Source organism: Rattus norvegicus, chromosome 20 (assembly GCF_021556685.1).
Source record: "Rattus norvegicus strain SHRSP/BbbUtx chromosome 20, alternate assembly SHRSP_T2T, whole genome shotgun sequence".
NCBI classification, from domain to species: domain Eukaryota; kingdom Metazoa; phylum Chordata; class Mammalia; order Rodentia; family Muridae; genus Rattus; species Rattus norvegicus.
Genome location: NC_141553.1, coordinates 52,154,434 through 52,211,474, shown reverse-complemented (window position 1 = coordinate 52,211,474; position 57,041 = coordinate 52,154,434). Strand labels below are relative to the sequence as shown.

Sequence of the window (57,041 nt, the reverse complement as noted above, 5' to 3'; positions counted from 1 at the left end):
AGCCCACATCTGAGCAGATGGGATGGGTTTACTGTACAGGGAGGAAGCAGGTTTAGTCTCTGCAGGAGGTGTCATAGGAACAGTGTTGTTACAGTCATCCAGGAGGAAGCTGTGTGGTTGACATTTCCTATATACAATGGTCAATCCTTTGAAAACACTTGAACTTGGACTGGGAGAAAGGCTGCAAATTCCCATAGACCTGAAGTATTGGGGTCTACAACATGGGAATGCCAGCAGTGCGCTTTCCCTCAGTAATTGCTCTGTTCCTCACACGGAGAGCAGCACAGCTGTTCTGTGTGCACTGTGAGCCCAGAGTTGTTCTGATACAGGAAATGCTGGAAGTCGAGAATTAAGGCACGTATCATTTCGTTAGAAATAAGCTTGGGGCTGGAGAGACGGTTCAGTGGTTAAGAGCACTAGCTGCTCTTGGAGAGGATCTAGGTTTGATTCCCGTATCCATGGGGCTCAAAACTGTAAGTCAGTTCCAGGGGGTTCAACATGCTCTTCTGTCCTCTGTGGGCACCAGACATACACATACATACGTGCAGACACGTTTAAAAACCTCAGAGACACACTGAAATAAACTGGGTTTCTAAGAGCAAAAATGTCCTCACAGTCCCAGGGAAGGTGTTGGGGGACCCTGACTCTTTCAAGACACCCGTGAATTGTTGGACCTTTTAGAATGAGAGGGGATACTGGGGTGCGATATTCTGTCCCAGAAGGGAAACTGCAAAGACTGTGAAGTTGTGACCGGTCAGCAGTTGACACTGACTTGCAGCCTCTTATGCTGGCCAAAGGCCATCAAGACAACGGACCCTAGGTCATTTAAACAAAACAGAATAGCACCATCTCTCAGGGCTGATCCCTTAACTTCTGCGGTTAACTGGCCCAAACCTGCTTTTGGGAATCAAGCCCTAAGTTCAAGAAACTTGAAACAGAAAATACACACATTTTTTTTCCTAAGTAAAAATTTATTTAACCAAATGACAATGTATGGGGTGAATTTGAACAAAAGACATACGCCTTCGATATAAAGTGAACATTACCCATGTAAACGTCATCTGAAAAGCTTCCTCTAACGTGTCCGCATAAAGCACTTGTGAAATTTGACATCTTAAAACTAGCCTGCAAGTTTAACAGGAAACCTATAAATGGCACTTACAATAAGTTTCTTTAAATGATAATACGTACACTGTCTCATCATTCCCAGCATGTTCCCAGAGGCTGTGATAAACAAAATATGGCTGCGGCCAGCGAGGGTGTTGTCTTGTGGGTAGCAGAACAGAAGCACAAATGTGTTCCAGCTTCCACAGAGCTGTCACCGCTGGAGACTGAGCTGAGTGGGTGGGAATTCCAGTCACTCTAGTTGGCAATAGCAAAGGGAGTTGGGAAGCAAGGAAGGGAAGGAGAAAGGAAACAGGCATAGCAGGGTCAAAGCAAATGGATTTCAATAAAAAGTGAGCCCTAAGGGTAGCTGGTGCCCTGGGGGTCTGTAGGAGAAGTGCACTAAGCCCTAAAGGCAGGACTGAGTAGCCAAGAGCCACCTTTTTCTAGCTGGGACATTTCCTGGAGGAAATGCCCCAACTTGAGTGTGCTGGGGACAAGGAAATACGCAGGTCACCTCAGCTTTTCCTATAGATTTTCCAGCCTCCGTGTGCTCCTGTGTTTAGGGCTTCAGTGGGATCAGGCAGTGGAAACTAGTGGCTTTGACTAAAACAAGCCAACATACAAACTCAAAAAACAACCCAAAAGAACAACAATAACCCCCACAAAAATCTTCAGACGCACAGGCTCTGAGCCAGATCCTGCCTCTGACCCACATCAAGCATCGGTGCCTGCCTGTTAAAGTATAGCGGGGCGACTGGGCAGAGAGTTCAGAAAGCACGAATAGGTAACACAGAACCCATTATGACTAACGTACGCTAAATATAACTATGGATCTGTATAATTATCTGTGCTATCTGCTTTATAAATATAAATGTTCTGAGGGTTTTATTCTAAGTGACAGTCTCGTTTTGGTATAAATATTATCCTCTAGAGGCCTGTAACTGACTTGATGTTTCATTAAACAAAGGTCGGGGACATAGCATAATTTCTGCAGAGCTTTTTCTGAACATTATCTCGGGGCTAACCGAATGCTAAAATCAGAGGAAGCATCTTACAGGAGCCTGGCACAAACATCCTTCAATCTATTAATTTATGCTTTGAACAAAAATACACTTGCTTGTCTGTGTAAATGAATCTAAAGCTGTCCGTAGACCTAACCCTCGGAGCTCTTTCCCTGTCCTCTTTTCTGCTCCTTTGCAGTCAAGCCTGTGTGGCAGGGTTATTCAATGGCTTGGGCTCCTGTTCTCCAGTTGCCGTCTTCCTTGGAGGTATGTCTTTTAAAAACAGTTTCAAGTTTCGTACTCAGACTAAGTGGCTCTCTGAAGATCCCCCGCCACAAGATTCTGATCTCCGATATCGGTGACACTGATACACACGACGTTTCCAAGAGGAGAGCAAATGACTCTAAATTACCCGCTTTTAACTGCGTGCCTTTAAAACAGCTCCATTCCCCCGGCACTACAAATACCTCAGGTACATAGTCAGGCAGATCAGCAGAGGTAACCTTTTCTACTATCTGGGGTAGAAGAGTCCCCTGAAGCGCCACACATGAAGACTGGTGACAGCAGAATCCGATATTCCTGCCTTCTCAGGGGGTGTCGTTTGCAGAGCGACTGTAAATTAGCCTTATGTGTGGGCGAGCTAAGTAGTTTCGTGGAAATCGAGACCCACCCTATCACATCTTATGTGGGTTAATGGACAAAGTGTCCCCCTGGTTGACAGCGACAACCTTAAAGGCAAGGCTATGTTACCCGCCCCCCTTTCCTTCATTGTTTCAAGATTAAGAGCTGTCGAGTGAATTTTCCTTAGCTGTGGAACATGGGGAGGGGGAGTGTGGTGGGTGTTTCGTGTTGGTTTGAGCGGATGAAGTAAACGTGAATGACAAGACTATCACAGCCAATCAGTGGCCTCAGCTGGGTGGCTACATGCCACTGTCAGCTGAAACTAATGATTTGAACAAAGCCTCGTACATCCCTAAAAACATGGCTAGCAGGAAAGAAAGATCCTTACCAAGGCCTTCCTGGCAGTTCTCTTGTTGGATGCCTCAGGCCTCAGGTGAAACCTCTGCCCCATGGGTTTGCTCTTGACCACAGTTCTGGAATCAGCTGGCCCTTAAATAAATATTCTGTTGTTCTGAGACAAAAGTCTTGCTAAGTGACCCCAGGGGGACCTCAAACTCTTAGCGCTCCTACCTCAGCCTCCCAAGTGCTGGCATTAGGTGTGGACCGCAGTGTCTGGCTCGGGCCATCTGCTTCTGTCATCCCAGAAACAGGACGAAGGGCTAAGCTGAGTTTCAGTGCCCCCAGCCTGTCTTTGTTTCTTCTAAAGTGGGGCCTTTCCTGTATCTGAGCTTGTGGCTGAGATGGCCCCAAATGGCAAGAGAAAAAGTTTAGCTGAGAGTTGACACTGAGCTCAGAAATGCTTACGCTCACTCCAGGTCCAGGTTTCAGAGTCACCGATAAATGGCAGGGGATGAGGTCATTCACAGCTCATTCAGATCAAGGCAGTCACTGTCGAGCCATCTGCACCCAACCAGGAGGGTGGCCCCGGTGGGGGAAACACTTCAGCTCTTGGGGTGGGAAACAAGACCAGACAAGTGTTCACCTACTAAAATGTATCATGAAAAAGTCGACTGAACAAAAGGTAAACTTTTTAATGTCGTGTCAGCCTCAACTTTGGCTTACATCGCTAAGATGATCAAAACAACTACTCGTTCCAAATTCCCACGACAGGGGGGGAAGCACACGTGAGAAAAGAGCCACAACTTAGAAAAATAAGCGAAAAGGCGATGTGTTGACAGCTTCAAGGTCAATTAAAACAATATTAATATATCTACTGCAAAAATACATGTCTGAAAATAGAGTGAGGTCTACTCAGAAGGCTCGGCTAGCACAAGGAGCTGGCTAGCGGGACAGGCAGCACACAACTCCTGTCTGCGGCCGCCCCTCACTTCCCATCTGGCAGGACTGAAGCAAACCACCAAAGGTCATAGCAGAGTGTGGGTCTTCTGCTCCTCAGGTCAGCCTCTGTCGTGGTCGCCAGGTGCTGCTCAAGGCAACTGATGAGCTGGAGACACCGGCACAAAGACCTCATCGTCATCTTCTAGCCCTTCCTCGATTGGCTTCATCTTGGGAGAGGCTCGCTGCTGCGGGGAGGACATGGCTATAAAGAAACACAGATTGCAAACTGCTGAAGTCACGCCCTGCCCGACACCTGGGAGACCCTTTTGGGAACGCATCGCCCTCCAGGTCTCAATCAAGTGATTTAATGAGCAACTAAATTGGGAGTTGAGGGGACACACCGGAGAAGAACCTGCTACCTGTGCTTCGGTAGCGTGAGCCTCATAAACAGGCAGAATTTCCGGGGAATGTTCCAAGGTCTGATTCAGTTCACCTGCTCCACGGTAGTACCTTACGTCTGACTTCATCTGATTAATATTGGCCTCGGAGAGTTGTTTTAACAAATAGTTCCTTAAAGAACAATTGTTCTCCTAAACCACCAACTTTAACAGAAAACAGCCTAGGATGTCATTTCCTGCCACCACACGTTTCGTACTTTCTGGACGGAAGGATCACAGACATCAGGAGGAAGTGTCCAGCGGGAGAAACAGTGCTGGGGAAAGCGCACCCCCAGGGTCTTTGCGGATGACATTTGACCAAAGAGACAATTCATTCACTCTCTCATCCTCCCTACCAGGAATTCACGCTTGGTGGGAACATTGTACCACCTAAAGAGACGTAAGAATTTCAATTCTATTTCTCGTGTATGTGTGCGTGTGCATTTGTGCCAATGCATCATTTGGAAGTCGGGACAACCTACGTGAGTTGGTCCTTTCCCTCCAGCACATGGGTTGTGGGGCACCTGCTGAGACATCTTGGTGGCCCGAAAAGCAAGTTTTTATGACGTAGACTTTGAAGATGTGTGACAAACTGTTCACATAACAACACGAGCCCGAATTCCCTTCCTTCCATCGCTGCCTTCATGGCCAAGATGCGTCCTTTAGGAGTCTCCGCCTGCCTCACCCTCCCACACCTGCGTACCCCTTTGTGCCTAGCCGCAGGGCTGGCGGTAGTCAGTCAGCCAGCTACTGCGGAACTGTGTTGGGGAAGGACAGTGGCTGACATTCAACTCTTCAAAGGCTTGGGGACAACAACGGGGTACAGAAGGACCTTAGACGAAGCAGGACTAGCCAAAGTGAAACTATACATGGTCGGTCGCTGCTGCTGAGTGACAGACAGCAAGCCTGCCCAGCACCGCGGATGACTAACTACCGAGGAGCAGCAGGCAGGGACCAGGTATGTCTCAGGCTGCTCCTGAGGGGAAGGCAGTACTGGCGGGGGTGGGGGAGGGGGAAGATGCTTTGTACTTAGCCATGACACATGAGCAGCGCCTTAAGAGATAAAGGCCACGTGACCTGTGGTCAACTCCAGGGACCGCTGCCCACTGTGCTGCCCCCTAGCAGTGTGACTGGGTAGGGCCCTTCGCTTCTTTGTGAAATAAGCTAGTATTAGTTAGGATCCTGCTGACTGACAAGTTCTTAGGAGGCGCATGCGATCTCTAAGTTCTTAGATCAGTACGGGGAAATAGAACGCTCGCCTTGTTAATGTTTGTGAGAACACAAATCAATGGAGCCCCTGGAGGTCAGCGGTCTAAATGGAGATAATTATCAGGATCCATCACTGCCTCGGCAGAGGTGCGTGGGGTTTGTGCTCACACAGCAGTCTGTGTTCCGGCGTATCAGCTGCCGTGAGACTGTGTCTTTGCCATGGCTTCCATCGCAGCCTCTAGTTATGATGGAATCTCATGAAATATTAACTCGCGTTGAGAAATCCGCACTCTCATAAAACCCTAGGGCAGCACACTTAGGGGCATCAAACCCGATCGATAACACACGGCGAAGCCATGGCCGCAGAAGCGCGGGCAAACACGCCCAGCTCGCCTTGACAGAAGTGGGGCTAACTGATCGGACTCCTCAGGCCCAGTTATCACGCCAGGGATGACGGTCTATGAGACATCATGAAACAGCCCGAATGGGATGAGTCTCTCCACCGTTCAACCCGATCTCTGGCATCATAGAGATCAGGGGCTCATAGAGAAAACAATGTAGCCTCCGATGTTCCGGTATAGCTGGAAATGGTCAGGGAAACCCTCCAAGAACTTCCGGCTCTTCTGGGAGCTTCTTACTCCGGTTCCGTAACGTGTTCTCTGGGTAACATTAAAGGGTCAGGCCTGGCTGTCTACAGCTGTTAGACAGCACCAGAGGAGGCCTAAGCCCCACGAACTCACTGCTTTTCAAATGCATCCTAGCTTTTCTTTCCCTGTCTCTCCACACTTTTCTCTCTGGAATGGCCCCTCCCTACCTCCTTACCTGCCCAGTTTCTATCCGTTCTTTGTAGATTTCCTCCGGGCCCTTCCTAATTCCTTCTATCATCTGCACATTAATTCCGCATCACACTATGGGTTCCCCTACAGGAAAACATTTAAGTCTCTGGTCTTGACCACTACATATGAAGTCTGTGCTGTGCTGGTGGCAGGAAACAGGATGGACCTTTGTGGCTGGGTGCTTGGGTCCTCTCCTGCCCTCACTGCTGGGCACTAGGACCCCTCCCTCACCGCTGGGCACTAGGACCCTCCCTCACCGCTGGGCACTAGAACCCTCCCTCACTGCTGGGCACTAGGACCCTTCCTCACTGCTGGACACTAGGACCCTCCCTCACCGCTGGGCACTAGGACCCCACCCTCACTGCTGGGCACTAAGACCCTCCCTCACCACTGGGCACTGGGACCCTCCCTCACCACTGGGCACTAGGACCCTTCCTCACTGCTGGTCACTAGGACCCTCCCTCACCGCTGGGCACTAGGACCCTCCCTCACTGCTGGGCACTAAGACCCTCCCTCACCGCTGGGCACTAGGACCCTCCCTCACTGATGGACACTACGACCCTCCCTCACTGATGGACACTAGGACCCCGCCCTCACTGCTGGTAACTAGGACCCCATCCTCGCTGCTGGTAACCAGGACCCCACCCTCATTGCTGTGCACTAAGACCCCACCCTCTCTGCTGGGCACTAGGACCCTCCCTCACTGCTGGGCACTACGACCCTCCCTCACCATTGGGCACTAGGACCCCGCCCTCTCTGCTCGGCACTAGGACCCTCCCTCACTGGTATTGGAAGACTAATGTGACATTGCTTAGCACATGACCAACAACTCTCTCTCTAAAGAAAATGTCAGTAAGTAGGGCTTCACAGGACCATCAATGCCAACGCCTTCTCATTCTCTCTGCCAGAAGAGAGTGACTGGAAGTTGTCAGCTGTGGCTTAGATCCTGGAGCACAAGGCGCTGGGCATGGCAGTGTGCACCTAGTGCCAGCACCTGGGCGGCTGAGGCAGGACAGTTGTGAGTGCAAGGTCAGCCTGGAATACATGGTAAGGATCAGATCAGTCACACACCTATTCCCTACCCTGACACACACAGACACACACAGACACACACACACACACACACATACAGACACACAGACACACACACAGACACACACAGAGACACACACATACAGACACATACATATAGACACACAGACACACATACACATATATACATACACACAGACATACATACACAGGCATACACAGACATACATACAGACACACACACATACAGACACATACATATAGACACACAGACACACACACGCACACACACACATACAGACACATACATATAGACACACAGACATATATACAGACACACAGACATACATACAGACACACACACACACACACACACACACACACACACACACGGAGAACTAAACGTGCAGATCCAGTCTGATTTATGTAATCCTCAGGACTCAAACCAGTCTTCAGAGCAGTGTGATATCCCCACAGACAGCACCACACTAGCGTCTCTCCACCATCTTCACAGACAAATGAAGATGACCTGAGATTATCTGAATGGGTAAGGGCTCCGCTCCTCCCCCAGGGAGGGAACCTTTGGACAGACATTCTAGAAGGACAAACCGGGTGCCCTGACAGCCTGACAAGGCTCAACATGCGCACAGAACTCTGAGACTACATAGTTTGTTTATCCTCCGACTTTGGTGGCTGAGTTTGAGAGTGTCACACAGCTCAGTCCTCCGGCAATGCCCCTTCTTTGTGTCTCTGCCATGGCTGACAAACACTGAAGAGAGACAAGCTGATTACTGCCCCAGGTCCTCTCAGCTGCCCGCTCCTGGCTAGGAATCAAAGCCACAGAACTCGCTCTCTCTTGCCAACCACCTCAGCCCGGCTTCCGGTGGCCAGGCTGACGCTGAGGCTCACCAGGCTGTCACAGTCATCATTGACAGGGTCACCTGGCCTGGCCTATGAATCAAGAAGGCTAGCTTTGAAGAGGGAGGAGGTCACCTGGTGCCTAGAGGGGCTCTCAGACCCACAGGGAGACCCCCAGGTTAGGGGAAGACTCACTGGCCAATGCCACACTGTTGTAAGTTACTTTCTTGCCCCTTAAATCTAAAACCACTTGAGAGTATCAGGAAAAAGAAACCCATGAGGGGTTATCACACGCCAAGGAAGCTATATTACATTTTAGAAGTTGAGCCTCAATACATTCTTCCTACCAGCTTGACAGGCTCTGCATTAATTGTCTGCACCGAGGCTTCCCAGGCGTCTGCCCAGAAGGCCCACCCGCCTTACATATGTGGGAAAGCTATGGAGGCTGAGGGGGTCCAGTGGGACATATCATTTCTCAAGTGCCTTTTCTTGTTACCTGCATCCTTCAAAGACATTGGTTCATACCAATCTCTATGACGCTTTCCTATTCCAAATTGCGGGGACGGGGAACGATTCTTCTACAGCCATAAAAGTTCTAGGAAATAGATTCTTGCACTTTCTTGTTTAAACTACATTCATAGTTGTGAGAGAGGGTCTTAGCTATAAAATATGGCCAGGAAGAGATCATTTAATTAATGTTTTTACTATTAGTGTCTAATAGTAACGATTACCGTCTAATCTGTTGCACTGTGGCTACTAGGTAGCAGCTTAGTATAAAAGCATGTGAAATAGACTCCAGCTGGACTGCATGCGCCCCAGACGGCATCAAACCATATAGTTACATGAAAGGTTACCTTCAGGTGGTAACAGATCCCTGTCAGCAGAATTCCACACCCTTTCCCATAAACACCCAATTCACGGAGAAGGTACGGGCAGAGGGGCACCGTGGTTGTGACTGGACCTGGGTTTGCAGACTCGGGGAGAAGAGAGAACTGTCGGTCTGGGTTGTACTCCCAAGCACAGAAGGAAAACCATGGCACAGGTGGAGGACCTGAGGCTCAGACACATCCTGACCCCAACAGCGGACACCTCCACTTGTGCCAGACACCGGAGAGCAAGGGCAGCAAATCTCAGCAAACCTGTTCTGACTGCGGCTGCTGCCTCCCAGTGGGGACCAGAGCACACCACACCGTGAGGTCCCAATGCGTCCTTACAGGGTCTGTACCAATGGAGACATGCTGTGGACACAGGCGCCGTCCTCCGCACACCCTCTTCTGTCTTCCTAAAATCCTCAGGTAGAGCCGCAGGACTTTTAATGTGTGGATCAGCTGGGGCAGTCAAAGCCAGGGAGAAGTCAGCGAGGGAAATTCCATGTGTCAGAACTCTGTGCCTATTAAAGTTCATTTCTATTTCAGTACGCTTATAATTACACCAGGGCCCAAGGGCCTTTCCCGGGATGAGAGTAAACAGGATTAGCTGTTCTCAGATCCAGAGTGAAGGTCACGCCTGCCACCCGGGATGAGGAAGAGGCCACAAGTCTGAGCTGCAAAGGGGTTCTACTCTTCCGTTGGTAGTCTGTCTAGAGACTCCTCTCGGGTTGAGAGGCAGTTTTCTAAAGGCATGACGCTCTTGTCATCTGTCAGATGTGACGCTCTTGGTGGTTCCTCTTCCCCTGTTAACTCTCACGACATCCTCTTAGTTGTTTTCCGAGTGTTATTATGTTTTACCATCTGGCCAACTGCTCTAGTGAGGAAAGCCAATTAAAAAACTTTACAAGGGTTAGGACTTTAATTAGATTATGCGATTTTTGATGACTAGTGATGAGGAAGGACTTAAAGGTTTCCCCCCCACCCAGGGAAGAATTATCATTTATTTTCTGCCTCTATTTATTTATAGACACCGGATCCCTTTCTTTCCCCCTCCCCACGTTTCTCCTACCTCTTCTGCTCCCCCTTCCTTTGCTCCCTCCCTCCTTGGCTTGGGGATCAAACCCAGCTCTAATGCTAGCCAAGTCCTCTATGAGGTACAGCCTCAGCCCTACATAGTTGTTGCTGATTGAGGGGTTTGAATTGAGCCTTTCTGCACAGTACTATTGAAAGGTGGCTGTGGTCTTTACACCCATTTTTCCCCTAAAGGATTCAGCCATGACACCAGGGAACTCAGGGCAAGGACTAGGGAGAGAAGCCAGGACAGAAGAGGCTAGTGGCTCTCAGGAAAAGCTTCCTCTGGTCCAAAGGATCCTTCTCAGGGCACTCCCTGACCAGATGGCTGGGTGGTCAGATCCCCAGCCACGTGGCACCAGGGTGAGCAGCAGGAATCCCATAGCCCCTTTGGCCTGTGAGGCTGAGGAAGGACTGGTTCCAGGTTCCAGGGCAACAGCCCTGCCACACCTCTGAGAGCGACTGTACCAGAGGAGGCTGGAGGCTGGCTCTGGGATAAGGTCTCGAGAAAAAGGATGTGGATTTGGCTGAGGAGAGTGGGGATAACAGAATGGGAGAGGTGGGGATAAGGAGAAATGGCAACAGAAATTGCCACAAAACAGCACGGCTCCCACCCAGGGACCACAAGAAACAGTAAGAACTGAAGGGACAGGCTGACTGGGAAGCTGGCAGACACACTAGACCGTGTACAATGTGTTCTCTTATAACCTTCCTGGCAGGAGGAAGTGGTTCACAAGAGACACCTGTGTCCTTTCTTTTGGCTAACAGACCACGGAGACAACGAACCCTGAGACATTGGAATTTTCCCAGAGGCGGCATGCTAGGGCAAAGGAAAAGGCGGTGGCCCCACCAACCAGAGGAAAGGGAGTTCATGCATTTGACAATTTGTCAGGCCATCCTACAGGAGAAACTGGGGCCAAGGAGACGAAGATGCTTATTCCACACTCTGACCTGAACTGTGAGTGCCTCCTGCTCTCTCCTTAAACCTAAACCTCCTAGGCCAGGGCGCAAAGGAGACCTAAGAGGTGTCACTGGACTGCTCCCTACTCTTCCCAATGTGACAGCACTGAGGAACCCTCCCGCCTAGGCTTTTCAGTGTGAACTGAGGGCAGGGACCCAAGCGAGTGCAGCTTGTCAGGACTCGAGGACCCAGACTCTGACCCTGACACCCTCCGAGCCCCTGACCCCACTCATTTCTCCCCTCCCTGCTAACGGTCTCAAGGGAAATCAAGGCAGCACAACGGCTTGAGAGTGAAAACACCGAGTGTGCTGTAGCACACAGGGGCAGTGAGGCAGGATGGGGAGCCTCTGGTGTTCCTGTACAGTAGAGAAGCTACAGCTAACCGTGTACCAAAAACTGTGAAGTGGCCAGAAGAGAGGACTGAGAAGCTCTTAACCCAGACACAGGATAAATACTGGAATTGGTGGCTCTCACCCTTCCTCACGCTGTGACCCTCTAATACAGTCCCTCTTGCTGTGCCGACCCCCAACTGTGAAATTACTTTGTCGCTACTCAGTAACTATTAAGTTTGCTACTGTCGTGAATCGTAATGTAAATATCTGATATGCAAGGTATCTGGTATGTGACCCCTGAGGGGGTCACAATGCACGGTTTGAGAACAGTTGACTTAAGGTGAAAGCCAATCCCATTGTACGCGTGCACACTGCCCATAAAACTAGACAGATGTGGGGCTGGAGAGATGGCTCAGTGGTTAAGAGCACTGACTGCTCTTCCAAAGGTCCTGAGTTCAAATCCCAGCAACTACATGGTGCCTCACAACCATCTGTAATGAGATCTGATGCCCTCTTCTGGTGTGTCTGAACAGCTACAGTATACTTATATATAATAAATAAACAAATCTAAAAAAAAAAAACTAGATAGAGGTGACATGTCAATCAAAAATAAATCTTAGGTGACACACAGCTGTAACGCCAGAACTAAGTAGGTGGAGGCAGGAGATCAAGAGGTGAACTTTATCTACACAGAGGGTTTGAGGCCAGGAATGGCTATGTGACCCTGCCTCAGCAAACAAAGTACCCCCAAGCTCCTCCAAACTACCCAAATGTTTTACAGTTTACGGGATAATTTTATATTATGTACAAAAGGAACATAATACTATACTTGATAGTACAAGTACAGATCTCAAAAAGTAATCACCTACTGCCTGGTTCTGCACAAACTACAATGCCAGTGTTTCCAAGCAGGGTAGATTTAGCTGTAGTTATGAAAGAGACCACACAGCAACCATGAGAATTTCGGAATAAAGCCAGGCTGCACAACCGTCTGAAAGGAGGGACCGGAAAGGTTTGCCGTGCCGGTCACTTTCTTCACTGTTCCGGTAAAAATACACAACGGCAAGTTAAGGCGAGAAGAGCTGACTTTGCCTCCTGGTTAGGGAGAGATAGTCTACGGTGCTGCAGAAGGCGCAGTGGCCGGAGTCAGAGGCCGCTTCCAAAGTCAGGAAGCCGAGGGAAGACGGAAAATGGGGCTAAACCACAGAGACTCAAGGACGCGCTTTCTCCCGTGAGGCTCTGGCTCTCACGGGTTCTACAACCTTCCAAGCCAGAGTTGGGAAGCGCATGCTCAGACCCTAGAACCTCCGGAAGAGGGTTCCGTATGGAACCACAAGGGATAGGGGTGCCATCCCGTTACTGGACACTCGGAGAGAAAGGGGAGGGAAGTCTGAATGTATTACTTGATTCTCCAAACAATAGAACCGTGGACTCGGAACAAGAAAATCCATTGGCATTACGGAGCTGAGCAGCAAGGGCAAGGGGTTAGAAGTGAGCCAGGTTAGGTCGGAAGAGGCTGCGAATGACTAAACCAACAGATAACAGCCGATTATTGAGCACGGTGAACAGTGGTTTCCGAGGAGAAGACGACTTTTTTTTTTTTTTTTTTTTTGTTCTTTTTTTCGGAGCTGGGGACCGAACCCAGGGCCTTGCGCTTCCTAGGCAAGCGCTCTACCACTGAGCTAAATCCCCAACCCCACGACTTTTTATTCTAAGATTCTCTCATCTGCTATATAATATCTATGTCTGAATGATAACCCAATTTCCTTTTCTTAGCTCAGGCTAGCCTCCACCTTGCTATCCTTCTGTCTCTACCTCGAGTTCTGGGGTTACAGGCACGCACATCTGGTTGCTTTAAATGTTTTTCTTTTCTTTTAATTATCTTTTTTATTTTATGTAACCAGAAGAGGGCATCGTATCTCCTTACAGATGGTTGTGAGCCACCATGTAGTTGCTGGAAATTGAACTCAGGACCTCTGGATGAGCAGACAGTGCTCTTAACCACTGAGCCATCTCTCCAGCCCTAAATGTTTTTATTTAATTAAATGGAGTCAGAGAGGAGGCTTTTAAAGTGTATGCGTTTGTGTGCATGTACTGTTTGCTAGGTGTATAGTGTATAGACATGTTTGTGTGTGTGCACAATACATACGTGTGAAGGTGAGCGATTAAACTCTGGGTGTCCTCCCTGAATGGAGACATCAATAAAGATACGAATGTGGAAGAGGGGAATCTCACGGATGCAACAACTAGACAAAGAACAACAGGTGGATGAAGAAGAATGCCGGGAGAGGAAGAACGAATCTTTCACAGGAATGAGCCCTCTAATTGGTTATCCAAAGCCCAGTGGTCAGTGCTGAAATCATATATGTACAAGCAACACCAAAGGAACTCAGAAGGTGTATCTATAACTCATTAGTAAATATCAATGGATATGTATAGTAATATACTTATATATCAATGATAATTAAATATAAAGAGAACATGAATTTTCTGGGCTGGGCACAGAAGTTGGAGGGAAGAAAGTGGAGGAGAAAGATGCAATTATAATTGAAAACAACAATAGATATTTATGGGGCTGGAGAGATGGCTCAGCGGTTAAGAGCACTGACTGCTCTTCCAGAGGTCCTGAGTCCAATTCCCAGCAACCACATAGTGGCTCAGAACCATCCGTAACGGGATCCGATGCCTTTTTCTGGTGTGCTTGAAAAAAGCTACAGTGTGCTCATATAAATAAAATAAATAAATCTTTAAAAACGAAGTCTTAAGGGGTTGGGGATTTAGCTCAGTGGTAGAGCGCTTACCTAGGAAGCGCAAGGCCCTGGGTTCAGTCCCCAGCTCCGAAAAAAAAGAACCAAAAAAAAAAAAAACAAAAAAACAAAAAAACGAAGTCTTAATAGATACTTAATAAAGGGGCTGGAGATATGGCTTACTTGTTAAAAGCTGCTTATGGCTGCTCTTCCAGCAGACCTGTGTTTAATTCCTAGAACCCAGGCACCGAAAAACTGCCTGTAAGCCCAGTATCAAGGGCTCAGATGCCCTCTTCTGACTCCTGAGGGCGCTGCACACACATAGTATACAGACATAACTGCAGGTAGAATATCCATACACATAAAATAAAATAAAATTTAAAATCCCTCCCAAAAAAAAAACCATTGGCTGTCTTTTTCCATCACTTTATATTATTTTTAGTTTTTTGAAACTGCTTTTCCAACGTGCGCGCGTGCACGCGTGCGCGCATGCGCAATTCATGGAGCCAAGGAAAAGGCCCCGAGCACCTCTTCTACCACTCTTCACTCTATTTCGTTGAGGCAGTGTTTCTGGAGCTTTTGGTTTCTAGACCGACATTCTACGGAGGTCTGATGTCTACCCACCTTGTCTTTTGAGACGGACTCTCTCACTGAACCAGTTGGCTAAGCTGACTGGTCAGCAGTCTCTCAGGACCTGGCTGTTAGCGCCCCCGCAGCTCCGGGGTTACTGACGTGCATTGCCAATGCGGGCTTTTTAACATGGGTGTCGAGGTCCAGACTCAGGTCCGCATTCCTGCACAGCGTACACCACCGACTGAAGCATCTCTCCATCGCGCCTCTGGACCTTCTCATTAAGAGGATTAACCGTGTCTCGCTACATGAAATCCTCCTATTGCTGCCCTACAGATTGAGAAGGTACTATGTGGGAATGGTGGCCACCCACTGGATGGAGGAGACAGGGGCCATGATGACACACCGCATGCCCTGCTGGCTGGGGTTCAAGCACGAGAGGTGAACATCACATGTCTCCATCCTAAAGGGACAACGAACACTTTTTCAAAACGTGCTGTAAGGACTCAACTAAATAAAAAAGTCAGGATACGCCGCCAGCTGATGCAGCAGATTAGAGGCCCTCGGGGAAGTTTAGGCTCAAACTGATAACACGGCAGCAGGATGAGGAGCAGCACAAGACCCTATACCGTATTTGGTCTCCTGATCACGGCCAGGTGACTTAACTTCCCCGAGCTGCTCCTTCCCCACCAGCAACACCGGGTGCTGTTCACCCACCCTTCAGCTCCTCCTGCTGCAGGTGCCTCCTGTCTGTCGCACCTGCCGTTTCGTTTCTCTGTATAATTTGCAAAGCCCCTGTTTATAAGTCTGCTGTTGTTACAAGTGGGCATGGCGATGAGCTTGAGTTGAACAGATGATTTCATGAAGCCAGCCTTGAAGCTGACAAGGCTTCTCTGGAATCTATTCTAGGCAATAGATTGATGAGCTCTCCTCGAGAAGCTCGATATGAAGGCCTCTGACTACCGTCTGCAGCCTGGAATACCAGGTGAGGAGAACCAAGCACGGCTGCACCGCTCGCTCCTGGGCTAGACTTCCTGGTGTACTTCCCAGATGCAAAGCAAAGGCCTTTCCTCAGTGAGAAATCTCTCTTTTTTTCCCCCCCGGGGCTGGGGACCGAACCTAGGACCTTGTGCTTCCTAGGTAAGCGCTCTACCACTGAGCCAAATCCCCAACCCCTGAAATCTCTTATTTCACAGTATCTTTAACAGCATCATAAAAATTCAATTTCAGGGGGGAAAAAACAGTTTAAAATAACAAACTCATTCGAAGAAGAGTCCCAACTGATATTATCCAAAATATCTGGATTTGAATAACAGAAACTAAACAACTGTTATTTAACTTGTTAAAACGAATTCTGCAACTTTCCAGAAAATTCAGCAAGCTCCCTGTTGCTATGACAACGCCTGCACATGAGCACACTTACTAGTAACGTAATTGCCAATATGTTTCATCTGCGTGAGAGACAAAGAGGAAGACAGAGACTCTCAGCTACTACAGGAGGGAGGTGAAGTTGGAGGGCAAGATGGCGAGTTTCCCTTACAATGAGGCACACTGACCAAGCCAGCGGAGAGGAACCAGTTCACACTCACGCACAGGATGGCATTATGTCCACTTACACACTTTGGCTAGTCTGACCCCTCTCTTCCACCTCACAATTACACATGCAAACTTGAAGCACATCAAACAAAGCAATAAGGAGAGTTGAAAGAGTTAACCGGATTCTGAGCTGCTGACTAACAACAAGACTGAATTTTCCTCCAGCACCCTTGAGTAAGTGACAGTTGGGAGCAGGACACAGAATCTATATGAGAGGGTACAGATCTTGCTGTGACTCTGGCTTTGGGATGTGTAGAAAAACATCTCAATCTAGGCAGTGGGAGTGGTGGTAATTTCACTGAAAGGGTTCAATTCAACTCTCTCTTCACCTCCCTGTGAACTGCATTTCTGCCTCGCCACACTTCTGCCTTGTAATGCTGTCAAGTATGCTTGTAGTCTTATACCACATCCTGGCCAAGATCTTTAAAAATAACGTCCCCGAGCTGGTCCATGCAAGTCTCAAGGCTTGAGCTACTGTTGGGTGGATGCACAAGACCATTGCTACCACCCCTGCATGACCTGATTAGCAGAATCACAGAATACAGGGAGTTCTGGAGCCCCCACACCCACCCCATCAAAGAAGCTAGTAGAATAACCACACGGGCATCACCTGAAGTGTGTTAAACTGTGGACCCCCAAGCAGGACGGCTGCATCAGGAGCGATCACACAATTCAGGAATGCGTAAGAATCAATGTTCTGGGACTGCAAAGAGTAGGTGGTAAAGGGTTCACCTGACATTCACGAAGCCCTGAGTTTAATCCCTAGCACTGCATGAAATCAGGTTTGGTGGCACTCACCTATAAATCCAGAATTTGGAAGGTGGAGGCAGGAGAAAGAATTCAAGGCCCGTCTGGGTTACCCATGACCCTGTCTCAAAAAATCAAAAACAAAAACCAACTAACCAGACAGACAAATAACCCGAAAGAATTAAAAAAGAAAGCAGTTTTATAGGTCAAAGAATTTTTAAAGGAGAAGAAGCAGGAAAGCCCCTAAACTATGAGACTGGACACAGATGGACACACGGACACCCCCCCCCCACACACACACAAAACCTCTGCCCTAGATGACCTTAAACGCAGAGATCTCCTTGCCTTGGTCTCCTGGGATTCATGGCCACTGTGCCTCAAGATCTCCATGCCAAGATCCAGCTCAGAAATTTGTATCTTCTAGCCTCAAGATCAGGAAATGTCAGGTGCCACAACAAACATTCCATTGAACTGAAAGCTGCTTCTTCTTCTTTTTTTTTAAAGATTTATTTTTATTTATATGAGTACACTGCAGCTGTCTTCAGACACACATATCAGATTCCACTACAGATGGTTGTGAGCCACCTTGCAGTTGCTGGGAATTGAATTCAGGACCTCTGCAAGAGCAGTCAGTGCTCTTAACCACTGAGCCATCTCTCCAGCCCCATTTTGGGCTTCTAATGCCCTTAAACCAACAGGCTAAGAAAGGACTAGCAGTGTTAGGAGGGGTGATAGATCCAGATTACCAGGGGGAAACTGGATTGCCTCTCCATAATGGTGGTAAGGAGGATTATGTCTGGAGTGCAGGAGATCCCTTAGGGCGTCTCTTGGTACTACCATGTCCTGTGATTAAAGTCAATGGGAAACTGCAACAGCCTAATCCAAGCAGGATGACGAAGGACACAGACCCATCAGGAATGAAGGTGTGGGTCACCCCTCCAGGAAAAGAGCCAAGACCTGCTGAGGGGCTTGCAGAGAGTGGAGGAAACACAGAATGGCTAGTAGAGGAAGGGAGTTGTAAATACCAGCTAAGGCCACGTGACCAGTTGCAGAAAATTATAATTGCAGAGGATTATAAAGTAATATGAATGCTTCTGTTTTATTTTGTAAAGAATGCATTTGCCTTTTTTCCAATTTCTTTAACATCAATTGGTATTTGAGATACTATAAGAATGTTCCCAAGGGATGCTGTCCCATTGTAAATTTACAAATGCATTTTGAGATTGTATAAGGAATAGTTATATCATGTTAGGCGTACTCATGACCTTGTTATAGTTTCATTTGTGTCAAGTTGACAAGGGGTGGGTGGATTGTAGTGGCTATTCCTGGTTGTCAGCTTGACTGTATCTGGAATGAACTACGATCCAGAATTGGAAGGCTTGTCCGTGATCCTGATCTTGAGGCTGGAAGATACAAGTTTCTGACCTAGATCTTGGCATGGAGATCTTGAGGCAAAGTGGCTATGAACCCCGGGAGACTAAGGCAAGCAGATCTCTGAGTTCAAGGTCACCTGGGACAAAGCAAGCCCCAGATCCAGGCATGGTGGTTCACACCTTTAATCTGGGACTCACTTTCTGCTGGAGACCTACATAAGGACATTGGAAGAAGGAAGATCCTCTCTTCTTCACCTGCCTGCCTTGTGGGACTGAGCCACTGCTAGATCCTTGGACTTCCATTCACAGCTGCTTGCTGACCATTGTTGGGGAGTTGGACCACAGACTGTAAGTCATCAATAATTCCCTTACTATATAGACACTACCCGTAAGCTCTGTGACTCTAGAGAACCCTGACTAAGACACACTCCTACCTGTTGACATAGTAACTGCTCTGGCTGGTTCAGATCAACCAATCACAAAGCACCAGTTAGATGGTACGTGCCTCTTTTCCCCCTTTTAAAACAAATAATTTTGAAACTGAGCCTGTTTGAAAAAGGCAACTTCCCTGTTTCTAAAAACTATTCAAACTATTTATCAGGACATTGGGACGGACCTAAAAGGACAATGGCAACCTGTGAGAAGCAGAGCCAGAGGACAGAAAAAGGCTTCAAGGACCTGAATCAGATTTCAACAACTGCTCAAAGTTATACATTATCCACAGGTTTACCTGGCCCAGCCTCCACGGGCCAACTATCCAGCCCTCTAAGACTCACGGGGACAATCATGAGCTCTCCATCTTGCCTTAGCCCGGTTGCTTAAATCCCTCAGCTAGCTGGGATTGCATCCTGTGTCCTTGACCATCGACAAATCCCAGCCCTTTTATCTTTTCGGAAAGCTCGTGTTTTAACATTAGCTTCTATGCCCGTGGGGTAGTACGGCTTTTGCTGAGGACTAATTCGGTCTCGAAAGTGGTGAGCTTACATTCAAACCAGATCCCTAAATCTGTATCCCAGCAGGGACCGAGGTGAGATTTGACTACTGAGTTCTCAGACAGCACTAAGTACTACCAACAGCCTCACCTGAAAAGTTAATAGTCTCTGGGCTAGCACAGGGCACTGCCAAGGTACCGACTCTCCACTCTCACCAGCCCACAGGGGTGGCGCCGGCTAAATGGTACCCACTGTCAGTGGAACCCCAGGAACGTGCACCTGTCACTCTGGGGTAGAGCTTTAGAATGTCTTTCCTCTGACACAGGCATAGTAGCTTCCCTACAAGTGCTCCCTCTGGCCAGGTTCTGGAGAGCCTCGCGGAAGCCTCGAGTAGCCTAAATTAAGCCGCACTAGAATAAAGCACAGTCCTCTTTAGTTTCTTAGCTTGTTGGCCTTGAGGTCATCCCCTTTCTGTCCGCAGTGTGTTTCTATCTCTGCTCTGGTTTGGAGTTTGTATCTGAAGGAGTCAGAACTCTGCGTGGCATATGAAAAAGCCCAGTCAGTCCTTTCCCTTGTTTCTGACCAGCGGACGAGGCCTTAGGTAAAAAACACCCTTCCTACATTGTGGAAGACAGGATTCTATGTAAACCTCAATTCTTCCGGCCTAACTCCGTTGCTTCCTTGCCCTCCCTGTCTTGTTTAGAGGGACGCAGGTAAGCATCTGAGCCTAGCTGCTGCTTCAGTTCTTTCTACCTCATCTGAAATTTCTATGATTAATGTACGCGAGTTTTGTTCCAGTCTTCTTGTTAATCTATCTTGGGTAATTCTCAAGAAAAGCCAGAAGTGGGGGTTAGGGATTTAGCTCAGTGGTAGAGCGCTTGCCTAGCAAGCGCAAGGCCCTGGATTCGGTCCCCAGCTCCGAAAAAAAGAAAAAAAAAAAAGCCAGAAGCAAACCCTAGAAAGGAAGGGGTGAAGTTGTCTCTCCCACATGCTAGTAATATGTCCTTGCAAATTCCAGCCCCTTCTCAGTGTGCAAACTTTAGAATGTTATCCACCTCATGTAGGGCATTCAGACACGTGACCATTCACACTGACAGCGCTGAGCGAGGGTTCCCATTTTTCGGTTTCTTTGCTTGGGATCATACCTGGACACACGAAGGGTTTACGCAAGGGAAGAATGTGACTGCTTTTATGCAGGGTCCCATCGAGAGCTGAAGTGCTCCTGCGTTCAAAATAATTCTTAAGTTTCAAGTGATCAACTCTTAAGATAATTCAGCTTCTTTCCTTTTACTAGTTCTGAACGTCTGTGTGGCTTGGGCCATCTATGACAGTATGAAGCATACGGGAGAGCCGTGGTAACTTCTTGGGAGTGTATGGGTGTTACTCACATGGGTGCTGTGCGAGCACCTTCAGGAACACCCTGAAACCTGCTCACTTTTTAACTCTTGCCTGCACACTCTCACACACTGCCACAATCGTTCACTAGAGCTACTCGAACCACAATGGCAAGCAGTCACCCAACCGCAAGGACCCGTGCACACCATTCCAAGTGGCCAGAATGAAAGCCAAATATATGGTAAAAGAAGTGACCAGTTTCAGAAGCAGAAACAAAAGCTCCCAAGCTGGACTTTGGTCTGTATCAAACACGGGGCTGGTAGGTCCTCTAGGCCACCAAACAGTCACTTGAACAGTGATCTGTCTGACCAAAATACTCCGAGTGTCTGTTCTAGTGACATCTACCGGAGAGGTGGGGAGAGCCAGTGCTGTGGGAACTCACGGAGAGAAGCCGTGCTGGAGGAGCCCCGCAGGAAGTGGTGGAGGCCGTCCTCGATGTCGCTGGAGCTAGTGATGCTGTTCCTCATCTCCAGCATGGAAATCTGTGTGCTGAGGCTCATCTGGGGCTCCAACTTCTTCACTTTCTGCAAAGCGAGGTTTCGAGATGCCTGAGAGGTACAGCGGTTGGGTCCTATATTCCCTATAAGCAGCAGGTATTAGAGCCCACCCCCAAAAAAAGGAGTGATCGAGTGTTCTAAAATGTATGCTGTATCTTTTTCTACGAGCTATCACTTTAAACACATCATTCTAAAACTGATAAATATGAATACTCCGCGTGTTAATCTGAAATAGTAAGCAAGCCCTTCTTTCGTGTGGTGTTAGGGATCTGAACTCAAGGCCTCACACATAATAGGCAAGCCCTCTCCTGCTGAGCTACAACCCCAGCCTTAAGGTGAGGCTTAGAAGCACCTGGACCAGGAACCTACTCGGCCCATCCCATTCATTGCTCCCAGTAGGTAGCACATATCACAGGAAAAACGTTTTAAAAGTTCTCATCCGTAATTGCTTTCATTTCCTTCTTAACACATGCAGAAAACACCAAGGCTAAAATGTCAACCATCAGCCTTACTTCCTGGTTACCTCTCTTTTTTTTTTTTTTTCCTTCCTTTTTTTTTTCTCGGAGCTGGGGACCGAACCCAGGGCCTTGTGCTTGCTAGGCAAGCGCTCTACCTCTGAGCCAAATCCCCAACCCCAGCCTTACTTCCTGGGATACTGCCTTTCCACGCCTTCTCCACGCATCCCCTGAGACTGCTTGAAGACTTTTGGAATAGACAGTACCCCATCCCATACATGTTAGTCCGTGACAGCTGGGTCAAGCTCTGACAATGATAGGAATTACCAACTATCCCTTGCCTTCAGGAAAGGGCTTGCTAAAGAGTCCATTACAACTACCCCCTCTGAAGTCTGAATACGTCATAAAATCAGTGAAAATTCAGGAAAATACACACATTTATCAACCCACACCCCCCAAAGAATCAGAAAAGCACTTACTTTATCATTTAAGGTGGGGTCATTCAGTGAGTACAGCTTATTTGTGATGTCTTTCCCTATAAGGTACCTAAAAATTTCATACAGAAAAGGCTCTGACTCCAGAAAGTACGTCAGTCTTTCTCTCGACCAGCATAAAAACCTGCAGTTATCGTCCGCAACAATGGTGACCTGTTGAGGGAACAAACACACTAGCAAACATGTACTTATCATATATACATAGATCTACATACATCTACATACATAAGCTATGAGTTTGTTAAGCTGACGGAAGAAAAGACGCTAACAGACACTACCATAGAAACGTCTGTCAAGCTGGGCAGTGGCAGTGCACACCTTTAATCCCAGCCCTCAGGAGTTTGAGGCCAGCCTGGTCTACAGAATGAGTTTCAGGACAGTATACAAAAAAATCCAAGAAAGAAAAGAAAAAGAAACATCTGTCAATTAGTTATAAACCTACTATACTCCATAAAATTATGTTTAAAGACAAACAACCTGTAGGCTAAATCCAGGCAACTTCTCTGTGGTTTACTGCTTGGTTTGTGTGGTCTCAGGACAGAAGGACAGCCATCTCACTGCTGTGGTTGTTGCAATAGGGTCTTTATGAGAAAGTATTTCTTTACCTGCTGCTTACAATGAGGTTTAAAGACAGGCAGTGGTGGTTTGAATGTGCTTGGCCCATGGGAAGTGTCACTACTAGGAGGTGTGGCCTTGTCGGCAGAAGTGTGTCACTGTGGGCGTAGGCTTTGAGGTCCTATGCTTAAACTCCACCCAGCGCAAAAGAGACCCTCCTGGCTGCCTTCAGAACAAGATGTAGAACTCTCGGCTCTTCCAGCACCATGTCTGCCCGGACACTGCCATGCTTCCTGCCATGATGATTATGGACTGAATCTTTGAAACTGTAAGCCAGCCCCACAGCCCCAGTTAAATGTTGCCTTGGTCACGGTGTCTGTTCACAGCAATGGAAACCCTAATTAAGACACAGGCCTTTAATGAACACAGGGATAGGGGAGAGGGAGAAAGAGGAAAGAGAGGGAGAGAGTTGGTGTGTGTGTGTGTGTGTGTATGTCTACATGTGTATATAGGTGTCTGTATATGTATGTGTGTATATGTGTGTGTCTATATGTGTATATAGGTGTCTGTATGTATGTGTGTATGTGTGTGTGTGTGTGTGTGTGTGTACATGTGTGTCTGGCTCTATGAATCAAACCCAGGGTCAAGGAAATGCTCTACCATTACCACCAGCACCTGAGAGTAGACTTGTAAAGTAAACTGCATATGAAAAAAACCTTTCAGCCAGATGACTCATGAGCACACAGTGAGAAAGAGTCAAAGGCCCCGGTAAGCTATTGATGAGAACAACGGTTGAGTGACCTCTGCCACAGGTTTCAAGGCTAGGTCCGAGGTAGCTTACTGAATTAGGTCCTCAGACTAGCACAGAACTGAGACGCCCTACGCTCCTGTGTAAGCAGCACAACATGGAAAAGCAGGGGTGGGCACTGTCACGGCACTAGAGAGCTCGAGAACCATCCAACAAACTCCTCCATACTACCAGGACTCAGGATCCAGAAGCCTCTCTTACCATGCAAATGCTCCTCAACACTCTGTATGCCATCCGTCCCCTCACGATGACATTCAAATCCTAACCACCAACCCATCTGCTAACTTACATGTGTGGACTCCTGAGTAGCCAATGCTCTTGTGCCTTCAGGGCTGAATGCCTGGCTTCAACAGAGTACTGGTCTACCTCCACTCACACAAAAGAGCTGACAGATGAGTGAACACAGGCACTGTTGACAACGAAATCCATTTCACATCCTCAGCACGAAACCAGTGTCTGTCCCAGCTGGAGACTGGTAAAAGCTTATTAAATTGACATGAAGTCTTACCTGGGACTCAGAACATACATTTCCAAAAGAGCTTTCTTTGTGGATGATTTAAGGGTTTCAGGAGGATTTAAATCTACCAAGAATAAAGATGAAAAAACCCAGCTTCCCAGGATCGTTAATCAACAGGCTGAAATTGGAGCTTAGCAGGCCAATGTTTGCAGAAAAAAATAGTCTGCATTTATTATGTCAGAAGAGGGTTTCAGGAAAACCAAGCACACCTGGATTTAAGAAACGCATCAGTAACTTTTGAGATTCCACAAAGCACCCAGTGACGCACTTTGTCAATGTACATTATGACAAAGGCCACTCGGTATTGCAGTTACAATGATTAATAAAAAAGACAAGACCCAGGACTGAAGAAATGCTAGGCTTAGTGGTTAAAATCGCTTGATGCTCTGCTTGGATGGCCAGAAACCAGAGGCTGGATAGCTCAGAGACCTAGGATAGAACCAAACCTGACTGGAGAAGAAAAAGTCAATCAAATGACACCTAATGATATTCCGCTATACTCATAGGTTAGAGTCTGGCCTATTTGTCATCAGAGAGGTGTCACCCAACGACAGATAGGAGCAGATGCAGAGACTCACTGCCAAAAACTGGACAGAGGCTGGGGAACCCACAGAAGGAGGCAGGAAGAACAGATTATAGGAACCAGAGAGTAGAGGATACCACAAGAGCATGGCCCACAGAATTGACTAAGCAGCGCTCACAGAGGCTCACAGAGACCATGCCAAAATCTCAGATCCTATGTGGGTCTGAGTTAGGTCTGGTTATGTAGCTGGGTGTTCTTGTGGGACTCTTAACAGTGGAGTAGGATGGTGGACATCTCTGACTCTTTGCCTGCTCTTGGGACCCCTTTCTTCCTCCAGGGTTGTCCAGCCCAGCCTTGATATGAAGGTTTGTGCCTAGTTTTGTTTTGTATCTTGTTATGCTGGGTTTGGCTGATATCTGGGAGGCCTGCTCTTTTCGTAGGGGAAAGAGAGGAAGAGTGGATCTGAGGGACAGGAAGAGAGGAACCAGGGGACTGAGAGGAGTGGAGGGAGGGGTAACTGCAGCAGGGATATAGTGTACGCCAGAATAAGTAAAAAGGGAAGGAAGAGAGGGAGGGAGGGAGGAAGGGAAGGAGGGAGGGGAGGAGGGAGGGAGAGAGGAAGGGAGGGAAGAAGGAAGGAAGGAAGGAAGGAAGGAAGGAAGGAAGGAAGGAAGGAAGGAAACGGTTGCTCTTCCAAAGGACCCGAGTTCAGTTCCCATTATCCACATCTGTGACTTCAGTTCTGGGATGTCTGATGTCCTCTTTTGGTTTCCATGGGCACTCACATGTATACGTGTACACGCACATGCATGCACTTTTTAAAGGATAGGATCCAAGAGGTATGGTATCCTATGCCTGGAATCCTAGCATTCATGAGGCTAATGCAGAAGAATGAGGAGGTTGAAGACAGCCTGGCTCATACAGTACTGTATGTATACCATATAGTCCTGTAACTGTATGTATACAATACGGTGAGTGCCAGGCCAGGCTGAGCCCCATAGTAAGACAGTGTCTGAAAGAGGGAGCTGAGGGAGCTGGAAGGTTGGCTCAGTGGGTATACCATGTTAGCATGAGTTCTAATCCTGGTGTCCACATAAAAATCTGGGTGTAGCCCCAGACTGGTAGGTACCCCTAGCACCATAGAGGGCAGAAACAGGAGATCACTGGGCTTTGCTGGCCACTAGCCTAGGAGAGAGTCTGTCCTAAAGACACAAGTCAGAGTGACAGAGAAGGCACACCTGCACACATATACACACAACAAAATAAGTTAATAATTCTTTCAAAAGAGGCTGGGGATTTAGCTCAGTGGTAGAGCGCTTACCTAGGAAGCGCAAGGCCCTGGGTTTGGTCCCCAGCTCCGAAAAAAAGAACCAAAAAAAAAAAAAAAAAAAAAAAAAGAGCACTAAATGCACTTCCAGAAGTCCTGAGTTCAAATCCCAACAACCACATGGTGGCTCACAACCATCTCTAATGAGATCTGATGCCCTCTTCTGGTGTGTCTGAAGATAGCTACAGTGTACTTATATATAATAAATATATAAATCTTTAAAAAAAATAATTCTTTCAAAAGACAAGCTCCTTGTTTTAACAGTATGGCTGTTTTGCCTAACTGTATATCTGTGTGCTACAGTGCCTGGTTCCATGGAAGCCAAAGAGCGCATCAGATCTCTGGAAGTTGTGTTATAGACCTTGTGAGCTACCATGTGGGAACTGGGAATCGAACTGACGTCCTTTAGAAGAAGAGTGCTTTTAACACCAACACCATCTCTCCAGCCCAAAGGTGCTCTATTCTTTAAATCCAGTTAAAATTTCATGTTCATTTATTTCACAATGCTTTTCTAAGGCCTCTCCCTCAATGTCAACGGAACTAACTGATCCTCAGGTTTTGCAGCAACAGGGCATGTGACTGACCATGGGCAAGCCACCACCGCCACATCAGCTGATGGAATCAAAAGAAACATGTTTATCAGAAATGCTTACTCGATACTCAACTGTAGAAGAAAAAGAAACAAACACCACACGCCATTTCTATACCTTGTAATACTGATACCGAAGTCCCTGGGAGTCTGGTCCACAAGTTCCCCAATGGCAGTTGCTAAAAACAATGAACCTTGGGACCCGTTTTCTTAGCCTGGTCAGTCTGCCTGCAGCATCAGAATTACTAAGATATACACCAAGGGACATACATTCTATGCTGCCTTACAGTTCTTCCCTTTCCCCCACTGTACAGTTCACCCGACCACAGAATGAGTTGACAGAAACAACAGCCTAGAGTGGTGGTACCTGCCTATACTACTAGCACTCAGAATGCTGAGGCAAGAGGACTATCACTGGTTCAAGGACAACCTGGACTATACAGTGAGCTCAAAGCCAGCTTGGGCTACACAGTGAGAATACATGTCAATCAATCAATCAATCAATAATCAATAGTTGAGGGTGTAGCTCAGCCTAGCATGCACGAAGTCATGATTTGATGCCCACTACCGCACAGAGAGTGTAATGGCACTTCCTACAATCTGAGTGAGTGCCCAAGAGGCAGAAGCAGGAAGAGCCAAAGCTCGTGGAGATCCTTGGTCACACGGAGTTCAAGGCCAGTCTTAGATATGTGAAATCTCGTCTCATGTTTTCCAGGGGACAGAAGTCTTTAGCAGAGTGCTCCCAGGAAGGACAGGACCATGCTCAGGAAGATACAAATGCACGACGGTGCCCTGGTGTGCAACACTATAAAATACTGCGGAACAGCAATTTCCTACTGAATATCTGACCGCAGAAATGTTCTGTCAACAGTCGGAGAACGGCCTCTCCCTGGGTTCATTCTAATGAAGTTGGCTCTAACTGTTCCAGGCACAGATTTGATGGCAATGTAGCTTTTGGCTACTGGCAATCACAAAATACCACAAAATGACAAAATGCCACACCCGGTGCCAAGGGAAGCTGGCAGAGATTACCAAGGATGAATCCACGATTTTATCATGTTCTTGTAATCCTCTCACTAATTGGGAATAATTCTCAACTACTAAAGCCCAGGTCCCCCAAACAAAGAAAACTGTTGTTATAGGCAGTAACTTTTTGTTAGCTCACTCATAAACATAACTTGGAGTCCAGTGGGAAGGGACCACACATTTCTATACCCAGCTTTTCCAGAATCCCTTGCTTCTCAATCAAAGGTTTAGTTTTTATCCCAAACTGAATCCTGTCTCTTTGGGATAATGAGAGACTAAGTTATTATACGAGGCCACCTGTCAGGAAGTCAGAAGTAAGAGAACTGGCTCTCTCCTGGTTCTTTAGTGGTGGTGCTTAAACTCACTGCTCAAATAGGAGCATGCATCCCAGGACGCAGATGGCTTCTCCAGTGAGAAGTCAGTGCAGCGAGGACACCACACCAGCCTTCTCTTCCTATGTGTCAAGCGCAGCCAGCATGGGAACAACACTGCATTTGTCAGAGTCTTAGTTATTGTTCTATTGTTGTGAGGAAACACTATGCCCAAGGCAGTTCTTACACTGGAAATCATTTAATTCAGCTTTCCTTATAGTTTTAGAGGCTTAGTCCATTATGTGGTGGGGAGCAGGCATGGCACTGGAGCAGTAGCTGAGAGCTTTACACCCTGATCCACAGGGAGCAGAGACATAGGCAGGCAGGCAGGCAGGCAGGCAGACAGACAGACAGACAGACAGACACACACACACACACACACACACACACACACACACACACACACACACACACTGGGGCCTGGCCTGGCCTTTAGGAACCTCAAAGCCTGCTCATAGTAACATACTTTCTCCAACAAGGGCATACCTCTTCCAACAGGGCCATGCCTCCTAATCCTTCCCAAACAGTTCCACTAACTGGGTACCAAGCATTCAAGCACATGAGCCTATGGGGGCCATTCTCATTCAAACCCCCACAGTCAGAGAGTTAAAAGTAGTACTTCTAGTAAATATGCCCATCTGTAACAAATTCCAAAAGTGCCCAGGCCATTTATGCAAGCAGAGTGGCCCCAAGACAGGGCTGAAACTCTAATGAAACAAACGAAACTTCACTTTCCCTTCCTGTCCAGTCTACAGCATCACAAGTTGAACGGCATCCCAAACTGAGCCTACAAGATTTCCCTAGCAAGGGACAGGAATGGGTCCTGATTCTCAGGTGGTTGATATTCTCCTCAATTCTATGTCCTGCTAAAGCAACACTGTGACCAGAATATTTCCTCCCTGCTATTTATCCAGAGACTTGTGTTCTTAGCTATTTCCCTGAGAATAACAAATAAAACAGGAGGCCCAGGGACATTTGGAAATAATCAGAACAAACTGCGATATAATAAGCAATTCTTCAAAAGTAAAAGAAGACTAAACGGAATAGCATTTGAACTGCTGATTCTATGAGGAAGTTCCTCTTTGTCTTTAAACACTATTAAAAAAAGTGAAGCCATTAGAGGTTTTATTTTGTTCTCTACAGTGAAGCCAGTGTCTTGTTCTCCCTAAGAAAGGCCATCAATAATATGTTTAGGAACATGGACTGTCTACAAGTAATAGAATTTTTCTCATAATAAAATTGATATTTTTAAAAGAAAGATTGTATTTTTATGTGAACTCATTTGCCTGAATGTATGTTTGTGCTTCAAGTGCACATGATGCCTGCAGAAGCCAGAAGAGGGCATTGGATCCTCAGAGTCACCGCCAGTTGTGAGCTGCCCAGTGGGTGCTGGGAAAGGAACTGAGGTCCTCTGGGAGCACAGCGCAGCCAGACCCCAAAACAATACGTTTTTTTAATGGAAGTATTATAGAATGACTAAAATGTTTTGAAAAACAAAATAGTAAGCAAACTCCCATCCCAGAAATAACAGTGTTAGCAGGATGGCCATTAGGTTAGAGCACTGCTTTCCAGACCTCCACCTCCAGCTGAGTGCACACAAACACTGTTGAGAAGCATTATCCTTCATGGCGTTATACTATACACCAATGCGCCTACATCCCTTCTAAGAAGAAATTATGGTCACTTTCCTAAGTTTGCTTGATTTGAGCAATTTCAACCTTCTTCAAAGCCAAAATCATACCTGGAATTTCTCACCCTTGTGCATCTGCGTTGATCTGAATTCAGGAGAATCTATAAAGGCACACGGGTAAATGTTATGCAGAAAATGTCCTCGATAGGAGACCTTCATTCTGGCAACAGAAGTCAAATGGTAACAAATAGAATTTCACACAAAAATAACCAAACTAATTGTTTTCATCCCCACAACATTATAGTCATAATGGAGTTGTCCTGGTTTTAAAGGTTCCACAGGTAATGGACACAATTTAACGCACTTCCAGAGACAGAAATACTTTTTAAAATGTCATAAAAAAAAAAGAACCAGCATCCATTATTAATCCAGACCACAGTTTACATTGTTGCCTCTCTTATAGTTGAAGTGACTATGTAATTTGTGTACCACAGACATTGGAGAGGAAGAGGGATACTATTAGTAACTATGTTTCAAGGCAGGCCTGGTAACATGCAGTCATAGATACAGACACTCAGGAGGCTGAAGCCCAGGAGTTTGAGACACCATCTAATGTAGGATGATGTCAAACAAGGGAGGGCAAGTACAAGATAGAACGAGGCCTGTCACTGGACGAGAAGGAAGGATGGGCGGGAGAAAAGTCTGAGGGAAGAGGAGGAGACTGGAACAGAAGGAGGACACGGAGGTGGATGTTAAGATCCCTCTCTGCACCTTTACAGGTGGTTATGAATATTCTTAAGGGATGGATGTGTACAGGGCTCTGTGTGTCTAGATGAGCAAATTATATCGTATCAATTAGATCAGAGGTTATTGTGTTTTGTGTTCTTTCATGTGGCGATTTCATTGAATTCAAGAGAGTGTATGGAGACATTAGGACACTAGGCTGCCATGGAATTGGGATGTATATTTTTAGCATGGTGGCAACCTGCCTTGAAGATGGGTAGAGAGATTGTTGCCAGGCTCAGAGAGAAGCCATCAGCAGTGTGATATGGGATGGAGCAAAGCAGGTGAGAGAGGCTTTGCTGACTGAAAGTTATCTACCAGATATCTTGGGGCACAGCGGTGCCAGATCTAGTGTGGGATAAAAGACAGCATTTTTTATAATTTTTACAACAATCTAAAACCACCATCAAAGGAACACAAATAATTCTGCCCAGTAACATTGGTGACTCTCCACTCAGATGATCTATATGTACTTCGGTATTCAAAAACGAAATACATCACCTCTGTGACATGTGCAAGCTTCTGAAATTCAGTTTCAACACATTTCAAGTTTGACTCATTAACTTCAAGCAAAAAGTCAATGTGGTTAAAAAATATTCCCTGTAGAAAAATTTGGTATCAGTAAGATTTGAGGCCCTGCTGTCTGCCCATTGTTATAGGCACACTGCTCCACGGCGGCCCAAATTTAAGTCGCAAATTTGACCTTCACCAGAAGTCATCGCTTCTTCCTTTAGTGGCAACGTTTCCTTCCCAGAGGCCACGAAAGAGCGATCGAAGGAAACCCAGGAATGCCCTTTTCTACATACACTTACCTTCCCTTTAGGAGAATGCTAAGACGGTCATCAACTGAGGTTTTGTCCTCCGTGGCATAAACCTGGCCCCTTTTCAAGGTCTGGATCACACAAAACTGTCCAGTTAGCCTTCTAAACAAATCCGGAGGGACTCGGAGGGGTTCAAACAGTCGGTGGTAGACACCGCCCAGGTCCTTTTCAATCTTGACCTGAAAGACAGCAAAGCCAAGGCCCTGCACTGAAGCAGCCCCCAGACACTGACTCTTGGAGGCACAATATGGATTTAAAACGTAAACGAAGCTATGATACACAGCAGTGGCTAGATGTATGTGTCAGTGGGGTCTTTAAAAGGGAACCTCAAAGCTCAGAGTCTACTTGAAGTGTCTGGAGGTTGGGTGGGGGGGCTAAGATCTGTCGCACCTTTTTATACTGACTCCAGAGCGACTGCTGGAGGTTTGGGGGCTTGTCAGGTCACACACCTTCTTCCTGCCTTAGCAGCAGAACAATGTCTGTTTCAAAGGACAAAATAACCTCAACTTATGATAGTGAGGAAGGAAGAATTGATGTAAAAACAAATTTACAAAATAATGCATTGAACATTTTTTTTTAAAATCTCGGTGTCATTATTTAATGCCTCGAGGCAGGAAAGCCACCACTCACGGCTCCACACTCGCATAAGCAAAGTGAAAGGCAGGGTGAAGGGCTTATGGTTCACCCTAGCCTAAACTACACAGAGCCGAGATCCCACTGAAGAGTGAGGCTGGCTTCCAGACAGCAGTACTGTGTTAATTATCTTCTGTCAATTCTCTCAGGCCAGGGCCTGCCACGTGTCTGCATACAGCGGTGTCTGGAAGTCACAGTAATTGGGTGCATGGAAAACCGTCCTGCACTGTGGATGAACTCTGACCCAGCGAAGGGCCTGACAGACACATGGTGAAGCCTACAGACGCAGAGTACAAAATTCTCTTACGGGAGCCGCTTCTGCCTGAGGTCTCTGTTTCACTGCTTCATTTCTGTGAAGAATCTTTTATTTATCTACTGATTGGATGGTTGGTTGGTTGATTGATTAGTTGATTGACTAAAGTGATAGTCTGAGGGAAAAAAAAAACCAAGAGCCCAGCTGCTGCATGTTTTCTGGTGCTCCAATCATGTCGGTAGACTGAGGCCCAGTGATGAACACAGGGCCTGTCACAGGCTAGTAACATACATTGTCCTGCTCTTCTTACGCCTCGGATCAAGACTCAGTTTCTTCTTGAGGTTGACCAGATTCTCTTCTTTGGGAGCATTTGTTTGTCAAAAGTTTCTCTGGGCACCTCCAGTGCACACGAGTCTACAACAGCTTATGTGGGAGGCTACATTATTGCCCTCAATTGTTTGCTGTCCTAAAGAAAATTAGCCTGCCTTACCTCCAACACTAGCAGGCTTGGGCATGCCACTGGCTTTGGCCAATGAAATATGAGCAGAAGTGACACATTTCTTCTGAGCAGATTTTCTTTTTAGACTTCTGTTTTTAAATGTTATGCATGAGTTTGGTCTGCATTACGTACATGCAGTGCCTACAGAGGCCAAAAGAGGGCACTGCATCTCCTGGACCCGGAGTTACAGATGAATGGGAACTCGCACGTGGTGCTGGGAACTAACCCCAGATCTAGTGCTCTTAACCACTGAGTCACCGTCCAGTTCCTTGAGCAGATGTTTTTTGACCTGCCACTCCCCTCTGCCACGAGAAGGCAGAGTCCAGAGAGTCCGCTGCTTCAGCAGAGACCCTGAAATGAGTAAGATGATGGGATTGAACCCGTGACGCCAGCCAACGGATAAGGTGGGCGAGGAGAGAAGCCCTTGCATCGTGGATACCTTTAGATCATGTTACACAGCCTAACACAGAAAAAAAACAAAAAACAAAAAACTGAACAATTCGGGAAAGCATCCCAAACTGAGCTGCTGTGTGACAGGTTACAGGATAGTGGGGGAAACATAGCATCTGTGTTTCTAATAGTTTGCTACAGTAAACAGAGAGCTAGGATGAGCATTACCGTCTTAGGTCACTGAATGCTTGTGCTTAGGACAGTCGGCGCGAGCATGGATGTCTCGATTTCTAGAAACCCAGCTGCTTTCTTTTTTTTTTTTTTTTTTTTTTTTTGGTTTTTTTTTTTTTTTCGGAGCTGGGGACCGAACCCAGGGCCTTGCGCTTCCTAGGCAAGCGCTCTACCACTGAGTTAAATCCCCAACCCCCAGATGCTTTCTATTTTGTGTCTAGGTTTAGGCTTTGGGAGGTTATTATGTTGTAGTTTTTTTTTTTTTTTTTAATTGTCGTTTTCTTTCTTTCCTTTTTTTTTTTTAAATTAAAGCGGGACCCTGTCACTCATAGCTCCAAGCTGACTCCAAACTCACTAGGCTGGCCTTGAACTCCGCCTGCCCCAGGGAATGTTGGGATCACTGATTTCCACCTGCCCAAGGGAATGCTGGGATTGCTGACCTCCACCTGCCCCAGGGAATGCTGGGATCACCGGGGTGTGCAGCGGCACTCAGACGCGCTCTGTTACTGAGAAAACACAGGAAGCCAGGGTCCCACGTAAAAAGTTAAGTATGGACATTCTGGTAAAAGGCCACCAAAGGTACTGCTTTCTTCACGTGAGTAGTTTAGGCTCAAGAAAGACAATAAGCATTATATTAAGAAAACAGAACGGGCCATCTGCTAATCATTAGTGTGAAATGGAAGATGCGTATCAGTAATTTTATAATTAAGCAAAGATATTCCCAAGTGATATCTGAGTATCACCAGACCAGGAAATAGTCACATAATAGGCCTAAAAAAAAAAGACAGAATTAGTCATGTTTTTCATGCTCCAGCGAGTCAAAGTTTTGAAAAATTCATTCGTTAGATGAATTTCACAGATTTCAAATGTTTTTCTCTCAGGCATTTACCCAGAAAGCTCGATATTCTGAATATTTGAGGGGGACCAACGCTGTCAGGTGCACACACGCAAGTCTGAATGAAGTGCTATTAAAAAACTGTCATATTTAAAGTCACTCTCTTATTTAAAAATTTTTAGTAATTACCGGTCTTTTCTTGTACAAAAGATATGAAAGATGCAAAATATTGATACCCAAGAACACCGAGTTCCAGATCATCATATCCAAGGCACAGCGGTAGAGAGTGGCCCAGACCACGTAGAGGGTACATCCTGTTGAGGAACAGTCAACGTATTAAGATACTCAAAACAGACTCCGCAAATAACTTAATGAATGTAACCCTCCTCTGTCTAGAAATCAAGCACATTCTAGAAACACTTAAGCCTGATACCACATTTTCATTTGAGTTCATTACTGAAAACACACCTCGACCCAAACTACAAGTTTTGCTGTTTCTATAGAAACAATGTTTTTGGATGGTTGATTTCCAAGACAGGGTCTCACTATGTATTTCTGACTGTCCTGAAACTCAACTCTGTAGACCAGGCTGACTTTGAGCTCACAGAAATTCACCTGCCTCAGCCTCCTGAGTGCTGGGACTAAAGGAATGTGGATAAGAATTTTTTTTTAAAGTGGAAAAAAAACCACCATAATTCACCGGCTAAAGAAAACCACAGTTGAGATTTAATACTACCTTAAGGTTTTCACATGGCTTAACCTGAAATAAGCCTACTACGGGTACAAACTTAGAACTTATACTGAAGGCAATGAGTTTCCCATCTTATCAAAGTCCTTTGTAAGGGGATGGTAATCACTATGATAGGCATAAATGTAACTCATTCAGCCATCTGCCCCCTAATAGGCAATACTCTGGGATTTGGAACACACACACACACACACACACACATACATATACATATACACACATACACACATACATATACACGCACACGCACACATACACACATATACACATACACACATATACATATACACACATGCACACATTCATATACACGCACACATGCACACACACACATACACACATACACATACACACACATACACATACACACACATACACATACACACACATGCACACACACATATACACACATACACACACATACACCTATACACATACACACATACACATACACACACACATGCACACACATACACATATACACACATACACATACACCTATACACATACACATACACACATACACATACACGCACACATACACACACATACATACACATACACGCACACATACACACACATACATACACATACACACATATACATATTCATACACGCACATACACATATACACATACACACATATACACATACGCACACATACACATACACACACACACAAAACAGCATATATACACACATACAACACAACACACATACACACACACACACACATAGACACACATACAAAATGCAGCACAGACATATATACACATCCCCCAGATATACATCCCATACACAACACCCCACATACACACACACACACAGATACACTACATACACACCACATACATATACATATACACACATACACACATACATAAACACGCACACACACACATACACACATATACACATACACACATATACACATACACACATATACATATACACACATATACATATACACACATGCACACATTCATATACATTCATATACCACATAGCATACATACACATAGCACAGCACACCAAAGCCACATATACAACGCAGCAATACATCCCCCACATATACATCACACACACAACATACATATAAAACACAGTGTACATACACACACACACACACACACACACACACACACCACAAATACACACAGCTGAGCACACAGCACACACACATGGTTTCTTTGGTCCTCGTTATTTCATTGTAGTTTAATCTGCAGGACCTCACCTGGAGTGCGGGGACTGCAGACAGTACCCATCGGCCCGTTCCACCCCTAGCTCTCCAATTTGTAGTTTTCTGGGACAGCGTCTACTTTGTAGCCCAGGCTATCCTTACTCCAAACCTTTCTGCCTCCGCCTCTTTATTCACTGGGATTACAGCCATGCTGGTGCACTGCCTATGTGATGGTGCAGACCTATATGATGGTGTCCACCTATATGGTGGTTTACACCTATATGAGAGTATACCTTGGGGTAAGTAAAAAGGCAGCATTGTATAATATTTCTCCACTTATGATTGCTTACCTAACTGAAGCTTAAGGCAAGCAAGGGAAAGACTATCACAGCTTCAGGCAACACCGATGAAATGTTTCCCACAAGGTTTCCACAAACTTACCGAACTCATAGGGGGAACACCAGTATTGCATCGTCAGTATTATAAAGTTCGAAACTCCTGTCCAGGCACAGTGGCACACACCTTTAACCCCAGCACTTGGAAAGCAGAGGCAGGGGGATCTTTTGCAAGTTTGAGGCCAGCCCAGTCTGTAAAGTGAGACTCAATCTCACTCTACTTTTTTAAACCTCATTATTCGATAAGGAGCTACGTACTATATTTCATTTCATATTTCCATGATTAGTGAACTCAAATATCCCGTTTACTTTGGTGTTTGGAGACAAGGTCGCATGTGGCTCACCTTGAGTCTCAGGCTAACCTTGAGCCCTCAGTGCGCCTGAGGTGATAATTGAACTTCTGGTCCTGTCTCTTGGGTGCTGACTATGCCTAGGGGTTCACGTAACATAGGTAAGTTCTATACCAACGAGCGGCAGCCCCAGGCCCAGGGCAGGCGTTTCACTGAAACGTTTAAGTGGCCTGGATTTTCACTTGGTGACCAATCGTCGACTGGCCTCTTCCTGTACTTTCTTATCAGTGTTTGTATGAGTGTCTTTATTTTCTAATCTCTATATTTCTAGTGGGAAGTGACCACTAAGGCACAGACTCACAGATTCATATTCACATGAAAGCAAATTTTTCACATTAAAAGTCAGCTATGTGCAAAGCTGGACTTCATATCAGTGGTAGATCTGAACAAATCTGATCTCTTTACTTCCTGGGCCTCAGTTTCCTTATTTATGGGTGAAAGTTATCAGGCTATATAGACGCTTTCTGGCACACATTGCCTCCAGAACTCTTGTCTTAATACTTAAAGCTTGGATTAAGGGTTCTCCGCCAGCCAACTACGTCCCCCTGCAATGGTTAAACACGTGGAAGTCAGAAGTCCTGACAGCTGACGCATAGCTGCCCTCTCCGTCCCTTGCCAGTTTTTATACACTTCAAGCACAAAAACCTAGTCTCCCTTGGCACTGCACTAAAGTTTCTTCTCTTCTGTGCCCTTCTCCAGTTTACCCGCTGCTCACATTTAAGAGAAACCCTGGTCATCTCTCCAAAGCCAGCGGCACTGTCACAGAGGACCTTGGCTTTCATTCCCATGGAGCCTGCCACCCCTGTTTGCTCTGAGCACTACTAGGTATAGACCTTCCGTGCACACCTGACCCCCTACACTGTGGCAGGCCGTCTGGTTTTACAAGGAAGGAGACCGCCTTCCTCAATCTTTGCCAGATAGTTTACAAGTATAAAAAAAAATGCACCTAAATGAATGGAGAACTGGAGAGAGAAATCCTATGAAGAACTTGTTAATAATCACTAGATAAAACAGTAGATTCTATTGTTTAGTATTTTAGTGTGAATAAACAATGCTTCCAATCATGTGACAGAGCCAAAATATTCATATCATTTACATTTTATACAAATGTCTCACTTGAATTATTGCACACGGGAACTGATTTTATTGCCAAGCGGTCTTTTCAAATCACAATGGTTGAGGCGACACTGTTTACTCTGTGCCAGGTACTATCCCAACATATACATCTGCTTAATTCTCACAACAGCCCTAGAAGGGGGTTTTAGGTTCACCCTTCTTTGATGCGAGGGGAACCCGGAGTGACAGAAAGTTAAAGCCATCGGTTCAAGTCGCACAGTTGGCAAGCAGAGGATTAGGGCGGGGATCGCACGCCCTGGCTCCAACATCTACATGCTTGCCCAGGAATGGATTTCCCGACACGTGGAACCTGAGTAGAGTATAGGAAACTACACATGTTACGGAAAGGAGGCGCCAACTGTGCGGACACCTACGTTCTAAGTACGTGGACAGACTGCTGACCAGATCCCAGAGACTAGCATTTCCTGCACGCTGTGTACCTCATAAAGATGCTCTAAGCCCCCAACTCGAAACCCATCTGGTGCCAACTGCATGCGCATTATTCCGAAGCTGGGGATGCCTCACCTATAGACAGCATCACTCTGAGCAGTATCATATGGAGGTGGAGAGTGGTGGGAATTAGCAAACCAACTGCGAAGCAAACGTTGGCCGCGTGAAACACCAGATGGTGAACCTCCCGCCAGTTTTCACAACTGGTCTCATTGGAAGGCACGGGTGTGAGACTTTCTAACTCAGGCAGAAAACCCACCACAGTTGATTGCGCCAGTGGGCTGGGCTCCGTAAAATTCATGTTGAAAAGTCCTAGAAAGACAAAATGCACACACCGTCATGAGTGGGAACTTCGTCTTTCAAGCCTGTGACAGGTAAGATGCCAGAATTACTTTTATGAATCACATCTCGGTAGACAAGAGTTTTCTGGTACTTATCAGGTATATAGGTTCATTCCAATCCTGTCACAAAGTAAGTAAGCCTTTTCCCTATCTGTCATATGGTCCCCCATTTGCCTCGTGATGAAATGAATCATCTAAGACAGTACACGATGATTCCGGCAGATGCACACACATTTAGCAAAGAAACACCAGTGGGGAGAAAGTGAGAATCACCAACACTCATGGGTCACAGCATTCACCATGGTTTAATGGAGTCTTTAAACCATTCACACTGAAGACCCAATCCAAGCACAGGGGGAAAACTGTAAAAAACTGGTTTCCCGAGTCCTTTAGAGAGGATCACCCTCATAGTCATTACTTAAAAGGTTAAAACATGTAGAGGGTTCTGCTTTGTGCCAGTGTTAAATCCTTACCACATACCTACCATAATTAGTGCATATAACCATATACAACACCAATGTATACACGCATGTGGAGAACTTAAATAGCATTTAACTTTTCTTTTATTCTCCCACTTAGGTCTCTGTTTTTATTCCTCAAATAATTCTAGTTGGTAGCACTTCGCAAATTAAAAAGTGGCAAATGTGCAATTTATATGTGGGATGGAAGGTTCATGAATACACACTTGGCTACTTAATATTCATCTCCTTAGCAAATACATTCCAAACGATATACATTTTACCCATTTATATAAAACAGAACACAAAGTAACACTCCACCCTGTCTGTTATTCTCCATCCTTGGTCTCTGCTCTACACGTACAAAAACCTCCATTATTAATTATACAAGTCTGGTCCTTGGCAAAACGACGTAGGCTTACAGAAGACATGAGTTAATCTACTTCATTTTTTACTGACAAGTGAAGACCCAAAATACCTTTAAATTTAATTTAGAAATATATACATCTTTGAAATAAAGAAAGCCACATTTTAACATAATAAAGATGTCAAGAGGTATAACAAAAGGGACAAACATCTTGGAAGGACATTAGACAAGTATATGTGGGTGAATTCTGTATATCTTAGGGTGACAAACATTCGTTAAGTGAGTTATGAAGTGAGTTGAGGCAAAGTTTACTTTTGTGACATTTGTTCTGTGGTGCTGATCACACACAGGGCTTTAAACAGGACAAGGGAGCGCTCCACCACCGAGACACATATCCACCCTAAACAACTCACAAATAAATCAGTTGACTTAAATATTGATTTTCTGCAAAAAAGAAAAAAATGAGAATTCAACTACTTTCCAAACATCGTACTAAAAATATACACTTATCACAATGGGCTGGTTGCAAGAACCCAAAAGTTGGTATGAATGTCATGCCTGCCTGCTATTGTCATAGCCACCCAATGTCCTGTAGGAGGCAGGGATAATCCGTACTGAACGGTACACTTCCAAGGCCCTATAGATAATGTCCCTGAGAAAGAGTCTAAGCAGATAAGACTGAGACATAACACGTATGGAAAAAGCATTTTTCACTCATACTTCCCTGCATTGGGTCAGCTTCTATAACACAAGCCGCCAGGAAGCCACATAAGCCAGATAATGTTGCCTCCATCCTCAATCTGCGCCCCAGCCCCAACCCCAACCCCAACCCCGCCCCCGCCCCTTGGACTACAGACAGCCAAGCTACTTGGTCTTGGTTGTGATGCTCTAAAGCAGAATTTTGTACTAAATTAATCAACACGAACACGCCCTCACATTTCACCTATGTGACCTTCTAATCTCTAGAGTTCACTTTTAGGTTTTCAGAAGTGGCATTGAAAGCCTACATTTCTGGTCAAAGGAAATTGGCAAGAAAACTGTAAGCTGCCTCAAAACCAGAAAATATTAATGGCCATTAAAATGTATTACGTGTGTTTATTTCCACAGGGTGCACAAGTCAGAGGACAGCTTGCCAGAGGCTCTCCCCTTCCACTTCGCGAGTCCGGGGCATACGACCCAGGTTGCCCGGTTGCTTGAGGGCTAATAACCTTTACTGGCTGAGCGTTCTCACCAGCCCTAATGGCCACTTTTAAATGCAGGGTTATTGTAAAACACACTTTGATGCGCTATGCTTATTAAAAATACGCATATTTTATATGCAGCTGTGGGTGTATAGATACATAGATTCCTGTGAAATGCTTCTTCCCTGTCATAAATCAGTTAATTTTTTTCGATATTCAATGATTTAATCTAACGGCCTGCTTCACCGCCACTTAATGGGTTTAAGTGGCCTACACTGAACTGCCCTTATACGGAGAATGAATGGTGGATTTAACGAAGAAGGTTAGACTTACTGTGTGAATCTGTAAACTGTCAAAATCAAAACGTCATCTTTCTCATCAGACCCTCCACGTCTAACTCTCCAAATTGCTCACTGTAGTAAAATCGTGCCCATCTCTTGGTTTTCAAACAGGCGTCTGCAGGTCTACATACCTGACCGAGGAAGCAAGCTAGCATTAAACCTTGACCAAACAAAAAATGAAGATGAACAACAGCGATGAGCAAAAACCTTTCGAGGAGACACAATTCACTGGTATTTCCCCGGACTTTCCGCGAACCTCCGGCGGACCGGCTCGCCCTGCTCTCAAAACAGTGTCAGCGTCCACAGCTCCGCGGCCGGGCGCCGTCCGGTCGAGGGACCGGGGCGCGGCGGGCGAAGGGCAGCTGCAAGGACAGAGCGCCGCAAGTTGCTTGGCTGCTCGGTGCCCAACTTTCCCGCGCGGCCGGGCGCTCCGGCTCCTTCCTTACCTTGCGCGTCCCGGGGGCCGAGCGGCGGCGGCGGCGCGCGCAAAGTTTGCGACGGCGGCAGCGGCGGGGAGCGGCGGCGGCGGCTGGACGGGCTCACGGCGGGTCCCCAGGCGGCGCGGCTCGGGCCAGCTCCCCGCTCGCGGACGCTTTGACTAAAATAGGCATCGCCGCGGCCGGCTGGGGCGCACGGCGCACGCGCTGCCCGAGGTCGCCCCCGCGGGCGGAGCCCCGCGCCCCGCAGACCCGCGGCCGGGATCGCCGCGTGAGCGCGCCCTGCTCCCGCGCTTCCTTATTTGGGCATGAGTGGGGGCGCGCGCACGCGGCTCGCCCCCCGTTGGAAAGGGCAGGGGAGTGGAGACAGACCCGGGGAGAGCTACCCGAGGCCCTGAGGGCGCTATTGCGACGCGACACTGGGCAGCCCAGCCTGACTCGAGGTCCCCAGAGACCCCACCTACAAGCGGCCCGACTGGATTTCAAAGAAGCGAGCTTAAGTGCTTACATTTGGGACCAGAAATTGGAGAAAAAAAAAGGGGGGGGGGGATATGGACATATGCTCCAATCAGTATTTATACTGGACAAGGTATACTGGATTAGGTAAGAAATGCAAGAAAGATCACAGTAATGAAAAGTCGGTGGGATGGAGGTTATAGGACAGATAGGAGTCTGTTAAAGGAGCATCCGTTAGCCACCATGTGTCCACTGTGTGACAGAGAGCGCAGTCCTGTGGGATCAAAGAACAAAACAGACCCCAGCTGTATCGAGGCACATAGAGAGTACCCCGAGGTGCACGTTGGCCCACTCTCTCTCTCTCTCTCTCTCTCTCTCTCTCTCTCTCTCTCTCTCTCTCTCTCGTGAGAGCACGCCTGCTGTTCCAGAGTCAAGTAGTACAGACCAAGTTTCAATCTGTCTGCTCCTGTTGGCTCTGGAGCATTCCCCAGAGCTCCCCCCATCCCCACCTCCCCCATGTTCATGGCTTGGCTCGGCCCCAGCATTGTCGAACCTTTAAAGAGGAGTTGGCTCAGTAGTAAAGTGCTTGCCAGCACGAAGTTTTCAGATCCACAAAGCAGGACGCAGCAGCCTAAAGCCTGTTATCCAGCGTCTCCTGGGACAGGGGAGAATCCCTGGAAGCTTCCCAGGCAGGGCAAAAAAAACTACATCTCAAAGAAGGTGGAAGGCGAGACTACTGGAGAGATTTTCCTCTTTCCTCCACCTCAAGCTGAGTTTGCTCTCAAATCTCTGCCTCTACCCATCTCACCTTCATGCCCATCCCCTCTTTTCTCCCCGTGCTCTCCTCTCTCTCCTCTTCATCTCATCACGAATGTATGTCCAGGGCGTGTGGAGGAACCATCAGCCTTGTCTTTTCAGGCTCCCATTAGCCTGAAAGTCCCCTATTAGGCTAGTCTGGCTGACCAGCGAGCCTCAAGGAACCTGCCTATCAAGGTGTCGCCAGAGCTGGGATTACAAAGTGAACCTCCACACCCGACTTTTAAACATGGATTTGGGGGATCACACTCCCGTCAAACTCCTATCTTCATGCCTATGCGGCAAGGACTTTACTAAACTAAACCCTGTCTCCAGGCCCCTAGGGTTGTGTTGAGGGCTGAATTTCACCATACCTGCAAAGGTTTTAGAATGGTATTAATGCAAATTCTGGGTGCATGACTATGTATGGTTTAATTTTCTTTACGTTGTCTGAAATCGGTTTCCACCGCTAACTCTTCAATCTGCTAGTTTCTAGATGTTCTGTCTACCATTTTGGTTCTTGCAATTAAATACATTCGAGGTACGGGTGTCGGTCACCGTAAACAAAAGATTTCCCTGTGTGTCTGTGTGTCCATTGGAGGATGGCTCATTATATGAGAACTGGAATTAGCCTATATTGTAACTACAGAACAGTGAGTACATTTTAGAAGATGGATGTTAAACATTCATACATTTATAATAATAAACATAATAGGGGCTGGGGATTTAGCTCAGTGGTAGAGCGCTTACCTAGGAAGCACAAGGCCCTGGGTTCGGTCCCCAGCTCCGAAAAAAAGAACCAAAAAAAAATAATAATAATAAACATAATAGCCATTCTATACATTTAGATGGCTATTACACTAATTCGTAGGACAGGGGTGATGCAGGTTTGGCATTAAAGTGCCCGCTAGCTGTACAAGCAAGAAGAACAAAGTTCAGATCCCTCCTGAACCCAGACAAATGCTGGGAGGGTGCCCCTCTAATTCCACTGTCAGGAGGCAAAGATGGGTGTCCCCAGATCAAGCGATCCAGTGGGACTAGCCATATGGAGAACCTCTGGGTTTTACCCTCTGATTTTAAAAGATTTATTTATTATTTTTATTTGTGTATGCGCACATGTTTGCTAGAGTCTATACAAATCACGTACAGGTGCCCTCAGAGACTAATGGGAGTCAGATCCCCTAGTGCCTTAGTTAGGGTTTCCACTGCTGTGAAGGGACCCCATGACCGAGGCAACTCTTATAGAGGCAAACATTTAATTGGGGCTGGCTCACAGGTTCAGAGGTTCAGTTCATTATCACCATGGAGGGAAGCATAGCAATGTGCAGGCAGACATGGTGCTGGAGGAGCTGAGAGTTCTACATCTTGATCCACAGGCAGTAACAGGAGTTTGCACTGGGCAGAACCTGAGCACCAGAGTCGTCAAAGCTCACCCACGCACCGACACTTCCTCCAGCAGAGCCACATTTGTTCCGAGAAGGCCACACAAGTGCACACATAGGTACACAAACGTAAAAATGCACAGAAAGGTATTACAGAAATCACAATCACGCCTCCTGGATCTACAGGACACTGGTTAGCACACACAGATCAAGTTTACTGACTCCCGATAGAGATTGTTGGGCCAGTCACTATAGTAAATGATTTTCTATTGGGAAATTTCAGTAACAGGCTAACTGAACTACTTGGGGTCACATAGCTTAGCGAGTAGCTGAACCAGTGCGTGAACCAGGCAGTCTGCTTCCAGAACCAGTACAATTGGACAAACTTCTACCACTCCCTCCTTCCAGCTACACTGTCTCCTGAAGAAAGATGCAAAATATGGAGTAGAGAAAGGTAGGGGGCAACAGTGGTCAGGACTCATGTCTGGCCACCCAGGAGATAACATTTCCCTTTCTCTGAGCAGGAGCTGAGGGGGAGTTTTCTTTCTCCTTCCCTCCTCTTCCCTGCTCCCTTTGACCCTCCTCTTTTCCTGACTACTCCTCACTCTGCATTTGCTTCTGCCAAAATTCCCCACAACTACAAATGATTTAAAGATACATGCAATGCTTTCGTAGTTCTAGGGGAACCACCTGCCAGCGGACACTTGCTTCCACCATCGGATAGGGGTCACACAGTGTTCCAATTGATACGTAGACTGCATATTTTCTGAAGAAGAGATCTGAGCTATGATGGCTTGACCCGAATTCCAGGAATCTCTGCTTTAAGAGAGAGATGGTTAAAACAAAACCTCAGTACAACTCACCTAAGGATTTAAATCACGATTTATCATATCTTACTACATTTCAATTTCTTACCAAAGATCCATGAATGCTGACTATAAAATTCAAAGTAAGAACATGAGATATAAAACCTTGGCCGTGGTAATATTTTTGGCTCCCACATCTCTTTATGTTTTTAAACATGATCGCTTGTAGCCCATGTTGACCTTGGAGTCCTTAGGCAGCAGAGGATGACCTTGAACATCTGCTCCTCCTGCCTCTGCCCCTCAGTACTAAGCCTATAGATACGTGTACTCGACCACGGTCTGCCATCATCATATCTTTTAAAAAGTAATTTTCAGGGTTGGGGATTTAGCTCAGTGGTAGAGCACTTGCCTAGCAAGCACAAGGCCCTGGGTTCGGTCCCCAGCTCCGAAAAAAAAAAAAAAAAAAGGAAAAAAAAAAGAAAGAAAAAAGTAATTTTCATCTTTGTTATTTATCGTTATTATTACTGTGTGTGTGTGTGTGTGTGTGTGTGTGTGTGTGTGTGTGTGTGCGTGCACACATGTATGTCAGTGCGCCACATACGTGCCTGGTACCCATGGAGGCTGACAGAAGGTGTCAGATCTCCTGGAACTGGAGTTACAGGCAGTTGTGGGCTACCGTGTGAGTGCTGGGTATTAAACCTGAGTCCTCTGGAAGAGCAGGCGTCTCTGGAAGAGAGTGGTTGAGAGCTCTTAACCACTGAGCCATCTCTCCTGCTGCTTTCAATGCTCTTACCAGATATCGTTGGCCTTATATATGTGAGTTTACTTCTAAGCTTTGTACTGTGTTCGTTAGTCTTTATGCCTGTCTTAGGGCTTCATTGCTGTGATCAGACACCATGATCAAGGCAACTCTTATAAGGATAACATTTAATTGGGGCTGGCTTACAGGTTCAGAGGTTCAGTCCATTATCATCAAGGCAGGAGCATGGCAGCATCCAGGCAGGCATGGTGCAGGAGGAGCTGAGAGTTCTACTTTTATGACCATTAGAAATATTTCTCTTGTTCATTAAGTGAGCGCTTTGAGATTCCCTTTTGCTATGTAGAAAATCTATTCTCTATCAGTATGATTAACAGTATAATATAGGTAGATATATTGACAGTATTTGAATTAACACCCAACTTTTGGCTTTTTATAATGAAAGATTTATCCAGAATAATAATACACGACAATTCCTGGCAGCGATGGCAGAGATGGTGAGTATACTCTGACGCAGTTTATGTGTTACTTTTGCATATCCAAAGAAGAAATGTCTATGTAGATAACAAGACCATCAAGGCCAGCCATTATTGGAAATACCATAAAAACGCTGATGTTGTATTATTTGGGGGGAAGTGAAAGTTGCTTCTACGGTATAATGTTTTGACTGCAGAGTGCTTCAATAGTTATGTATTTTATCATCTTGATAAAGCCCCTCCTGGAATCAAATATTCTTTCTCATTGTACATTCTAACTCTGCTATTTTAAAAAAATACAATTTGTATTTTAAATTATAGAAGCAATACTTGCTCGTTATAGAAAGTAAGGGAAAAACATGGTCCTAAGCACCTGGGAGCAATCACTGCTTTCATATTCATAAACTTTAATTTATTTTGATCATATAAGTTAGATATGTCTGAGGAAGAATTTAGAAAATTCAGAAAAACAAAAAGTAAGAAAATTCAATCTCTCATAAAGACATGCATACTTTTTACATATTGATCTTAGTCCTTATCTAGAACATATACACCTATGCATATTTAATATATATATTTTATTTTTAACAAAAGAGGCTACATTAATTGGGTTATATTTTGTCCATTACTTATTTTCAAAACTCTAGATTAAGAAAGTACTTTCATAATACCATTTTACTATAGATACTATGTAATACAGTAACATATTACTATGTTTATCGTAACAGATACTATGTAATATAGTAACATATTACTATGTAATATCATAGTAGATACTATGTAATATCATAGTAGATACTATTAATATAGCAGTCTATTACTGTGTATTATCATAATAGATTGATATTTCAAAGCTAGGAAGCAGAGAGGAGGGATGCCAGCCTAGCCTAGGTCTTGAGTCCCAGGCCAGGGAGAGACCTTGTCTAGAAAGAAATCACATATATCTCCTGAGTAATGACACATGAGGTGCCTCTCTGGCCTCTGCAAGCACACACATGTACATGTATGCAGAAACCAGTGTGCACACACTCATGCATGAGCACACAATAAAAATAAAAAAATAGACATAAAGGCTGGAGACATAGTTTGGTAAGATTTTTTGTAAGCTGCAAGACTTCAGTGCATTCTAAAATTCCCAGTGGTTTGGGATTTCCCTGGATCAGCCAAGAATCAGACATTAGTTTCAAAGACAAACTCATAAAATATACAAAAGTACAGATTTTAGAACCTGGGCAATGGCAGAGCAGTTACAGCAATTCACCATCTTGTGGTGTGTGGCAGAACAGTGACTAAAATGTCAAGCTCCTCCCTCCAGCTATCCTCACATAGCTTCCTGCTAAAACAGAAGTGATAGCTGCAAGTTATTCCATTAATATATTAGTAATAGCAAAGTCAACTGAATAGGCCTTCTTAACCCTCTGCAAGTGGTTTTAGAAGGAAAGAATTCATTATGAGTAATCAGGCACGCAATAATCCCTCTGTTTCTAAAGGTTAAGTGTTAAAAGGAAGATCAGAGAAGCGGCTGTGAATTGTTCTGATCCCCAAAGAAGACTCCAGGCACTGAGATGGATCATACAAAGTTACTGTGAGTCTCAGGCTATACGCCCTCCCAGAAGGATAGGTGCAAAAGCGTAGACAACCCTGTGACAACCTCTGTGCCTTCTTTCCCTTTGGGTCCTAGAGAATCGCAAACACCCCACCGCCATCCCCCCCCTTAAGCCATCTGATGAATTCCAAGTACCTGATTTGCATCCCTGAAAAGGACACTTTTAAGGGTATTGTTCTTTCCCAACATAATAACAACTTGTTCATGGGGAACTTGAAGGATTTGGCTGTTGGAACGGGCAGTGCTGGCACACACCTTTAATCCTAACACTCAGGAGGCAGAGGCCAGCCTGGTCTACGAAACAATTTCAGGACACCCAGGGCCATCCAGAGAAAGCCTGTCTCGAAAAGCAAACAAGCAGAAAGAGGAAGGGCTGGGAGTGGCTTATTGTAGAAAAACAGTTCTTTGAAATTCTTTGTGACAGTTCTTGATTTGATGGGTTTGCTCCGTATTTAATTGGAAGTGAAGCCGCATCTGCCTTTAATCTGAGTCTGGTGAAGGCAGGACTTTCAAACATGTGACTTCTATGATGCAGTGTCTTCCCGTCTGACAAATTAATCGTCTCAAAAGATGATTTGGGGGGCAAATGGGAAGCCCGATAATAACCGACTGAAGCAACACACTGGAAGGTTGGAATGATGCTGGAAGAAATGTCGCCTGCCATCCGGCACCGACCGGTGGGCCAGAGCGCTGGAATTCCCGGGGGAAATGAATTATTTAAATGCAAATTTTTATTATTATGACTACTTAAATTGCTGTAATAAATTCATGAAAATAAGACACCTCTCAAGCTTACTGCACACATAAGGCCTAATAAAATATGCATGAGCCGCACGCCAGCAGTTTTGTCATTTAGCATTAAAAATGGCAGCCACAATGAGCCATTTCTTTAATCTCAGATCAAACATATTTGGCCCAATTTAGAGCTGCTCCAATGATATTCCGTCTGAAAACTGTGGAGAACCTCATGTGCTTTCCACAAAAGACTAAAAATGTTCGCACTCTGGAGGGGAGATTTGAGAGCAGCCAGGTCTGTCTAGAGTGTGGGAAGGCAGCTATAGGTAAAGTTTCTGAACCACTCCCAGAGTATTCTCAGGCACCTTGACTGCTACTGTAATTTTTAAAAGCTATCTTATTTTATATCGAGTACACAATTTTATCTCACAAGAAGTGTATGAATATATTATGAGCTGAGAAATTGCCATCTGAAATCAACAGAGCATTTAAATATGCCAGGAAATCCCACAGATGTTTTGAAGTTCTCAAATGACTTGGTTTAATGATTAAATAGCACTTCCGATGCCTAGAAAATGGAGAGCGGGAGGCAAAACCCAGTAGAAAGCATGGCTGTTAATCATTTGACATCAGCTCTTGTGTTACTAATGACTTAGCATGTTGGTGTGCGTTTTCCACCTGTTCCTTCTTTTTAATATTCTTACTTTTTAGAATGTTCAGTTAGCATACAAAATGGGTTTCATCATGACATTTTAATTATATAGACACATGCATTTAGGCATACATATATGCACATCATGTATATATATGCCTTGTGCACATGCGTGTATATGTGTACAACTACAAGTTTACATGTATGCATATATAGATATATACCTCGTGTATATATGCACCATATATATGTGTGTGTTTGTGTGTACACATGTATTTGTACCTTGCTAATATTCATACTCCCGATAGTTTCCTTTGCCTTCCCACCCCATTCTTGGTGATCCCCTCCCCCCTAGTAGACTCATTTCTGCTTTCATGTTGTGTGTGTGTGTGTGTGTGTGTGTGTGTGTGTCTGGATATAATTTATGAATAAGAGAGAAACCGTGTCATATTTTCTCCTTCCCCTGCCCTCAGATTATACCCCTTCCTCTCCTTTCTTAGTTACTTGGATGAGAATTATCATACGAGCTCCATAAGTTTGTATATTTGATGTTTTGTTCCCAGTTGGTGGAACTGTTCAGGAAGGATTAGGATCAGAAAAAAGTGTGTCGCTGGGCTGGGTTTTGAGGTTTCAAAAGCCCATGCCAGGCTCAGTCAGTCTCTCTCTGTCTCTCTCTCTGTCGCTCTCTCTGTCTCTGTCTCTCTCTCTCTGTCTCTCTGTCTCTCTGTCTCTCTGTCTCTCTCTCTGTCTCTCTCTGTCTCTGTCTCTCTGTCTCTCTCTCTGTCTCTCTCTCTGTCGCTCTCTCTGTCTCTGTCTCTGTCTCTCTGTCTCTCTGTCTCTCTCTGTCTCTCTCTGTCTCTCTCTCTGTCTCTCTCTGTCTCTCTCTGTCTCTCTCTCTGTCTCTCTCTCTGTCTCTCTGTCTCTCTCTGTCTCTGTCTCTGTCTCTGTCTCTCTCTCTGTCTCTCTCTGTCTCTGTCTCTGTCTCTCTCTCTGTCTCTCTCTCTCTCTCTCTCTCTCTCTCTCTCTCTCTCTCTCTCTCTCCCTCCCTCCCTATTTCTGCCTCTGCTTGTGGATCAGATGTGAGGCCTCTGCTACTGCTTCAGCACCATGCCCGCCCACCTATGGCCGTGCCCCCTTGCCCTGATGAGAGTGGTAATGTACTAACCCTTTGAAACCTTGTGTTGCCTTGGTCATGTGCCTCTGCACAGCAATAACAACAGTAGGGAAACACCCTCTATGTCTCCTTCCTACTTCTGCATCTCATATAAGCATGTATTTGAATCTAAATCCATATATATAAGACTATGTGATATTTGTCTTTCTGGGTCTGGCTTAATCCACTTAACAACAACAATCTCCAGTTCTGCACATTTCTCTGCAAATGACATAATTTTATTGTTATTTGTGATGGTATAAAAGAACACACGCGCACATACACACACATACACACATACATGTATATATGGCCACTACAGTGAGCTATTTCTTTAATCTCAGATCAAAAATATACATAGTGTGTGTGTGTGTGTGTGTGTGTGTGTGTGTGTGTGTGTGTGTGTATTTCTGTGATATGATCATCCAGATCCTAGGAGTGGTATAGGAGGATCATAAGGCAGATGTCATCGTGGGCACACAGTTCACATCCCCTGCAGCAATGTATCAGGGTTCTGTTTCCGAGCCCCATTTTCATCGGCACGTGTTGTCATTGTTTTCTTGACCATAGCCATTTGACAATGGTGACATGACACCTCAATGTTGTCCTCATGTGCCTTCCTTTGTGGCTAAGGAAACTGAACGTTTTCCAAGTGTTTATTGGCCCTTGGTCTGGTCCCTTCAGAACTGTTCACTTTCCCATTTTTTGATGTATTTTTTAATGTTTAATATTTGGATTTATGAATGATTCCAGATATGAATCCCATCAGATATGTAGATGTCAAACACACACACACACACACACACACACACACACACACACACACACACTGCTGCCCCATTCTATATTCTCTTTCCACTCTGCTGAGCAGAAACCTTTTAATCCATGAAGTCTCATTGGTCAGTTCTTGGCATTAAACAATTGGAGTCTTTCAGAAAGTTCTTGCCTATGCCTACATCCTGATGTGTTTTCTCCTGTTTTAAGGGGGCATTGCAGATGCTTTGTTCCCCCAGAACACTTGGTCTCTCTTGGCCTCCATCACTGAATCATATTCAGGTCCCTTCTTCTGTCCTGTAAGTGACTGGAGGCCAGGAGCTCTAACTTGCCTTTCATGTCTAGTGTACCCAATTTGTGAATCATACACAATTGGGAAAGTGTCAGGGTGTTGAAAAAATAAGTGTATTTGCAATAGAAGAAACGGTATGTAGTTTTCCAATGAGGAAATAGTACATGTTTTTTTTTTAAATTGTGTTTTACAACTTAAATTGTTATGAATGAGACAAATAGGAAAAAAAAAAGTGTCAGTAGAAATAGCTTATGGAGCTCCCAGGGACTAAACCACTACCCAAAGAGTACACATGGACAGACCCATGGCTCCAGCTGCATATGTAGCAGAGGATGGCTTTATTGGGTACCAATGGAATGGAGGGAGAGACCCTTGGTCCTGCCAAGGTTGGACCCCCAGTGCAGGGGAATGTTGGGGAGTGGTGGTGATGGTAAAGGGGGTGGGTGGGGAAGGGTAAGGGGAGGGGGGACGGGGCTTATAAACAGGAAACCAGGAAAGGGAATAACATTTGAAATGTAAATAAAGAAATATATCCAATTAAAAAAAAAAGAAAGAAATGGCTTATGATAGTGGACTTCCCACTCTACGCTTGTCCATTTGGCTCATTTCTAATACAAGGAGTAAACAACTAATGGCCCCTAAGGACTTCCATGACATTAGGAGTCATGGCACTTTCCCACCCTCAGTGACACCCCGTCTGCCCACCGAGTGTTCTTCCTACCTCTCCTCCATCCACCAGTCCTCAGCGATTAATGGCAGAGCAGGAACAATGTAACAAAGAAAGGTGTGGAAGGCGGAAGGAACGATGAAGGGATATGGGCGTTTAACCTGAGCTTCCTTCAGAGTTCATTCATGTATTCATACATTCATTCATTCACTCCCCCTGAGGGTCATCTGGACGGAAACGCCCAAGGCCAGTGTGCCGGAGTAGGGAAGAATACACATCTTTCTTTGTCTGTCCGAGCCAATGGCAGGGCCACACTCCACACTCCAGGGTCTCCAGCCATGGTGACCAAAGACCTGATCCAAAGGGGATGAGGGACAGGTAATCTTGATCAAGGGAGAGACAAAACGGGGATTCACTGCAAATTCATTACAAGTTGTTAGAATGTAAACTTTTTTCCCCCAGAGACAAGGCTTCTCTGCGTGGCCCCGACTTTCCTGAAACTCATTCTGTAGACCAAGCTGGCCTCGAACTCAGAATTCTATCTGCCTCTGCCTTCCAAGTGCTGGGGAGAGGGGGGTAAAGGTATGCATTGCTACCCACCATAACCACCCAGAGAAAACCTTTAAGTAACAGGATAAAATGTTTCCGCTGCCACTGGGGAAAGGATGTGTGCTGCAGGGTGGGATCAGGGACAAGTAAGAGAAAGGGCTGCCCTTGTGTGCTGAATTAATGTCTTCTCATTTCAGTTTTTAAAATAAGAATTTGATGAGCATTTATCAGAAACTAAATTACTGGTAAGCTTTTGTCAGAAAAATTTACTTACGTAGAAACTAGTTTATCATGAGGTTAGAGGCGTATCCCCCAAACTATTCATCTTTTAGAGAAAAAAAAACAAGCAATCACACCATTTAATTATCATTAAAACGGGATAATTTGCATAATAATGCACTGCCTGCCTCTGTTTGGAAACATTAATTAGGAGGTCATTAGACAGAGAGTGCCGTGTCCCGAGCATCTTTAGTGGCAAATTAAAGGCCAATGAATTCGATGGAGTCTAAGGGTGATCAGCCAGAAGCCGCCAGCTAATTGCTGATAGGGACTTTCCACTGAAAGCCTGAATCTTTTCCATTTGTTCCCGCTACCTCTCTCAGCCCCACCCCGAAGACAGCGCTGAACTGCTTGTGGTGGGCAGTTGCAGAAGGCACGGGTATTTGCACAAGACACCCCAAGACCAAGTTCTCAGTATTTGCCCCAGAGGACAAAGGGTAATACTTTGATAGCTGGACCTTGGCGGTCAGTCTCACCGGGGAGGACATAGGTAAGGGAACAGACCTTGGGGGCTAGCCTAGCTTTAGGAATGTAATGTTTATAGAAAGGCAGCGGGAACGGGGTTTGGGGCAAGGCCTGCCAAAGCCGTGTTTGTCATGCTCAGGCTGGCCAGAGTCTCCGGTCACTCTCTCCATTCACAAAATACTGTCCGCTCTGATACTCTTCCCACTTTTAATGTGCCTGAGTTTATTTTTTCAGTATTTCCGACACAAATCATCTCTTAAACAAATCAGTACTCAGGGGTTCAACTCAGAGTCCTCTTGGAACCCAAGAACCGCTTCCGGGCTCTGCCTCCAGAGTGAATAGTGTTCACACTCGCACCCGGAGCAAGAGGGGTAAATGGTGCTGTCACCGGCCTTCCATCTAACACTGCGATAAAACCGTCAGTCAGTCGTACTGTGGATCGGGCAAGGGTTTGACGCACCAGCAGGTACGGTCGTGTTTCTTCTGGGAGACGGATCGTTGGCTTAGCTGCTGTCCTGTGTCAGGACCCACTCCGCAGAGGCTCAGGGAAGAGTTTATGGGGACTTCCTTTCTTGGGAGCATAGATGTGATGTCTGAGCATTGGCGGAATTTATACCTCAGGGGAATCGGCTGACATCCCGTGCTATGCCAGGTTCCTTGGAGACCTCTTGTACCACTCTGAAAGGATCCGTCACATCTCGGAGCCTTCACCAGCTTCTCTTTGAAAAAAGCTTCAGTTTACACAGTTTTATTGAGCATGAAGGGTTGCTTCAGAGAGGGGCAAGAACATGAGAACCACACGAAACACTGAGTTAATTCCTCTGCTTGAAGAGTGTGGTGTGGAACCCACGGCGGATGGGGTGGGAGGAGGGCGGTTTCTTCGAAAACGACCACCCAAATCTACAGAGGTTTGCCATGCTCCTTGATGCTACAAACTAATAGCCACTTTAATAGCGTTCTTCATGACGACAGTTTTCCTCGCAGGGCTCTTTGAAGTGGAGATAGCTGTTGCCGCTGATCAGGAGGAAAGGCTCCTCCTTGGCCATGCTCCTTGGCAATACTAATGAATTCAATTCTGTCATTAGCATGTTGGCATCTACTTTTCCTTCAGTTCAGATTGGGGGCACTTTCATGATCTCTAAGTCAGGAAAACAGTCCCGTGGGATGTGCAAGGACTACAGTCTGGAAGAATTAGGCTTGAGTATTTCCATTTGCTGTGACCCAGACTCTGACCTCTACACATAAGATGGGACTCTTCCAAGGACCAAGCCAATGGAATTACATGTGCTTTCAATGGCATTCTCTGTCAACCTTTAATATAGACAGTGTGTTTTACAGGTAGCCAAAGTTAGCGTAATGATAAAACTTCGGATCATGATCAGACCATGATGACATATATACGAATATACAGTCCGTCATTAAACTGCTGGTGGTATGGTAGAATGGCGAAACGTTTCAGTCTTGCCCCATCTTTTCATAACTGTATGGTTTTGGCCTATCATGTTAAATCTGTATTTATTTGTGCTTATATTTTAGTAGAATTAAAAAAAAAAATGAAACTCACTGCGTAGCCCAGGCTGGCCTCAAGCTTGGGCTTCTCCTGCCTCAGCCTCTCTGTTGGGCCCTACCTTGGGGTTTTTCCCTTCCCCCTCGCTGAGCCTTTTAGCCTGCTATGGCAAGAAGTTGTTTACACCCTTGGCAGCTGCTCTAGGCCCTGATTTGGGCCTGGGACTTTCCATGGCACCCCTCTACCTTGCTGAGCCTTTCAGCTTGTTGTTGTTAAGAAATTGTTTACGCCCCTGATTGGGCCCAGGACTTTCTACCACACAGACTTTTCCTGTTCTCCAGTTTTCCTGGTTGGGGATTTTCACCTGCCTTGTTGTTTTTGCACGGCTTTTGCCTCGGGTGTATAAGGAGATCTCAGTAAAGCCTTGGGGGCACTCTCTGAAAATGGGTGACACGTGTATGTGTTTCTTCTTAAATCTGGGAGGCCTATGCCTGGTTCTCAGGGTCCTGACAACTCGATGCAGGCGTCGTCCCCTCTCAAGTGCTGGGATTATGTGCATTAGTTACCACACCTGTCAAGAAAAGATTTGACACGAATAAAAAGGAAGGGAGGGTCAGATTGGGGGAGGTGCTTTCTTTTGAGTACTCTGTCCAATCGTTTTGCCCTTCTGGCTGTTCGCAGTGAAAGTCCGGCAGCCTGCACTCACCCTGACCTTCCCTTGAGCGCCTCTCTCTTGGCTCTTGCTCCAATGCACAAGCACTCAGAGGAGCTCCTGCTGGTCTTCACAGAGGAGTGATTCTTCAGCACAAGCTCCTAAGAATGTGGAGTCCCACACAAATGGTCAACTCAGTTCCAGGGAATCACTCTGAGGGGATGGGAGGCTTCAAAACTGGGGCGAAGTAAAGTCCTGAAAGATGGCTCTGCGGCCTCAGGAACTCTGCTGGCGAGTGAGGTGTGATAATGGGTTCACTGTGTGTCTCCATCTCTCCTCCTCTCTCCCAGAGTCGATGACCACACGAGTAAGGACAGAAAAACCATAAGGCACTCCCACTAAGCCTTTAAAGTCCGGGCACTTGGCAAGCACCAGCTCTCTGGGCACGTGACGTGGGTGATTACAAGGGGCGTCTGGCTTGCAAGTGCCCTGAACCTGTTTTTTTTTTTTTTTTAATTTTTTGTGATTTTTTTTAAGTGCTTTTTTGAAGAAATGTTTTACTTATCTGCAAATATGCAAGGTACATGCAGTTTTGGGTACAAAGCATTTTTACCACAAGGACATACCCTGTATTTCTCATCCTACTGTGCTCTTGGCAGTGAGGGGACCCACGGAATTTAGGAGTGAGTGACAGCGATTAGACTCAAATAAAGATACGCCCAGCTTTAATAGAAATTCAACTCCCGAGTGGGCCACAGGAGGGCAATTCATGGGCGCATCTCTGGTTTCTTGAATACCCACTCATGAGTTCCATTTGGGCTGATTAGAATATTTTGAGATGATAAAGTATAGTTTTCTTTTTTTTTTTTTTTTTTTTTTTTTTTTTTTTAGTTCTTTTTTTCAGAGCTGGGGACCGAACCCAGGGCCTTGTGCTTCCTAGGTAAGCGCTCTACCACTGAGCTAAATCCCCAACCCCAAAGTATAGTTTTCTAGACATTTCCCACTAGACACTCAGCAGCCTTACAAGGAGGTCGCTGTAGGGTCATCTGATTTTACTTTTTTTTTTTAACCAGGTTAGAAAACCTGTCAACAAACCGATGTGTGGGACACAGTCCGTCTGGTAGTGCAAAGCCCTTCATGACAGCGGAGATGGGGTGTGTCCCGTATTCCTCCGTCTTTACCTCTCACTACCCGTCATCCCCCTGCGTGTGTGTCCTATCTTAAAAAAGCAGACTTCTTGAAAATGCACCTACCAGCTTTTCTCATTTTCTTCCTGCAGTGTGGCCCGAGCATATCTCACTGTGGCTTTGCTCTCAGTCCCCTTCCCAGTTAGAAAGCTAGCTGCCAATTAATTCCCGCTAAATTACCTTGTGGAATCTAAGGTGTCACCTGGTCACCTGGTGTTAATGGAAGGTGGGAATTTCTTGCTTAAACTGCAACAAAGTCTTAAAGACAGAGACCAGAG

General features: G+C 45.9%; 1 protein-coding gene across 6 annotated transcripts; it reads right to left on the bottom strand.

The window, feature by feature from the left end:
• Positions 1-950: 950 nt before the first annotated feature.
• Positions 951-41,741, bottom strand: Popdc1 (popeye domain cAMP effector 1). Of its 6 annotated transcripts, none has more exon segments than NM_001434646.1 (9): positions 951-4,269; positions 21,355-21,496; positions 22,404-22,571; positions 29,876-29,984; positions 31,360-31,547; positions 34,399-34,523; positions 38,524-38,760; positions 41,129-41,267; positions 41,583-41,736. In NM_001434646.1, coding segments are annotated over 7 exon segments (1,071 nt in total). In that variant the 5' UTR covers positions 38,750-38,760; positions 41,129-41,267; positions 41,583-41,736; the 3' UTR covers positions 951-4,156.
• Between the last annotated feature and the right edge of the window lie 15,300 nt (positions 41,742-57,041).